General features: G+C 43.4%; 1 protein-coding gene across 1 annotated transcript; it reads left to right on the plus strand.

The window, feature by feature from the left end:
- The first annotated feature begins 5,285 nt into the window (after nucleotides 1–5,285).
- Nucleotides 5,286–23,233, plus strand: LOC126199599 (uncharacterized). Its single transcript, XM_049936526.1, has 2 exons — nucleotides 5,286–5,303; nucleotides 21,818–23,233. The coding sequence occupies exons 1-2, from the start codon at nucleotides 5,286–5,288 to the stop codon at nucleotides 23,231–23,233; spliced, it is 1,434 nt and encodes a 477-aa protein (XP_049792483.1).
- The last annotated feature ends 48,856 nt before the right edge of the window (nucleotides 23,234–72,089 follow it).

Consider the following 72,089-nt stretch of genomic DNA (forward strand, 5'->3'; position numbering starts at 1 on the left):
GCATATAAGCAGAGGCACGCTAGAGTTACCTATCTGAGGACCATTTGCGTACCGTGTAAATCGGAAACTATCTTTTCAAGTTATATGTCGATCATGCGCAAGGTCGACATTCTTCACTTATGACCGTAATGACACGCTTAATAAAGGTTGCATCAACTAATAACGTAGATACTAATCTGTCATAAGGCGTACCTTGGTGGTCTACTGTACATCTGCCACTGCATCAGCCGGACAGACAGCTACACATGTTTTGAATAATACGGGTACTATATGTAGATAAATTTGTATAGCTACAGTACGTGAGTCGTTAATATGAAAATACCACCAGTTCCAGAAGATTAATTTCGATAATATTCAATAAACTGCGACATTAATGTTTGATATTTTAATTCTTCCTGTAAGCCGAGTGAGCAATAAAAAAACTAAACGGAAGCGGTGTGACGTATCACATGAAAAGCACCAGTAACTCGTCTGCATAGTTCCTTGGTTTCATGTGCTTACGCAGAATTCTGGCAGGTGAATCGATCAGGCTAAGTACACTAGGTACGCTGTTCCACCACCAACGCCTCACATTTTTACTAATATGGGGCTTGAAATACAAAATTTACACCTATCTGTCCTGCTTCCCAGGCACACTTTGGGAAAGCAGAATTTTGTTAAGGGAAAGGCCCTTTTTTCCTTTTATTGCAGGAAAGTATTTACGAGTTTTATCCTAATCCAGAAGTCACCTGTATTGCGATTAGAGTGAGGTCACAGTTCTGTATAACCAGCTTACTCCATCGCAATTTTTCACAATTGCGAACTAAACCAATCTTCGAAATGACAGAAGAATTATGCAGAGGTTCACAGTGAAGAAAATTCCAAATATTACAAGTTTTTATTTCATTCTGAATTTTTAAGTGAACACTTTACATTTTATCTTTGCAGAAGCATAAAGACAAAAATTCTGCTTATTTGCAATAGATCTTACGAAATAAAGTAACATGGTATTTTAAATTTTTATTCTTGCCGTCTGAATGACATGTATCTGTCATGTAAAATGTGCAGATCCTCAAATATGTAAAATGAAGTATTTGTATTATTTGACAATTTTCTCTTCCCAGGAATACAAACCTGCAATTTACATAGTAATATTAGAAGTACAGATTTAAATGCAATGCGTCAAACCATTTTTGTGTTTCCTTTAGACGGCAAGCCTTTAGTTGTGCACTTCATACAGTGAGCAGGTTCAGCTATTATTTTCATTTGCTCTTCGCTCTCAGTCAAAGTATACATTAAAACACCTTTAAGGAGAAGCAATGACACGGTGTCATGTAGCAATAGTGACATAGCACTGGATGCTGTAACTTATCCCATCCTTTAGTAGCAGTACATCTGATGCCACACTTCCCACTTCAGTATTTTCGGTAGTTAAGGATACATAAATACAATTTATTTGCAGAAACTGTAAGCAAACTTTGTAAATTAAGTTTTATGCAGGAAGTTTATTCACACAAGCACAGCGAACACTGTTGAATCGTTTATAGTTGACATCAAATTTCAGTTTCATTTGACCATTTTAAAAAACTTCGTTCAGGAGCTACGTACTTAATCTGGCCTGTATGTAGAAGCTTGTTAAACTTTCACTGCATTGCAGTTCTCTTATTTCACCATCTTTGAAAGTAAGAATTTATCTAAACCTACCGTCTCACCATATGTAAATGGTGATTGCTATAATCCATTTCATTATTGGATCTTATTACTCATTAGAGTAGGTGTATAATCTGACCTCTGCTTTCAGTCTTCCTGCAACTATAAATTCACAGCATTATTTCACCCCATCTATTGCTGTTCAGAAATTTCCTCCTCAGATACATCAGTGACTGAATATAGAGTTAGGAAACTACTTCACAACTGAAACTGTTCAACGAAAGAGTAAAGCTGAAATAGGCTTTTCGGTCAGCATTTTACCAGCGTTATGCCTGTATTCCCTTCTGACTAGCACGTCGGCTGATCGAAAGAGTTACAGTTTCATTATTTTATCAGTGACAATTTAACCAGGGCATGCACTCACGTATGAAATCAAGTTTGCTTTTTTAGAACATTCCCAATCACAAAATTGCTGTATTCAAGTTTTCTCTTCATAATAAAGATTTCACGAACTACATTACAAGGTAAACTGTACAAATTCGTGTTCTTGACAATTCAGGCCAGGACAATATTAATTATCAACAGACTGAAATTGCAGTACAGCAGAGTTTTATTAAACAGGATGCTTTATATAAATTTGAGCATCCACAGTATTTTTAGATCACATTTTTCTCGCTGCTAATTTGGTGCTCTAACATTTCGGGCTATAAAGGGATTGTAACGGTACGTACGTTAATGGCTTACATTCAACAACCTAACAAAATTAACAGCAGCGTATTGTCGAAAACACGAAAACTGGACAACCTCTATGAATGTCTCACCATTATAAGCAACTTTGGTTAGTGACCTTGCTTCTGGATTTTTAATTTTGGAAGAGACTAGGTTCGGTGAAGTTCGGACGTCAGATTTTCGTAGGAACTGCATTGGAGTATAGGAGTCTTCTTCCATCAACTCTCTCCAACTCAGGTGTGAATCCGCCGAGTGAAGCTTAAAGAAAACAAACATGTATTTTGTAGAAAAGACGATATTTCAGCCTTTATTACTTTACTGTATAATTTACGCATCTCACGAAATGTGTGATTTGTAGTTTCCATTTGTCTTTCCTACAATTCTATAAACATTTCTCTCTCCTATCTTTGTCTGTAGGAAATCCGGATAGCCTGATGCCTTTAGACAAACTGCTGCTACAATCTGGGGCAGGACAACACCTCACTTCGAAATTTTCGATCCACAAACATACTTTCTGACGACGAATATTATAACACAGTTTGCTACATTCGCGTTAGAGCCAAAATGGCCGAAACCATGAACGTCATGGTAACGTGACGACCTGTCCTAAACAGACCCTGCATTTTTGTATGGTCATTTTGTCGGTAGTGCCTAGTCTCTACTATCTTCGTTCTCATGTCGAATTGTCTGGTGTCCCTTAACGTTTATTTGAGAAGTTACACACCTCGTCTCAAGTGCTTCAATCCTTTGTTCCTGTTTCTTTGAATACTGTTTTCAGTACCATACATAAGAGCAGGCTTAGCCACCACATCATGCACTCAGTGTTATCTTTTTCCATAGTTCTGCCAAAAATGTGAATGTTAATGAATTTTTTTCATTTCTAGGTCCACACACTTCATATTTTTACAATTTCTTTCTTTTAGAACTGTTGATGTGATGTTTTCAGTCTGAAGAGTCGTTTGATGCAATTCAACATGCTACTCTATCCTGAGCAAGCGTCTATCTACGAGTAACTACAGGAACCTACATCCTTCCGATTCTTCTTACTGTATTCATCTCTTGGTCTTGCTGCCATTTTTACCCTCCATGCTTCCCTCCAGTAGTAAACCGGTGATCCCTTGATGCTTCAATGTATCCTACCAAACGATCCTTCTTTTAGTCAAGTTGTGCCACAAGTTCTCCCCAGTTCTGTACAGTACCTCATCGTCAGTTACACGATCTATCCGTCTAATCTTCAGCATTCTTCTGTAACACCACATTTCAAAAGCTTCTGCTCTTGTCTAAACTATCATCCATGTTTCACTTGCATACATGGCTTCAAGCCACACAAACAAAAAAAAAAATTCCTGACAAAGCTAAATTCTATGTTAAATTTCTTCAGAAACTTTTCTTGGCATCGCCGTCTGCATTTTATATTCTCCACTTCGACCATCAGTTATTTTGCTGCCTAAATACCGAAACTGATTTTAAGTGTTTTGTTTCCCAGTTTAATTCTCTCAGCATTGCCTGATTTAATTAGACTGCATCCTATTATCCTCGTTTTGCTTTTGTTGATGTTCACCTTGTATCCTCCTTTCAAGATACTGTCCGTTCGTTCAACTGTTCTTCGAAGTCCTTTGCTGTCTCTGAACGTAATTACAATGTCATTTGTTGACCATTTTTTTTAACTTTGTGGCACCACGTCTGTTTTCATCTCTGGTTAACAGTCAACTCTTCGTTTACACTAATGTTAGTGTTACTGTACAATAATTTAGTAGCATTCGACGAGTTGAGAGGTAGGGGCCTACATCGTCAATATTTCTCAATTACATCCTAATTGTTAAGTAAGAGCAGTAATGGTGATGTGCTGAACTCTTGTATTGGAAGTTTTAGAACAAGACGTGCTATTACCGAAGTCTCACTGGTCCTCTAGTAAAACAAGAGAAATGTATAGAGCGCTGTAATACTAGCATCCCAATATCTCATTTGTCTTATGTAATTTTAATTCTTGGTACCAGATTTTCCTCTGGGATTTCCCCAAGCACCAATTATTCACTGACTGCAGAAATTGTTTCTATTTAATACTAATATCAGTTCAGGTTTATTATATCCATAGCCTACCCACTCGTGGCCTCCTTGAAAATACTTTCCCAATTGTTCTGATTGCACTGTATTCTCTAACTTCCCCACTGATATAGGAGGATATTAATTTTGTTACGTAATTTTGCGAATACTTTGGCTCTAAACTTCTGTATCCCATTTGAAACAATCATGTTTTAACAACACTTTCCCATGTATCTATTTGCTTGTCTAACAAGTTTTCAAACGAACATTCTTTTCTTTTTATACTGTATCATGTCTTCCTGTTTCTAGCCTTTATACCTCTCGCCTAAAATTTCCAGAAGCAATCAAATGTCATGTACCTATTTCTAAAAATGCATAATTTGAAAGTCATGGTCTACATGATGTCAAACTAAAAATAACTAAGCTGGCGAGATATCGCCGCGAGTCGGTGATCAAAAAGGCCGGCAGCAGATGGGGTCCCTCAGGCACGCATCCACAGCGACTGAATCACTGTTGCGACAGCGATGACGGCCAAGGCTAAGAGCACCAGGCAGCCGGCGATGAACAGCCCAAAACTGCAGAGGAACGCCGACGGCGGCAGGACGTCCTCGTGGAGGAAGTAGCGCTCCATGCCCAGCCACCCCCACACGACGGACAGCACCCCCACCACCGCCGCGCACGCGCGCCCCAGCGCCGGGTTGAAGATGGTGTCGCGCCACGCAGCTGCGAACACACAAGCGGTATAGCCTTACAACCGAACACAAATATATTAAGTAGGTTTTTACATGTTATTTTTGCATATAAGTTGTTCTTGTCGTGTGTTAAGGCTGTTAGTGGCACCAAAGTGTCCATGCATTGGGGATGTGATGTGGATCAAATTTAGGATGGAAAATGGAAAAGAAGTCCCATGCTTCTTGATAGAGCATAGGGGAACGATACAGGAAACTGCACTGCTGTGCCAGGCAAAGTCCTAATGGAGGTGGTTTGCTGTTGCCTTCCACCAACTAATGGGGATGAGGAAACCACCACTCAGTCATCTCAAGGCAGGTGAAAATCCCTGACCAGACCAGGAATCGAACCCAGGACCCCATACTCGGGAACCGAGATTGCTATCGCGAGACCACGAGCGGCGAACAAATTGAGGGTAGTGAAACAAAACAGAAGTACTTATCTCAGTTTTCAACTAATCTTTTACAAAAGAAAACCCAAGATAATTGCCCCATTTTAACCCTCACTCCACAGAAAAGTGGACTGGAATATGTATCAGTGGTGTTGAGACACAGGTGATACCATTAAAGTCTAACAATGCTTGAGGGTCCGATGGAATCCTTACTAGAATCTACACTGCGGTGATTGAAGTCATGAGATACCTCCTAACACCACGTCAGTCCACTCTGTACCCAGTATAGTGCGCACCAACTTGACATGGCATCGGCTGAAGTCACTTGAAGTCACTTGAAGTCCACTGCAGAAATATTTATCTGTGCTGCCTTTATAGCCATCCATTATTGCAAAACTGTTGCTGGTGCAGGATTTTGTGTATAAACCTACCTCTCTATTATGTCCCATAAATGTTTCATGGGATTTAAGTCAGCGATTTAGGTGCCCACACTTGCTCAAATTGTCAATGTTCTTCATACTGATCACAATTATAGCCCAGTGACAGTGCACTGCCATCTATAAAAAAGGAGACTTGTTTGAGAATATTAAGTCCATAAACAACCATTTCAAATCAATGATCCGTTCAGTTGAACCAGAGGACCCAGTCCATTCCATACAAACAATTATGGAACCATCACCAGATTGCACAGTGCCTTGACTATTTTGGTCCATGGCCTCTTGGGATCTGCCTCACATGAACCCTAACTACAAGCTCTTCCCAACTGAAATCTGGACTTCTGACGATTTCACGATTTCACGATTTCAGTTTGGGGTCTAAGTGCTATGGTCTTGAGCCCAGGAGGGGCACTGCAGGTTATGTGCTGTCAGCGAAGGCTCATCGGCCATTTGCTGCCAAAGTCCATTAACTCCAAATTTCGCTGCACAGTCATAATGAATATGTGGACCATGTGTCACATTTATTCCTGTGGTTATTTCACACAGCGTTGCTAGTATGTTATCATTGGCATCTATGTGAACACAACTCCGTCATGAAATAAAAGCCGTTGGCCACTGTTGTTCATGGTGAGAGGCAATACCTGAAATTTGGTATTCTCAGTATGCTCTTGACACTGTGGATCTCTGAGTACTAAATTGCCAAACTGTTTCTGAAATGTAATGTCTCATGCATCTTGTTCCCACTTCCATTACACGTAGAAAGTATGAACTCCCACTGCATGGCACAATCACAATGGAAATCTTTTCACGTGAAGCATCTAACAAGGGGAGGCCGCCAATTGTGAAATTCAGATTCAATTCATACTGCGCATAATAAAAGCTCATGGCCAGAGGTATAATGTGGCAAAGCACCAAGATGCACTTCTCAGCCGTTGTCGAGAAAATAGACAGTTCAAATAAACCGTTACGGTGAAATACTCTCTACGATTAATAATTTTCTACAGCGTCGTGGCGCAGCGGTAAGAGCTCAGGTTCGTAATCCGAAGGTCGCCGGATCGAATCTCGCGCCATGCAACTTTTTTTAGTATTTGTTTTTGTAATTCAAATGTATGTACACTATATATATATATATATATATATATATATATATATATATATATATATATATATATATATATATATATAATTCCCGGTAATCAGTTGCAACAATTATGCATATAATAAGTTGTTGAAAGTCGTTTGTCGTGGAAAAACTGGCGACTTCGAACATCATTATGTTTTCCGCAAACAAAGTTGTATTTCACAAATGTTATTAATTGTCTTCATAATGTTAACCACGTATAGTTAATGGAAGACGTAGAAACGATATTCCGAAACGAATACGTATAGCGTAAGTCAAACGTTCGAATTAGAATAGAAATCCCACGAACACAAATTTGCTGTGGCAGGTATGAAATATAAACTCTGTTACTCGCTCGTTACACTTTGACAGATGTTGAATGGGCCGAAACGAGCCGCCGCATAACAGCGTAGTTGCCTGCTAACTTCGAAAGAAGGTAGATGCGGTCCCTAGCGCAACTTATAACATCGTCTAAAATCAGTGCGGACGTGAGAGCTTTGGTACACCCTGTTTTACAAAAAACTAATAAAATGTTGCGTGGCGCGAGATTCAATCCGGCGACCTTCGGATTACGAACCCGAGCGCTTACCGCTGCGCCACGACGCTGTAGAAAACTATTAACCGTAGAGTATTTCACGGCAACGGTTTCTTTTAACTGTCGATTTTCTCGACAACGGCTGAGAAGTGCATCTTGGTGCTTTGCCACATTACACCTCTGGCCATGAGCTTTTATTATGCGCAGTATGAATCGAATCTGAATTTCACAATTGGCGGCCTCCCCTTGTAAGCACAAATGATGCCTCCATCAATACATTGTTCTTTTATACCTTGTGTACTCGATACTGCTGCCGTCTGTATGTGTAAACATCGCTATTCCATTATTTGTCATCTCAGTGTTCACTGAACTTTCAGTTGAATTAGCCCACCCAGAAACTACAGTGTAATGCAGATCCTCCGATAAACTGTGCCCAAAGGATAGTGGAGGCGAACGACAAAATTACCATCCAATATCAATGACATCTGTTTGCTATCTCTTATTTTGAGCGGAAACAATGTGGTGTTTAATAGAATGACCCGCATGCCGCTCAGCATGAATTCCAAAATCAATAATATGAAACCCAACTCCCAGTTTTCTCACATGACATATTGACAGCTTTGAATCAAAGCATACAGTAGATGCAGTATTTTATTTCCAACAAAACATTTTACAATACCGTATCTACACTTGGGAGATACACTCATAAGGAGCTATGAAGCTACAGTTGTGACTGGATTGAGATCTCTTTGTTGGGAAGACACTCAAGTTACCTTCTATGGACAGTCAATCACAGATGTAGAATTAAGTGCGAGATCTTGTTCATGCTTTATGTTACTGATCTTGGGGACAATATTAATCAGTGTTAATATTAACTGTAACCTCAGACTTTTTGCAGATGATTCAGTTATCCATAATTTAGTACTTTGTATGATGAGCTGCATAAACCTTGTCACATCTCGGTGTGATTTCAAAGTTGTGCAAAGATGGGCAACTTGCTTTAAATGTTTGGTAAAGTAATATTCTGCCCTTCACAAACCGAAAAAACTTAGTATCCTGTGACTAGCACCTATTGGTCACAGTTGTAATCAGCCAACTCAAAGACGTTGGTATAACTTTGTAGGGCTATGAAATGTAATAAGCACTTAGGCCCAGTGGAGGAGAAAGCAGGTGGTGGACCTCAGCTTCTCGGTAGAATACAGGGAAACGCAATCCTTTTACGAAGGTGATTGCTTACAGATCATTCGTGCGACCCATCCTATACTTTTCCACTGTGTGGCACACTCCACAAATAGGACTGAGTGGGTATACTGAATGTAGACAGAAGAGCAGCACAAATGGTCACCGGCTCGATCAATGGGAAAGTCAGAGATGCTGAAGAAACTGAACTGACACGAAGACAAACTATGTCTAGAAAGCCTTCTTATATAGTTTCAAGAACTGGCTTTAAATGACTAATCTAGTATCACTGCAACCTCCTGCATGTAGATCTTTTAGGGATCTTCTGGTTTCGGCTTTGTTTTGCTTTAGGGCGCAAGAAAGAACTGTGGTCATAGGCGCCCAAGACCAACTATAGAACAGAAGACAGCTGAAAACAGGTACGTGAAGAAACTTAAAAAGACACCATACTGAAACGGAGGTCAAAAACTGAAATGGCCGTCGCCATACTGCTTCGGCGGATAAAAAGTAAAACGCGGTCGACAAACGTGCGTCATTTGCTATAACGGCCGAGAACTCAGACGGCAACCCAAGTGGGAACGTAAATGGTTAAAAATTGGGCATTCCATCAGGAAGTGGCTGACAGTTAAAACTTAGGCGCAATGCGTAAAAATTGGTGGGGTGGAGCCACTCAGCAAATGACGATGGCTAAAAAGTCAGTGCCCAATACGCAGCCGAGTTAAAATGACCTCCTCCTAGCGGGAGGGTCCGAGAGATGGTCGTCCAAGCCACAGGGAGAGGCTTAATAATCCTGAGCTTATTCCCGTGAAGGAAGGACTATTTGCGATGCCAAAGGGACACCACCACCTGACACACAACAACACAGATGAGAAGGAATATAGGAACGAGAGGGCTGAGATTGGTTGGTTTAAAAGAGGGAGTGGGACCAGACTGCTAGGCCATCGGTCCCTCGTTCTAATTACAATACCACAAGGGTGGGAGTAAAATAATTGTGACATACAAAACACGGATTCAAGAAGAAAACCACAAGAATGACAGAAGGGCAACAAACACTAAAATGGACAAAATCGGACAAGAAAACCAGAGACGCAAGAAACATATCACAACAAGAGAGCAGATTACCATGGCTGGCTGAGCATGAGAATAAAAAGGAGAAGCCAGCCAGCCACTCCTAAAAGCACTAGGGTGGAGGACAGAGGGACAAAGGATGTGTGCTGAAACTTTGATCAAATGAAAACCCACCCTTACTAATAAAACAAACTAAAGCTGCTGTTGAGGCATTGTCACCCGACATCGAGGGTCTGCCACAGAGCTGTTGAAAGAGGGGAATCCAGCAAGAGGTGGACAACCGTCATTTGTCAGCGACACCGAGGTGGGTCCTCACGACTGAGGAGGTAACCATGCGTTAGTCACGCATGGCCAACGCAGAGCTGGCAGAGAACAACTGATTCCATGCGAAAGGACCACGCGGAAGACTTCCACACATTTGTAGTCTCGTTAATGACATGCAGTATGTTGTGCTATTCAGTCTCACAAAGCCGAAAAACCCTGCAATGTAAAACAACGCAGGTCATTTTCAGAGATGCTCATTTCCAGAAGCTGTTTCCGTGTAGCCCATTTGGCCAGCCTGTTGGCAAGTTCATTCCCTGGGATTCCAAAGTGTCCTGGGGTCATTGCAGGCGTAAAATTTTAGCCCACTTTAATAGCGTGTGACAAATTTTATTTGTAATATCACGTAGGAATTTTTATTGTTAGTATTGTGTGCTGGAACTATAAGACAAGCACTATTCACTGTACAATGCATAATTTCCCAGCATAGCTTATTTACTATGCAGTTTTACGTTTATTTTTGGTTACAGTTGTACAGTTTCAGTTGGATTCGGCGACTATCAGCGTCTACATAAGCACACCAAATGCCGTGTTCGGGTTCAAGTTGCAAAAAGAGAAAATTTAATACGAAACCATTTCACACACATAACGCACTAAAACAGTTACAACTCCTTGGTTACTAGCCGAAGGTTGGACCACTTATTTGTTCTTCACTTACAGCCCCTTAAAATTCTGTCTTATAAAACTAAGTTTCCTAGCATGACATACTTTAAACACAGCGTTGGATTGGGGACGTAAGGTCGCACACTTAGGCGAAGAACACCTGCCTTGACCTGCTCTGAAGTTTCATGCTGTTAAAAGTATAAACAAATTTAACTTGACTCATTTTCCACGTCAACAATGTCTTCTTGGTCCCACACCGTTTCCAGCTCCTCTTCTGGAAATCTACCAGATCAAGGAAAAACCTAAATTAGTTACCAACTACGTCCTGTACACATTTTATTCAACACAAACGTCGCTAAAGAGATTCACATTTATTTTGTGACATGCTCGATACGCCTGCCATCATTGACGATGTGTTGCAGACGAATAACACAATTCTGCACGACTCGCTGAAGTGCTGGCACATCGATTCTGTCGGTGACCTCCTGAATGGATATTTTCAGCTCGGGAAAGATTTTGGAGTTATTGCTGTACTCCTTGTCTGTAACATAGCGCCACAAAAAGGAGTCACGTGCTCAGATACTGAGAATACTGCGGTCAATCTATGCCCATGCCAGTGGCTTCTGGGTATCCCAGAGCCAGCATGCAGTGTCCAAAGTGCTCCATGACATCGAACACACTTGCATCGATGGGGTCTAGCTTCGTGGGATTAAAGGGACCAGACTGCCAAGGTCATCAGTCCCTTTTCCAAAAAACTACAACCACCCAAAGAGAATAAAAAACGAACAACAGGAAAGGCGGCAGACGACACAGGACAAGAAAGACTCCGACAGAGAACCGACAAAAATTAAAATCACACAGTGTAACGGTGGTTGGCCGACCATAGAGAAAGAAAAAGCAAACCACCGAGAACACGTTAAAAACGCAGTTTAAAATCGGAGACTAAAAGCCAGAATCAACATTAAAAACGATAAAAAACCCCTGCCCGAATAAAACGCAAAACTACGTCCACCATGGCAGAGTCATCTATTAAAAGGGCAGAAAGCGTGTCAGGCAGCGCAAACGTCTGCCTGAGCACAGATAAAAGTGGACAGTCCAACAAAATGTGGACCACCGTCAATGCCGAGCCGCAGCGACACAGAGTGGGTTCCTAACGGCGCAATAAGTGGCCGTGGGTCATCCGTGTGTGCCCAATACGCAGTCGGCAGAGGACGACAGACACTCTGCGAGAGACTCGCAAGGAAGAGTGCCACACAGTCGTCGTCTCCTTGACGGCACGGAGTTTGTTAGGGGTGGCCTGCCCGCGCCATTCAACGTACCAAAACGAGATAACTTTGCGGCGTAAGACTGCCCTCAAATCAGTCTCCGGAAGGCCAGTGTCTAGAGTGGGTTCACTGGTGGCCTGTTTGGCCAGGCGGTCAACATGTTCATTGCCCGGGATACCGACATGACCGGGGGTCCACACAAAGACCACAGAGCGGCCGCAACGGGCAAGAGTATGCAGGGACTCATGGATAGCCATCACCAGACGAGAACGAGGGAAACACTGGTCGAGAGCTCGTAAACCGCTCAGGGAATCGTTACAGGTAACTAAGGACTCACCTGAGCAGGAGCGGATATACTCTAGGGCACGAAAGATGGCGACCAGCTCAGCAGTGTAAACGATGCAGCCATCTGGCAAGGAACGTTGTTCGGAATGGTCCCCTAGAGTTAACGCATAACCGACACGACCAGCAACCATCGAACCGTCAGTGTACACAATCCCAGAGCCCTGATACGTGGCCAGGATGGAATAAAAGCGGCGGCGGAAGGCTTCTGGAGGGACTGAGTCCTTCGGGCCCTGCGCCAAGTCGAGCCGAAGGCAAGGGCGAGGAACACACCATGGGGGTGTACGCAAAGTGGCCCGGAAAGGAGGTGGAACATTGAAAACCCTAAGCCCGGAGAGAAGCTCTTAGACGCGGACCGCGATCGTACAACCTGACCGGGGCCGACGCTCTGGCAGATGGACGACCGATTGCAGGAACAGGAGACGATAGTTTGGATGCCCGGGCAAGCTAAAAACATGGGCAGCATAAGCGGCCAGCAAACGTTGGCGCCGTAACCGCAGGGGAGGGAGACCTGCCTCCACTAGGATGCTGTCCACAGGGCTCGTCCGGAAGGCACCAGTGGCAAGTCTTATTCCGCTGTGTAAGATTGGGTCCAGCATCCGCAACGCAGATGGGGATGCTGAGCCATAAGCCAGGCTCCCATAATCGAGACGGGACTGGATTAATGCCTGGTAGAGCCGTAACAGGGTAGATCGGTCAGCGCCCCAGCTGGTGTGGCTCAAGTATCGCAGAGAATTTAGATGCCGCCAACATGCCTGTTTAAGCTGCCGAATATCAGGCAGCCAAGTCAACCGTGCATCAAAAACTACACCCAAAAACCTGTGGGTCTCCACCACGGCAAGAAGTTCGCCGTCAAGAGAAAGCCGCGGCTCAGGATGGACCGTTCGGCGCCGGCAGAAATGCATAACGCAGGTCTTGGCTGCCGAAAACTGAAAACCACACGCTACAGCCGAAGACTGCACCTTGCGGATTGCGCCCTGTAGCTGACGTTCAGCAGTTGCAATGCCAATAGAGCTGTAGTAAAGGCAGAAGTCGCCAGCATACAGGGAAGCGGTGACAATTTCCCATCGCTGCAGCGAGACCGTTTATTGCAATTAAAAACAGGCAGACACTGAGAACAGATCCCTGTGGTACCCCGTTCTCCTGTACTCGGGAGGAACTATGGGAGGCTGCAACTTGAACGCGGAAGGTACGACACGACAGAAAATTGCGGATAAAGATCGGCAGAGGGCCCCGAAGCCCCCATCCATGAAGCGTAGAAAGGATGTGATGACGCCATGTCGTATCGTACGCCTTCCGCAAGTCGAAAAAGACAGCGACCAGGTGCTGACGGCGGGCAAAGGCAGTACGGATGGCCGACTCCAGACTCACCAGATTGTCGGCGGCGGAGCGGCCTTTACGGAACCCACCCTGAGACGGAGCCAGAAGGCCCCGTGACTCCAGTACCCAGTTCAACCGTCGGCTCACCATCCGTTCAAGCAACTTGCAAAGAACGTTGGTGAGGCTAATGGGACGGTAGCTGTCCACCGCCAAAGGGTTCTTCCCAGGTTTCAGAATGGGGATAACAATACTTTCCCGCCATTGCGACGGAAACTCACCCTCGACCCAAATGCGGTTGTAAAGGTCGAAGGTCGAGGAGCCGTCGCTGGCAGTCCACTGAAAGGTGTTTCAGCATCTGACAGTGGATGCTATCTGGCCCAGGAGCGGTATCAGGACAAGCGGCGAGGGCACTGCGAAATTCCCACTCACTGAATGGAACATTGTAAGATTCAGGATGGTGGGTGCAAAAAGAAAGGCTCCGACGTTCCATCCGCTCTTTAATGGAGCGGAAGGCCAGTGGGTAATTTGAAGAAGCGGAACTCATAGCAAAATGCTCTGCCAAGCTGTTGGCAATTTCGTCGAAGTCTGTACAAACTGCTCCATTCAGTGATAGCACAGGGACGCTGACAGGGGTCCGATAGCCATAGAGGCGTCTGATCTTGGCCCACACCTGCGATGGACAGACATGGAGGCCAATGGTGGACACATACCGCTCCCAACACTCCTGCTTGCTTTGGCGGATAAGGTGGCGGGCCCGCGCACGCAGCCGTTTGAAGGTGATGAGGTTCAATGCAGGGATGTCGCTTGTGACGCTGTAGCGCCCGCCGGCGATCTTTGATCGCCTCAGCGATCTCAGGCGACCACCAAGGCACAGTCCTCCTCCGAGGGGACCCAGAAGAATGGGGAATGGAAGATTCTGCGGCAGTAACGATGACGGTGGTGACGGAGTGAACCACCACATCAATGCCGGCATTAGAGAGGCTCAATAGCGACAGTGGAGGAAAACAAGTCCCAGTCAGCCTTATTCATAGCCCATCTGCTGGGGCGCCCAGGAGAGTGACGCCGTGGCAGTGACAGAAAGATCAGGAAGTGGTCACTACCACACAGGTCGTCATGCACTCCCCATTGGACAGACGTTAAGAGGCTAGGGCTGCAGATCGGAAGGTCGATGGCGGAGTACGTGCCATGCGCCATGCTGAAGTGTGTGAAGGAACCATCATTTAAAAGCGAAAGATTGAGCTGCGCCAATAAATGCTCAATGGTGGTGCCTCGACCTGTCGCCACCGACCCACCCCACAGAGGGTTATGGGCGTTGAAATCGCCCAGCAACAAGAAAGGTGGCGGCAATTGGGCTATCAGCGCAGCCGGGACATGCTGTGTGACATCAGCATCCAGTGGAAGGTAAAGACTGCAGACCTTAAAAGCCTGTGGCGTCCACACCCAAACAGCGACAGCCTCCAAAGCTGTAGAGGGACAGACTCGCTGTGAAGAGAGTTAAGGGCATAGGTGCAGACGCCACCAGACACCCTTTCGTAAGCTGCCCGGTTCTTATAATAACCCCGATAGCCACGGAGGGCGGGGGTTAGCATTGCTGGAAACCAAGTTTCCTGGAGATCAATGCAGAAGAAAGGGTGAAGGCTGATAAGTTGGCGGAGCTCAGCTAGATGGTGGAAGAAACCGCTGCAGTTCCACTGGAGGATGGTATTGTCCATGGCTGAGAATGGCGTGACGGGACTGGGAAGGCAGATTACGCCGCTGGGTCACCTGCTGCCTCCGATTGAGCACCTGTGCTAGTGCTATCCATGGTGTCTGAGGGACCAGCGAGATCGAGGTCCTCAGCGGACGCCAGAATCTCCACCTCGTCCTCACACAGAGCTGGAAGGTTGCGGTGGGGTGGCTGCCACGGCGAGTTCCTTGGGCTTAGAGCTCTTCTTGGATTTCTCACGCTGCTCCTTGGGTTTCACTGGCTGGGAGGGCTTCACCGATTCAGTCTCCGGGACTGAGGAGGATCGTGAAGCCCTTCGACCAGCTGATGGTGCGCACTTACGCCACTGTCAGTCGTCAGCCTTCCCACTGGTGGAAACCTGCGATGGGAGGGACCCAAGGGACCCCTTGCGAGCGTGAGAAGCCGAAGAAGTTGGACACTTCGCCGGCTTAGAAGCGGGGACGGACGTCCCCGATGGGTGGGATGGTGTTGCTCCTGAGGTAGGTGGCGCAGGAGCAACCCGGTGGGTAGAGCCCCCACTGGCAAGGGGGCAGGAGGAGTTTTACCACTCGTCGATCCGGCCGGAAGTCGCGAAACTGATGGGACGCGCACAGGTGTTGTAGCAGCGGCGTAGGAAGATGTCATTCTCACAGGATGTAATCGGTCGTATTTCCTTTTGGCCTCAGTATAGGTCAGTCGGTCCAGGGTCTTATATTCCATGATTTTGCGCTCTTTCTGGAAGATTCTGCAGTCTGGCGAGCTAGGTGAATGGTGCTCCCCGCAGTTGACACAGATGGGAGGCGGGGCACATGGAGTATCGGGACGAGACGGGCGTCCGCAATCTCGACATTTTTTTTTTGTGGTTTTAGGGCGCACAACGTCAACGGTCATTAGCACCCAGACTACTTTAGGAATGCACCGCGAGTCACAAGTTTAAAACAGCAACAAAACGGAAAACACGATGAAAGACATACTGACAGGCATAGGATTAAAAAAGAAAACAGCATAATCAAATGTCCTTTGAGAGGGTTGTCAAATTGATAAAATGAAGAACGCGAGCAGCTGCTCGTGGGTCATCCGCTAAAATGGCTTCTACAGTACATGGCAGGCCAATATCGAGACGTAGGGTGTTAAAATTCGGACACGACGTTAAAATGTGGCGGACCGTCAGCAATTGCCCACATGGGCAGAACGGCGCCGGCGCAGCCGTCAGCAGATGGCGATGGCTGAACCGGCAGTGGCCAATTCGCAACCGGGCCAAAACTACCTCCTCCCGCCGAGAAGGGCGTGAGGAGGACGTCCAAGCCACGGGTAGAGCTTTCAAGGCCCGAAGCTTGTTGTCTTAAAGTGCAGCCCAAGCGGCATTCCACAGCGAGACAATGCGCCGACAAATTACCCTGCTACAATCTGACGAAGGGACACCACAAGAAGCTGTCCGAGGCTGGAGGACCGCAGCCTTAGCCGCGGCATCTGCAGCTTCGTTCCCAGGGATACCGACATGGCCAGGAATCCACATAAAGCTAACCGGAGAACCGACGTCCACCAGCTGCTGAAGAGAGCGTTGGATCCGGTGCACGAAAGGGTGAACCGGGTACGGATCACCGAGGCTCTGGATAGCGCTCAGGGAATCGGAGCAGATGACATATGCAGAATTTCGGTGGCGGCAGATGTAAAGGACAGCCTGGTAGAGGGCAAAGAGCTCAGCTGTGAAGACCGAACAATGGCCATGGAGCCGATATTGGAAACTTTGTGCCCCAACAATAAAAGAACACCCGACCCCGTCATTGGTCTTAGAGCCATCTGTATAAATGAAGGTCATATTAATGAACTCCGAACGAAGTTCGACAAAACGGGAGTGGTAGACTGAATCGGGGGTAACCTCCTTCGGGAGCGAGCAGAGGTCAAGGTGGACGCGAACCTGAGCCTGGAGCCAAGGTGGCGTGTGGCTCTCGCCCACTCGAAAGGTGGCAGGGAGTGAAAAATGAAGGTGTTGAACGAGGCGACGAAAGCGAACTCCAGGGGGTAGCAGGGCGGAGACATACAACCCGTATTGACTGTCGAGAGAGTCATCAAAAAAGGAACGATAAGATGGGTGGTCAGGCATTGCCAGTAGCCGACATGCATACCGACAAAGCAGTATATCGCGCCGGTAGGTGAGTGGCAACTCACCAGCGTCAGCATGAAGACTCTCGACGGGACTAGTATAAAACGCTCCGATCGCAAGTCGTAAACCCCGATGTTGTATGGAGTTGAGGCGGCGTAAGATGGATGGCCGTGCAGAGGAGTATACGAAGCTCCCATAATCCAGCTTGGAGCGGACGATCGACCGATATAGGCGAAGGAGGACGGTTCGATCCGCTCCCCACGACGTACCACTGAGAACACGGAGGACATTGAGAGAACGGGTACAACGGGCAGCCAAATAAGTTTCCTGTCAAATGTAAGACCTAAAAATTTTGTTGTCTCCACGAATGGGAGAGCAACGGGACCAAGTCGTAAAAACGGTGGGAGGAATTCTTTGTAGCGCCAGAAGTTAATACATACCGTCTTCTCGGCAGAAAAACGGAAGCCATTGGCGACACTCCACGAGTAAAGACGGTCAAGAGAACGCTGAAGACAGCGCTCCAGGAAACACGTACGCTGCGCGCTGCAATAGATGGTAAAATCGTCCACGAAAAGGGAGCCTGATACATCAGCTGGGAGGCAATCCATTATTGGATTGATCGCTATGGCGAAGAGAGCGACGCTCAAAACTGAGCCCTGTGGTACCCCATTCTCCTGGCGAAAGGTGTCTGACAGGACAGAACCCACACGTACCCTGAACTGTCGATCCATTAAAAAGGAACGAATAAAAAGAGGGAGGCGACCGCGAAGACCCCATGTATGCATGGTGCGGAGAATGCCCGCCCTCCAACAGGTGTCGTAAGCCTTCTCCAAATCAAAGAACACAGCCGCGGTCGGGCGCTTCCGCAAGAAGTTATTCATAATGAAGGTCGACAAGGTAACCAGATGGTCAACAGCAGACCGGCGCCTACGAAATCCACATTGTACATTGGTAAGTAGGCGTCGAGACTCGAGCAGCCAAACCAATCGAGAGTTAACCATTCGCTCCATCACTTTACAGACACAGCTGGTAAGCGAGATGGGTCGATAACTGGAGGGCAAGTGCTTGTCCTTCCCCGGCTTAGGAATCGGGACAATAGACTCGCGCCGGCATGCGGGAACATGTCCCTCAATCCAGATGTGATTGTAAGTACGAAGAAGAAAACCTTTACCCGCAGGAGAAAGGTTCTTCAGCATCTGAATATGAATAGAATCAGGCCCTGGAGCGGAGGACCGTGATCGGCCAAGTGCGTTGTCGAGTTCCCGCATGGTGAATGGGGCATTATAACTTTCACGATTCGAGGAGCGGAAGTTAGGTGGCCTAGCCTCCTCTGCCTGTTTGCGGGGGAGGAAGGCAGGGTGGTAATGAGCGGAGCTCGAAACCTCTGCGAAAAAGCGGCCGAAGGCATTGGAGACAGCCTCAGGGGCCACAAGGACGTCATTCGCGACCGTCAAGCCAGAAACTGGTGAGTGGACCTTAGTGCCAGATAGCCGGCGCAGGCTACCCCAGATAACAGAAGAAGGAGTAAAACTGTTGAAGGTGCTTGTGAAAGCAGCCCAACTGGCTTTCTTGCTTTCTTTAATAATACGACGACACTGTGCACGTAATCGTTTATAATTGACACAATTCGCCACTGTAGGGTGGCGTTTAAAGGCGCGTAAAGCACGTCGACGAGCACGTAGAGCGTCTCTACATGCTGCGGTCCACCAGGGGACCGGTACGCGACGTGGAGAAGAAGTAGGGTGAGGGATGGAATATTCAGCAGCAGAGAGAATGACTTCCGTGAGGTGTGCGTCCTGACTATCGCAGCTTGGGAATGTTTGATCCTGAAAGGTCGCCCTTGAAGAGAAGAGCCCCCAGTCTGCTTTGGAGATGTTCCAACTAGATGAGCACGGAGAGGGGGTATGCTGCAGGAGATGGATAACACACGGGAAGTGGTCGCTCGAATATGTATCAGAAAGAGCATACCACTCGAACCGGCGTGCAAGTTGGGGAGTACATATAGAGAGATCTAAATGGGAATAGGTGTGAGATGTATCCGAAAGAAAAGTAGGGGCGCCAGTATTGAGGCAGACGAGATTGAGCTGGTTGAAAAGGTCTGCTAACAGGGAGCCCCTCGGGCAGGATGCTGGAGAGCCCCAAAGGGGACGGTGGGCATTGAAGTCTCCAGTTAACAAAAATGGTGCAGGTAGCTGAGCAATAAGTTGCATCATGTCTGCCCTGGTAACGGCAGACGACGATGGAGTGTAAACGGTACAAATGGAAAATGTAAAAGTGGGGAGAGTAATGCGGATGGCAACTGCCTGCAGGCCGGTGTGCAACGTGATGGGATCGTAGTAAATATCATCCAGGACCAGCAACATAACCCCTCCATGAGCTGGGATACCTACCACAGGGGGTAGGTCAAAACGCACAGAGGTGTAGTGTGCCAAGGCAATTTGATCGCATGGGCGTAGCTTCGTTTCCTGGAGGGCTACGACGAGCGGACGGTGCAAGCGAAGCAGCAACTTCAAGTCCTCTCGGTTGGAGCGAATGCTGCGAATATTCCAGTGAATAAGTGCCATCGTAAGAAAAAAGGAAGATGAAAGAAGGGGTCACCTCGAAGGCCGCTGAGGGCCTGGCTTCGAGCGAGCACTGCCGCCGCTATCAGTAGGCGGACAGTCATCGTCCATTGGGTCTATAGGTTCATCGGCCATCTTGGGAAGATGGCCGGGAGTGGGAGCTTCCTCCGCCGGTGAACGGCCAGATGTTCGGCTACCAGCGGTGCGGCCAGGCGAAAGGGATGACGGCCTGGGGCGGCAACCGCTGGGTGGCGCAGGAGAAGAAATGCGCCGTGGCGGAGAAGGAGAACTGTGCTTCCTATTAGCCTTCTTAGATGGTCGTTTGGTGGAAGTACCGGACGAAGGCTGGGAGGTCGAGGTACGTAGGAAGTCTGCACGGGACGGTTCCTTCTTGAAGGCCCGTGCATCTGACTTCGGGGTCTTCGTCTTAGCAGAAGCTGATGAAGGGGCTGGTGTGTAGGGTGATGGGACGAAGAGGAGACGTCGACCGCGCGATCTTAGCACTGGCCGAACGGACGACCGTGGTGCTGAAGGTCAGATCGCAGGTCTGGGTTGCCACCTCCCTGGTAGTCCGAGGAGAGGCGAGGACAGTACTGTATTTCCCCGCTGGGAGCAGCGTGGGCTTCTTACTAGCCAATAGCTTGCGAGCAGCCGAGGTGGACACTTTCTCTTTGACCCGAATTTCTTGGATACAGCGTTCTTCCTTATAGACAGGACAGTCGCGGGAGGATGCAGCATGGTCACCCTGACAGTTCACACAACGAGGAGACGGAGGTGGACAGTCACCCTCATGGGCATCCCTGCCACAAGTGGCACATTTAGCCGCATTGGAACAAGATTGGCGAGTATGATTGAAACGCTGACACTGGTAGCAGCGCGTAGGTGTCGGGACATAGGGGCGAACAGAAATAACCTCGTAGCCCGCTTTGACGCGCGATGGCAGCTGAACACTATCTAAGGTCAAAAAAAGTGTCCGGGTCGGTACAAGGTCATTGTTGACCTTTTTCATGACCCTATGGACAGCCGTCACGCCCTGCTCAGCGAGGAAAGATTGAATCTCCTCGTCAGTCAAACCGTCGAGGGATCTAGTGTAGACCACACCACGAGACGAATTCAAAGTTCGGTGAGCCTCCACCCGGACAGGGAATGTGTACGGGAGTGTGGCCCGAAGCAGTTTTTGTGCCTCAAAGGCGCTCTCAGTTTCGAGTAATAAGGTACCGTTACGCAACCTGGTACAGGATTTGACAGATCCGGCTATGGCATCGACGCCCTTCTGGATAACGAAAGGGTTGACAGAGGAAAAATCCTTTCCGTCCTCAGATCGAGAAACGACGAGGAACTGTGGGGCAGGCGATAGTACTTTTGTCACTGGTAGCTGGTCACGTTTCCGTTTCTGGGCAGAAGTCGAGAGAGATGGAGTGAAATCCATTGCGGAGGAATCCCCCATGATTGCCAGCGTCTCCGATGGCGCGCTCCTTCCTTGTGGGGACCCTCTCAGAGGGCACTCCCGCCTTAGGTGAATGTTTACACCTCAGGTCACACCTCCCGAGAAACAGACGGAGGGACCAATCGGCATGGTCAGAAGGTATCAGCTCAGGCAATCACCCCTCCCCGGGCCTGGCCTTTACCAGGGGGTACGCGCGTGCCTTACATGTCTACCCAGGGCGGGGAATTACGCGTTACCCCGTCACCGGCTACGCGTGCGAACGCGTGGGTCGGCCTTCAGGCGCGCACAGGGAGGAAGGAAGAGAGAGAGAGAGGACAGTGTCTCAAACGCCGAGGAGGAGGCAAGGAGAAGGAGGCAAGGAGAAGGAGGCAAGGAGAAGGAGGCAAGGAGAAGGAGGCAAGGAGAAGGAGGCAAGGAGAAGGAGGCAAGGAGAAGGAGGCAAGGAGAAGGAGGCAAGGAGAAGGAGGCAAGGAGAAGGAGGCAAGGAGAAGGAGGCAAGGAGAAGGAGGCAAGGAGAAGGAGGCAAGGAGAAGGAGGCAAGGAGAAGGAGGCAAGGAGAAGGAGGCAAGGAGAAGGAGGCAAGGAGAAGGAGGCAAGGAGAAGGAGGCAAGGAGAAGGAGGCAAGGAGAAGGAGGCAAGGAGAAGGAGGCAAGGAGAAGGAGGCAAGGAGAAGGAGGCAAGGAGAAGGAGGCAAGGAGAAGAAGGCAAGGAGAAGAAGGCAAGGAGAAGAAGGCAAGGAGAAGAAGGCAAGGAGAAGAAGGCAAGGAGAAGAAGGCAAGGAGAAGAAGGCAAGGAGAAGAAGGCAAGGAGAAGAAGGCAAGGAGAAGAAGGCAAGGAGAAGAAGGCAAGGAGAAGAAGGCAAGGAGAAGAAGGCAAGGAGAAGAAGGCAAGGAGAAGAAGGCAAGGAGAAGAAGGCAAGGAGAAGAAGGCAAGGAGAAGAAGGCAAGGAGAAGAAGGCAAGGAGAAGAAGGCAAGGAGAAGAAGGCAAGGAGAAGAAGGCAAGGAGAAGAAGGCAAGGAGAAGAAGGCAAGGAGAAGAAGGCAAGGAGAAGAAGGCAAGGAGAAGAAGGCAAGGAGAAGAAGGCAAGGAGAAGAAGGCAAGGAGAAGAAGGCAAGGAGAAGAAGGCAAGGAGAAGAAGGCAAGGAGAAGAAGGCAAGGAGAAGAAGGCAAGGAGAAGAAGGCAAGGAGAAGAAGGCAAGGAGAAGAAGGCAAGGAGAAGAAGGCAAGGAGAAGAAGGCAAGGAGAAGAAGGCAAGGAGAAGAAGGCAAGGAGAAGAAGGCAAGGAGAAGAAGGCAAGGAGAAGAAGGCAAGGAGAAGAAGGCAAGGAGAAGAAGGCAAGGAGAAGAAGGCAAGGAGAAGAAGGCAAGGAGAAGAAGGCAAGGAGAAGAAGGCAAGGAGAAGAAGGCAAGGAGAAGAAGGCAAGGAGAAGAAGGCAAGGAGAAGAAGGCAAGGAGAAGAAGGCAAGGAGAAGAAGGCAAGGAGAAGAAGGCAAGGAGAAGAAGGCAAGGAGAAGAAGGCAAGGAGAAGAAGGCAAGGAGAAGAAGGCAAGGAGAAGAAGGCAAGGAGAAGAAGGCAAGGAGAAGAAGGCAAGGAGAAGAAGGCAAGGAGAAGAAGGCAAGGAGAAGAAGGCAAGGAGAAGAAGGCAAGGAGAAGAAGGCAAGGAGAAGAAGGCAAGGAGAAGAAGGCAAGGAGAAGAAGGCAATGAGAAGGCAAGGAGATTATGCAGGGGAAAGAGTAAGGAAGACAGTGACGTGGAGAAGAGCAAAGAAAGGAACCAACCAAAGAAAGGAAGAAACGAGAAGTGAAAAAGCAAAATGACCGCAAATAGAGGTCGTGGAACCGTCCGTCTCCGGACGCAGGCGCTAACTACCCCCTTGAGGGGGAGGGACTCCTTTTAGTCGCCTCTTACGACAGGCAGGAATACCTCGGGCCTATTCTTACCCCGGACCCACAGGGGGGAATCTCGACATGTGAGGCTGGAAGTGCTGCAGGAAGACGTATGGCCAAACTTCCAGCACTTTAAGCACCGCATCAGGGAAGGGATATAGGGCTTGACGTCACATCGTTAGACCATCACCTTGACCTTTTCCGGTAACTTATCACCCTCGAAGGCCAAGATGAAGGCACCGGTAGCAATCTTATTTTCCTTCAGACCCCGATGAACGCGCCGGACGAAATTTACACCTCTGCGCTCTAAGCTGGCGCGCAGCTCGTCATCAGACGGCAAAAGAAGGTCCTTATGGTAAATAACTCCCTGGACCATATTTAAACTCTTATGGGGTGTGATCGTAACAGCAACATCCCCAACTTGTCACAAGCAAGTAACCGTCGTGACTGGGCAGAGGATGCCGTTCGTATCAGGACCGATCCAGAGCGCATTTTGGACAAGTCCTCCACCTCCCCAAACTTGTCCTCCAAATGCTCGACGAAGAACTGAGGCTTTGTGGAGAGAAAAGACTCCCCATCAGCTCTCGTACAAACTAAGAATCGGGGCGAATAACTGCCACTGCCATCCTGAGACTTACGTTCCTCCCACGGTGTGGCCAGGGAGGGGAACATTTTCGGATCTTACTTCTGAGCGTTAAATTGAGCCCGAGAATGCTTAGAGACTGCTGGCGGCTGGCCACCAGCGAGAGACGATGTAGCATGCTTCATTGCAGGTCATCCGCCCTCATGCCACCTACTCCGACCAAGGGCCCTCCCCACGGGCGCCACCCAGTCACAGCAAAGGCCCCCTGGCAGGATGGCCATTGCCGGGAGTCCCCATGCCCCAGGGAGATGGGCATCTACTCCTTGGCATACGTGGGGAATTAACGGCGCAGGCATCAGTAGAGCGATCCCTGTGTTGTCAGGGGGCTACAACCAACAGGGTACATGGCGGCCCCACCACAACGGACTTGCTACCGTGCTGGATCCTAGGTGCAAAAATTTCAAAGGTCGTTGTCGCAGCTAAAAGCAACACTGCACAGTGCAGCGTGGTAATCGCACCTAAGGACGTATTCACGCCCAAGAGATGGAAAACGAGCAGGGCATCATTGCAACGACGAGAAAGCCGGCTAAAGGTCTCAATGCACGACGGATACAGTGCACCATGTAAGGCGCCCTTCCCCAATTGGCTCGCTCTTCGGAATAATTTAGAAACATGGAGGTCAAACCCGAGAGGGGATCATCACATAAGGTCGAAACGGTTGAGACTCCTTTTAGTCGCCTCTTACTACAGGCAGGAATACCACGGGCCTATTCTTACCCCCGAACCCACAGGGGGAGGCCGTCTTGCATGAACCCCTTCTTGTGAAACCAGGGTCACTTTGGATAATGGGGATTAAAATATCTTCCAAAATCTTCACATACCGTTCGGTATCTACCGCGCCATCAAGGAATATCGCACCGATTATTCCGTGAATGGACACCACACAGTCACCCATTGAGGGTGAAGAGACTTCTCGATCGCAAAACTTACCGATTTCGCTTATTGGCGAACCTGTGCAAATGGAAGAGCTTCGTCGCTAAACCGAGTGCGCATGTACATACTAATTCCCATCATACCCTGCGGCCAATAGTGCAGTTTGAATGTCCTGTTCCAAACCGTTCAGGCGTTATGGTCATTTTATTTAATATAGTTTAATAATTAGCACCGTGTATATTCCCAACGCATTTAGCTTTCTGAAGGCTCTATTTGCTGGAACTAGGAGTTTCTACTAACTGCCACAATGTGTAATGGTTTGACAGATTTTTGAAGTGCCAGCAATGCCCTCCAAACCCTTTTGAATGTAGACGGAGGAGAGGCTGCACTCAAATATTAAAAGCACATTCTGGCGAGCAGCATGCTTTGTTACTGTTAACATAAGAACTCAAAAATCAGTCTCTGAAGACTGGCTACACATGCCCTCTTGTTGGACTAGGCGTTGATACCCACCACCAGTACACCCATCCCACTTGATGTGGAAAAATTCCAGTGTTGTATCTCGGTCGCATAAGCAGCTAGGGAAATGAGGGTACACCTAGAGAGCTCTGTGTGCCTAGGTAACCCTTATACAACTGAGGTGCGACATCTTGTCAGATTGCCCGCTAACGACTGTTCTACAATAACGATGCGTCTCATCAGCGCACAGCACACCTTGATTTTGGGGGTTTCCGCAAGCTTTTTACCATGCTAGCTGTCAGGCCAAGATCTTCGTTCTTCTGACAGAAGGTTCTACTGCCGGGCTGTACAGTCTTACATGCAAATATCTTACTGTGGCAGGACAGGAGGCACCAGTCCTCCTACCCAGAAAACGAATGCTGGATCCCTGAGGTCTCTAAAACCTGAAGTTGTACAGTAATTACAACAGTAAGTTTGATGTTCCATGTATCATTTGCATGATAAAATATATATGGTGAAAGAGGGCGATGGTGGTTTGCTTTTATCAGCACACCCAAGTACCCACGACATCGACGGATGTGCAGTTCATCAAAACATTTAGCCAAGAAGCACCAACATCGGCAAATGTTAGGAAAAGCTTCAAGAAGGATCTAGGGGGAAGACGCAAGCGCCCACTACAACTCCCTGTAGTGGCGGCTGCTAGTAGCTCCGAGCGTTATCAGACCGATGGCAGCACTTGTCACATCTGAAGGTAATCGGCTTGCCCCACATACTGTTTTACCTTCCTCTCCCCTACTTCGAAAACCCATGTCAAATCCGCTTCCAGAACTGCAAACAGTACAAGAAACTTCGCATGACATCACTTTAAACAGCAAAGTGCCATATGAAGACAGTGTTACAGGTTAGATGTGTAAGTTACGAAATGAATTTACAGAGAACGAGGAGCAGGAAATTTGCAGCACACTTCAACCGAGGCCAAGAAGCCTAGGAATGTACAATGTCTTAGGAAGAAGTGCTGCTGCTAGGTAGTAGCCATGGGCGAGGTGTAGGTCCTCGGTTACAGGAAAGTTTAGGGGCAGCGTACCAGACCACCAGTATCTTCAAGCCAAATGCAGGGCTAAGTCATGTGATAGAGGATCTAGGGTCTTTATGTAAGGACTTTACAAAAGAGGATCATGTAGTGATAGTGGGTGGGGCGGGAAACAGTTTCGACAGGGATGGGGGCATGTAACATAGGTGGTGACCTGGGCAAGATAGCTTCCCTGACTCATGGCACCAACGTACACTTCATTGAGCTGTTCTGGTGTCATAATCGACCACACCTTGGAGCTGTGAGTCGAATCAATGTGGAGTTAGGGATGGTTCTGAGGACAGCCAACTTTGCTCATGTTTCTCTGGTGCCTGTAAGGACTGTCAACAGATGGGGTTTCACTAGGCATGGCCTACACCTAAACAGGACTGGGGAGGGAAGATTGGTACAGCTGATTCATGAAAGTATAGGAGGTAGACCTCAGGCCACACATGGTCAAATACCTGTTGTCATAGGTAAGAAAAGTATGTTTTTAGGATAGATCCAAACAGGTGCCCTGCCTAAAGAGTATCTCCAGCGATTTAAAAAATACGGGAAGAATCGCTCACAAACATATTTTAACACTTCAAATATCACAGATACCCAATGTCACAAAGAAAAACCATTGGAAAGAGTAACATGGGGAATTTCACAGACTTAATCCATCAAAACATGCAATCAATAAAAAATAAAATACAACTATTAGAAGTTCAGCTCCAATCTTTGAACTGCACAGTAGTTTATATTACTGAGCACCTGGTGTAGGAACACAGAGATTCAACATTTATTATTGTATGAAAAGGAACAGCTCAAATCAAGACAAGACAGTATAGTAAGTAAAGACAAACAAACATCAGCCATTAAACAGGGCTTGATATCACCAAGAAATTAATCATTGTGTGTGTATAGATCTCCCAGTGGTAGTGTGGACCCTTTTTCAACAAATTAACAGTATCCAGAATGAGATTTTCACTCTGCAGTGGAGTGTGCGCTGATATGAAACTTCCTGGCAGATTAAAACTGTGTGCCGGACTGAGACTAACTCAGTACCGGAGTTAGAGTCTCGGACCGGCACACAGTTATCTGCCAGGAAGTTTCAAATTAACTGTAGTTCTAGATAAAGTCAAGTACAACAGTCAACATTATTCTGTATGGGGACATAAACAACACTAATATCAAATGAATCCAGTAGCACCTTCATAAACGTTGTTCAAAGTTTTGGCATGTCCCTATTGGTCAATAGTGCAGCAAGGGTTACTGCAATGGCTGCATCAGTAATTTACCATGTGGCCACAAATATGGACAGGGAAAAATGTGATGTAGCTGTGAAAGATCTGATCAGATCATCCGTCTCAAATAACAGTAAAATCAGACATTCCCTGAACTACACACCTACAAACGACATCTATCACAAATGATTTAAGGTGTCAGGCAAATGCAACAGCTTCCATGAAAACCCTGAAATGATAAGCAAATCCAGTATGTCACATAGCTACGAATGAAACGTGACGTTAAATTAACCAAAGTAATACGAGTAACGAGTGAGCAAATGGAATACCACAGACTAACACAAGAATGCCTAAATGCATGTCATACCTTCCCACCGTGCGACAGACGCAGTTCGAGGGGAGAAACGAGAACAGAAGCTGAGAGCAGAACCGTGTTAAGCTAGAAGGCCCTACGATAAGGGACGGACATCCACGTCGCCAGCTAACCGACAGGACCACCCCCCAGCCCATGTTAAAAGCTAGAGCCCTCCAGAAAAACACTATAGATCTTACGATAACACTAAAAGGGCCACACCAGCTGCAAGTTTTAGCGTGAGCCTTTTTCGCGTCTCTTTTACGTTGCCAACTTTAAAAACATTGCCCCACCACGAAAAGTATAACGTTTCTCATTGTATAGACAGAATTTTTGTAGGCGGAGCTTAAGGTTAACATCGAGACCCTGATTGGTCAGATGAAAACAGTTTTTTTTTTAAACCAACTTCCGTAAATTGTAGTAAGGGGAAGTTAGAGAGGGGCTTCCGAGACGGCGAGATGTGAGGAGCTGCGCCGCCCTGACGCTGCCTAAACACCGACAAGGTAATGAACGCACGCGATGCCGCGTAACAGCGCATAAAGCTTCACTCAGAACTGCAGAAGTCTCATCTGTTACATCCCCATTTTACGTAATACTAGTGTCAATCGTCAAAGCTCATGGTATTCACATTTGCTACGTAAGTTAAAATCTCAAACGCGATGATTTTTCTGTTATATAATTATTGAGAAGCCACATCAGCCACTAATTTACGACAAGTTAGATAAGTAATTAAAGATAATTGAGGGTCACTGTAGACCATTTTGATAGTTATCTCTTTTGTGAAACTTAATTAAAACCTGGATTATAGATGTGATATGGCATAGGTCATCCTTCGATCCATTGTAGAACTTGGAAACCCATTCAGGGAATATTCGTTCACATTTTTGTTGAACGCAGTTGGTTTTTATCATCCTGTATTAAAACGTTTCCTTTTATCAATAGTGCTATTTATAAACAATGTTTTGTGAGTAGAATAAAATTTCCAATGGTAAACTTAACTGCTTTTTCGACGTTATTTTACCAGCTAACTAAAACTAGGAAAGCCTTGAACCCCTTCCACTAAATTTAGTTAGTATTAAAGGGTATGCATTGGAGCTGACGCTGAAATCATTAAGTATTTCGTTATATCATCGCTAGTGTCACTGAACTCTTCTGAACTCTACATGTCGTGTGGTCTGGCGTGTCCTTACCAGCAACAGGTCCCAGGTTCAAACTAGATAATTCCCTAAAAAAAACACGCTCAGAGCGTCGTTGCGCGAAAGTGGTAGGGAGGCACGACTTAGAACAAGCAGACACCACGCAGAATGTTAGAATGAAAATAAAAGATTTTAAAGGAACTAGAAAAACAAAGGTGGGATGAAGTGCATAAGGAAACCAATGTGAATACGAAATTTTCTAAATTCTCCACATTGTTTAAACCAGGGCTTAACAACTGGCCGGTTTTGAGCGCGAGTACTCGCGTCTACTCAGGCGCGTGCTCGCGAGCAGGTGCAAGGTCGCGGAGTAGGGAGGGTGGGAGGGGAGGGAAGGGAAATGCGCGCGCACGTTTGAATAGGGCCGCAGCGTCCCTATTGAATTCGCGCCGACTGTGTAACGTTTAAAGTACTATGATCAGCTCTAACAGTCGCTTCGCTGGTTAAGAATCATGTCCAATCGCCGTTGTGTAACCCCAACCATGCTTTCTCAGTTCAACCCCCATTGGGAGGAATTTTATCTGTTTACAGAAAAGGATGGTGTTGCAAAAAGTTTAGTATGTCAGAAAACACTGAATTCTTTTAGGAAATTTAATTTGCAGCGACATTATACGTCGTACCACGAGAAAGACTACCGAAGTGGAAAATCTGATGGACCAGATCGTGCACAGGAAGTTATTTAACTTAATAGGAAGCTATCCAAAGAAGATCTGGACGACGAAGAAAAATCAACTGAGGCAGCTCTCAGAGTTAAAAAATTGCTTTGCTTTTAGCAAAATCCCTGCGCCCCTTCACTGATGGCGATTTAATGAAAGAATGTTTGGTAGTTGCAGCGGAACATTTGTCTCCATCTCAAGTTGAACAGTTTCGGATTGTGCCATTCTCTAACATGACCATTATGCGTCGCATACAGGACATGGCAGACGACGTCCAGAGCCAGCTTGCAAATATCTGTAAAGATTGTGTTGCTATCACTGAAACAGCGCAGCTTGCCGTATTTATCAGAGGTGTTAATAGAGATCTTCAGGTGAGGGAGGAGCTCCTCGATGTAGTAGCCATGAAGAACACTACAACCGGAGGTGATATTTAAGTATTGTTGAAGAAAGTGTTGAAAATATAGGATTGTCGTGGAATTCTTTAGTTTCAGTGTCTACGGTGCACCAGCGATGACATGGAAAAAAATCAGGTTTCGTTGCGCTGTTTAAGGAGAAAATGCAAAAACTGACCGTGCCAAATGAAGTAAGGGGCGTTCACTGTGTAATCCACCAGGAAAACTTATGTGCAAAGAGTATCACTCTAAAAAATGTGATGAGTGTTGTTCGTACAGCCAATTATATAAGGAAGCATGGGCTGCAACACAGGCAATTTGAAAGCTTTCTTGAGGATGTAGAAAGCCAGTATGGTAGCCTGACTTATGACAGCGATGTCCGCTGGCTTAGACGTGGCGAATTATTAAATCGATTTTTTGCCTATTAGATGAGAAATATGTTCATGGAAATAAATAACATGTGTGTTCCTGAATTGAAACAGGCTTCATGGAAATGTGATCTCGGGTTCTTAGCAGATTTAACTAGCCATTTGAATGCTTTGAACATTTCACTACAAGGTAAAGATGTGCTAATTACTCATTTCATAGATGGAATAAGAGCTTTTAAAATGAAATTGACACTGGGTGAGTCAGCTGGAAATAGGAAATCGAGCTCACTTTCCGAAATTATCATCCATGCAAGATGTTCACAAAGACTGAACGTTACTCACATAGTTTAGTTGTCCTTAAGGAAGAATTTGATCAACGCTTTCAAGATATGACAGCACTAGACAGTGATTTTGATCTGTTCTCTCCACATTCAGCGAACATTGAAGAGATTCGTACTGAGCTGCAACTTGAAATTATTGACCTGCAGTGTGACAGAATACAGAGACAAATTTCAGAACAAGAAAAACATTTTGGAATTCTACAGACACTTCCCTCAGGATAGATTTCCTCATTTGCACAACCTGGCGGCTACAATAATATCAATGTTCGGTTCCACGTTTATTTGTGAACAACTGTTCTCTGCAATGAAATTTAACAAGACGCGCCTGAGAAACGCATTGTCTGATCGAAATTTAAACTGCACGCTGCGCCTACAATGCACAAGAACAATTACTCCGAACATAGACGCAATTGTAAAGGGCAAAAAGTGCAAGATAACCGAGAATCCCACACTTCAATGACCCTTTTATTGTGTAACAGATCACAAATTAATACGAATGTAGAGGCATACACTAAGCTAATAAAATTATCTGGCACATGTACATTCTCCTTCATTTGTTTCATTTGTCGCAGTATAATTCGTGAGTGATATCCCTGCAGGTGGCCGCGGATTTACATTGACTGGCGGCAGCTGTTGTGTGCCCCAAGTGACTCTCCCCACTCTCCGCTCTGGTCCGGTAGTGGGGGTAGCGTGCTCGCGCTGCCCCGTGCTCGCGCCTTGCTGCTCACAGCTTGCTCCGTGAGCACGTGTGTTGTGAAGCCCTGGTTTAAACGGAACTTTGAAAAGGCATTTCCAAACTTATGCATTCTGTATCAAGATCTCACAAAAACAGATGGATAACAGCAGGTATTAAGAAGCCCTCCCAAAAACAAAACCCTTAGTTCCATGAAAGATTCGCAATGATCCAGAATTCTTAAACTTCTATCACACATACAAAAAGGTGCTGATTGCTGCAAAAAAGTCATTTAATGGCAAAATAATATTTAATGCAGAGAATAAAAGCAAAGCAGTCTCTGATGTTATAGAAAAGGAAAGTAGGACAGGCAAACAAACACAGAATAACATACTGCTGAGGGAGGGGGTATGGAAATAAATGATCCACAAACTTAGCAAACTATGTAAACTAGCATTTTTCAAGTATTGCAGAGAAGGTACAGCAAAAATTCCCCAAACAAATATAAAACCTGTAAATAATGTTGCACTAAATACAATGATATTACTTCAAACCATGGAGAATGAGTCAATAAAACTGTTCAGAAACTAAAAATAAAAGTCCATACATCGATGAAGTACCAATGTGTACTGAACAATGCATAGGGATTATACAAGGCCTCTTAAAAGAAATGAATCGTTCACATCAGGGACATTTCCAGAGCAGTTAAAACAGCAAGAGTTATCTTTACTTAAGAAAGATGACATAGAAAATTACCAGGTCATTTCCCTGCTATTACCATTCTCAAAAATAATAAAAGCAGTTATGAAAGATTCATGAATTACCTGAACAAATACAATCTTAAGCGAAACGCAGTTTGGCTTCCAAAGTGCCAAAAATATGGAGTCAGCCACAGTAGAGTTTACAGAAGTTTTACTTTATGCTCTTGATAAAAATGAATGTGTCAGAGGATCTTTCTAAGGCGTTTGATACAGTCTACCACAAGATTCTATTAAATTAGAAGCATTAGGAATAAGAGGGGTAGCTAATGAATGGTTTCAATCATACCTAACAGATATGGTACAAAGAGTAGAGAACACATACTTCAAATAGATCTAAACATTTAGTAAAACACTTATCAGAACCAAAATATATTAATATAGGGGTTCCACAAGGTAGCATATTAGGACCAATAAAGTTCCTGATATACATCAATGACTTACCCAGTAGTTATTCATAGTGCAAAAATTCTCACTGATGACAGCAATATTATAGTCACTGAGAAAACAAGAGAGCTCCTTGTCCAGAAAGCAAATGAAACTCTCAATGAAGTTTATGATTGGTCGACAAGCAATAAAGTGACATTGAACATAAAACTAATGCCATGAATTTCGGTTTGAAGAGGAAAATTGAATTAAATGTATATGGCATCTATCGAGTGTGTAACTAATGCAATATTTCTAGGAACGAATATTGATTCTCAGTTGAAGTGGTGTGAACACACAAAGGTACTTGCAAACAATGTCATCAGCATGTTATGCCATTAGAATCCTGTCATCACTATGTAACATGCAGTGTCTTCGTTGCATTTTATTCATATGTACACTCAGTTCTTAGCTGTGGCATTCTTTTTTGGGGAACAAACGCACAAAATATGAAAATTTTCAAATTCCAGGAATGAGCTATAAGAATAATAGCCAAAAATACTAATCCAACTCGTAAAGGTCTGTTCGAAACACTGGCGATTTAAGTGCTCCATGTGAATACATTTACCAGTCAGTTGTACACATCAAAAATAACATTGCTAATTACTGCACAAACAGCTCTGTCCATGGCCATGCAATAAGAGTGACTCAACTTACATTTACCAAGAAAAAAACAACAGTTTCTAACAAGGAATAAAACAGTAGAATAAATTATCTAATGAGATTAAAGAAATTGCAGAAATACACTTATTTAAAAAGACAGCTAGAAAGTACTTGTTATGCAATACATTTTATACACTGAAGGATTACTTAGATAAAACAGAATAGGGGTTTGATAAAAATATGTTGTACAAATAATTATGTAACACCCTACATGCCACATAACACTTCACTTTGTTTTTTACCTTTCTTCCTTTCTAGAAATACTTACCCCACACTATGCATAGCACTATATTAACACTTCCTCTTTCTGAGCTCAACATGTCACTCATTATGGAGGGAAGATGACTCAGTTTTCCGGGATAGCAAATGGGTATGAAACTGCATGTATGGTGTGTGCAGTGACATGAGTGAACAGTGTGGCATTACATTATTTAACAAGTTATTTGTTAAGCAAGTATTTTATACCAGAAGTAAATCTAATGGTTGTCTAACTATCAGTCTGTAAATTTATGTGTATACAAATTAGATTTTAAAGTGTTCAAATTTTGTAAATACTTTGACATGTCCTATATCCTTGTAAAAAGATATCTACAGATGAATAAAGCTACTATCACCACCACTACAATAAATAAGTACAAGTTTAACAGATATGAGGAAACAACGATTCGAGATTTAAATAGCTTTTGCTACATCTAGAACAGAGGTGCGGTGGACCTGAACAAATCAAGATTTGTCTTTTGGCTGTCACATGCAAGATTATGGAATCTTCTGAACCGCTTAGAACACAATGACCATCTAATTTATGACCACATGTGATTCATGAAATGTCGATAGTTTACACAACATATGAAACCAGGGCGCCATAGCTGATTTATCAGCACAATTATCTTTGTGGGCTTTAAGAAGGCTTCCATCTAATGAGAAGTTCACTCTGTAGAAGAGCTTAACGCAAACAGGGATATCAGGGAACTCTTCCACCAGACTGACGATTAAAATTCGTCAGTCATGTCTGAGTCTTTGTATACGTTTATATTTACGAGGACACTATATCTGCCTTTTAACTTAGTTCTCGACAGATTCATGAGATAAAGGAAAATGTCATGAAACCCAATAAATTATGAATTTTAAGTCAATATTAAATGACTAGCATTGAACAGTTATCAATATGTCTACAGAAACTTTGGGTAGATGGTGTAGTATAAAAGAGGGACATTCCAGACGAGAAAATTTCTGGAATATCTTAAACTTAAAAATGGGAAAAGGTCAAGTAGTTCTCCGAATATATACAGTTAGCTTATTTTTAAATTTTCTTGTGCTTTACGTATAAATCCGTGGCCGCCAAACCGCGGCCCACAGTTCCTAGCCGTATTTTATACACTGAGGAGCCGAAGAAATTGCTACACCTGCCTAATAACGTGTGGAGCCCCCACTGAGCACGTAGAAGTGCCGCAACACGACGTGGCATGGACTCCTGTGATGTCTGAAGTAGTGCTGGAGGTAACTGGCGACATGAATCCTGCAGGGCTCTCCATAAATCCCCAAGGGTACAATGATGTTTGGTTTGTGGGTTGCTTAACTGCACGGTTGTCAGCGCCTGTACAAATTTTCAACCTTTGCTCGGTCCAGACTCGCCACTTTCATGAATGATGAAATGAGGACAACACAAACACCCATTCATCTCGAGGCAGGTGATAATCTGATCCCACCAGGAATCGAACCTGGGACCCCATGCTCGGGACGCCAGAACTTGACCGCGAGAACACACGCTGCGGGCGCAAGAGTACGAGGGGGGAGGGGGGATGGAGACCCCTTCTGAACAGCACGTTGCAAGGCATCCCAGATAAGCTCAATAACGTTAAGGTCTGGGGTGTGTGGTTGCCAGTGGAAGTGTTTAAAAGTGTGTTCCTGGAGCAACTCTAACAATCTTGGATGTGTGGGGTGTCCTGCTGGAATTGCCCAAGTTCGTCAGAATGCACGATGATCGTGAATGGATGCAGGTGATCAGACAGGATGTTTACGTACGTGTCACCTGTCAGCCATATCTAAACGTATCAGGGATCCTGTATGACGCCAACTGCACGCACCCCACACCATTACTGAGCCTCCACCAGCTTTATCAGTCCCCCACTGGCATGCAAGGTCCATGGATTCATGAGGTGGTTTCCATACCCGTACACGTCCATCCGCTAGATACAATTTGAAACGAGACTTTCCCAACCAGGCAACATGTTTCCACTTAACAGTCCAATGTCTGTGTTTAACGACCCTGCCGAAGCATAACGCTTTGTGTCGTGTAATCAAGGTTACACCATTGAGCCGACGCTGACTATGGCCCAGCAGTCATCATTGGTACCTTGATGTTATACCGGATTCCTGATATCCACGGTACACTTGTGAAATGGTCGCACAGGAAAATCCCCAATTCAGCGCTACCTCGGAAATTCTGTGCCACCGCTCGTACGCTGATTACAACACCACGTTCAAACTTTCTTAAAGCTTGATAACCTTCCATTGTAGCAGCAGTAACCGATCTAAGAACTGCGCCAGAAACTCGCCTCATAGGCGTTGCCGACCGCAGCACAGTACTCTGCCTATTTACGTACGTATCTATTTGAATACACATGCCTATACCAGTTTCTTTGGCGCTTCAGTGGGATGTGTATCTAGCGACTAACAGCAGAAATCCAACGACGTCAGCTAACGTTAAGACTAAGTGTATTTTCCTTTCTCAGCAACAAAAATACAATACAGAAAGTAATCACATTTTAAAATAATTTTAACTCAGTCATATCTACCATGAGCTGGGTAAAGTTTTCTGTTTACATCAGGGGCAGAGTGGTATGTAGCGCAGTCATTGTAGGGTTCATAGGAGTGGAGAGATGTTTCGTTGTTTGTTTTCCGATGCTGACAACTCACGAGCGTGCACGAGCAACACCGATCTGCTGCTATGGTAAAAATGCTAAACAGTATGTAAAGGATTCGTGAATGTGCTTTACAGAGACTCATCTTCAAACGTGGTACATGTCTGTAGGAAGTGGTGCGAGATCAAATTAGTAATGCTGTTTTAATACATTGCACTGAGTGAAAAATACATAAAAATATAGTAAACATTTGTGATACATCTCGTATTTCAGTTACCGTTAGTAAAACAATTTATGAAGGTTATCGTAAAGAGGAGTACAAAACATTTTAAATCCATTTTTGTGAATTAAACGGAAACTTCTGAAGATAGACATGAAACTTTTTGGGAAGTTGCAAGAGGTGTTGAATATGATAAAGCAGATTATACATGTTTATCCCCACGCCTAGTTTTTTTTTAATTTTTCACTGTTCAATTTCACCCAATTTGTCGGGGTCACTTTGAACGTGGAAACATTTTCCTATTCTATGGAAGTCATGTCAATTACTGTTAAATGACACCCCTATCATATGAAACCGCATGATTATTTTTTATGGGTTTCATCAGCTGAAGCTGTTTATGATTACGGCTTAATTTTGCTAATAATGGAAATTGGTGCTGAGCTAGTTACGAAATAAAATTTAAAAACAGATCTTTTCAAAATAGTCTGTATGACTAATAAAAGAAATGAAAAAGTTATCACATTTTAAAGAATTACATCTGTAAACAATCACAGGAGAAGTTGCCACGAAAGTGTCCACTCTAGCAGTTGTCAGACCTCTAATTTAAACTCAAAATGAGGCCATCCCCTTATATCTACCGTAGAATCAGGTAGAATCCTACTAATGTCATTTCTCAAAAACTGAGAAATGTGGAACATTAGGCCACACAAAAAATCATCTGATTCCATCTGGAATGCCATTTCCTCAGAAGTGTAATTTCATCATCAGTGATGACATGTCCAATACTATTTTACACTTTTCTTTGAAGGAAACTGAACTAAAACATGTTTTCCATGGAGCTGATGTGTCAAAGAATAGGGAATGCGCTGTTCAAAGTCACCCCTTGAAGGACATGCCTTCATATTTTTTACGTCACGAAAGAATAAATTTGACATTTTATGCTTTCTGTAAATGTTCATTCAGGTGTTAACCTTGCCCATAAAAACTAGTTTCAAGTTCTAGACTCAAAAATGCTAATAGTCAAATGTTTTTACGGTTGTGAAGGAACTTACATTTCCAGAAAATTATTTTCTGGCGTTGTTATACAATGTAATTTCATATCGACTGTCATATGTGAAAGTTTCTATTATTGGCAATATGTAATGACTCTGGCCTTAGTTCCATATTTACACATTAGAGTGCAGCATTTATTTCAAAAAGACGCTAAATTGCTGTTCAAAGTCGCCTCGCCGTTCAAAGTCACCCTGCTTTACGGTACCAGTTTATACGAAGATCGGTGAGGGAAGGTATGGCAAAGTGGCCAGAACGGTAGTAGTGGCCATAACCTATGTTTCTCACAACGGCGCTGCTACCTGGCGAGTGGTCGCACTAGTTCTAATCACATTTTTGTGACAGTCCTTCAGTTATTCTTCAGTAACAAAGTATGTCATCTCATTTAAGTCAATCTTGTTAGCTCACTTGTCTGAAGAGTAATACTTCTTTAACATATCTATGTTTAAACAACGTCTTTTGGTCTACACATTCAGTTCCTTTTTCTTTACATCATTTTGATAGTTTCTTCTGTGGATCTAATTCCGACGTGACGACCAATTCGGTCACACTACACGTCTGGAGAAGTAGCCAAGCTGTTCGCCCAACAGGAATTAGTTACTTCCAAAGAAAACGTATAATGCTAGTGATTGAACTCTTCTAAACCCTTTTATATACAAAGATATCATCCGCCATTCTATCATTTTGTGATAGTTTTGAGTTAATTAAGCCATTTAAAACAGTCATATTTGGTGTAATGACAAAGTCCGACTGCAAACGGTCTGCTGTAGCCGCTTGGCCTCCTTTCAGATAATACGGTGCGAAGACGGCTTTCAGACGTGCGAAGAAGTCAGGAAAACTAATATGGGATCATGTTGCGATGGCATCAGCAACAGTACAGGCTTAGGTATGGAAGATTGTCACTACGCAAGTCTTCAGAAAATGCATGTAGTTCCAATACATTTTTTCAGTCCACTTAAAAATCTGACGCGATGCCTTGTAGATTCTAAATGCTTTGTCAGGTTCTATCAGTAACCAAGGTTTAGTTACTGGCCACCGCAACTGCGCACCCAACACGTCGCCTCACAGGGTCAATATTGGTTCTTAAGCAAAACCTTTGACAACCATTGATAAAGGCTATAGCAACTGATTTCCTGTAAGCGTATTTGCTTAGATTAGCCTCAATTTCTACACACTCAAATGTGGGAAATAGACCATACATTCTTTCCTTTGCTCCCTCCACGAGTGATTCCACGCAACCCAAAGAACAGCAACTGCTTAAAATGCAGTAAACTTTAAGAACATGTTTTCGCAATGTTGAGGTGACATTCACTATCACACGCTTGGTAGTCTACACAGTGGGCAGTTTGAACCATGTTGCTGAAACATCTGTAATCTGCATGGGAAGTAGGATGTGGCGTAGTTTCTATTTCTCAATTTGTACGCAGATATGCGCACTAACAGAACTTCACCGAGCAACCATGCAGTAAGTGGCAACGCTAAGAAAACAAAAACTACGTACCACCGTATGGTGAGGACTAGAGAAATTTTTAGCCGGAAGAAGAAACTTGTTAGTTACCATTTTATAACCAACTTCCGAATTACTTCACCGTGAAGGAACCGTAACTCTCCTTCAGTTATCTGCAGATTTGACTGACCGATTTCCATTCTTCACGAGGTCCAAGCAAGTACCGAAACTGAACATTAAAGCCTTCCAACCGACGAAGCCCAAAGTGAAGGATTCGATTTGATAAACGTCAGCATTCGCCATAGTTATCCACTTTCTCAGCTGTAGGATATTGTATTGAAGATTACGTTATGAACAAATGTTTACGACTCGGTCTTAAGGAAAGGTCATTGAAGTATTTAATGTTGATCTGCAAAATAAAAGTAATACGACGGAATTTTAATTACTGCGAGAATGAATAACATTCTTGTTTTACTCTGAAAAATCCGCTGTCAGTATTGCAGGATGAACAAAGGACTGCTGATCTAGGCATTGACTAGTAGAATAACTCGTCACAACACTTCCTGCAAACGTGACATTTTGATGTCACGCGAAATATCGACCACATGGTCGGCTATTTACTGTGACAAGAAAGAATATGAATTATTACTTCTCGAGTCACTCGCAGCAATTTAAGCTGTCCTATTAGATTTCTGTCTAATCACACATTAATTTAATATTAATTTCAGCAATCATTCTCAAATCAGAAGGAATGTAAGTAACATCGACTATTGCAGAACATACATTACATTCATGAGAATATTCCAGAACAAGCTAATAACGCTATTATGAAAATATTTTCATGTGGCGAAATGCGAAACCACACCTTACGACTACAGAAACCACGAAGTTAGCACGATGGATAACACATTCTTGTGATATTTATATCCTCTCTGTTATACTCTTCAAGGCTTACATCGTTTGTGTATTATTAAATGAATGATAATGGTGACATGTTTGTGACCAATTTTAATGCTTCGTTTCCTTTAAACGGCATGCCGCAAATTTTAGTACAAGCGTGTTTCATGCTTAATTTGTAAATTGACGATAATTCACTCCTGAGACAGCACACCTATGATGGCTTTAACAGTCGATAAATCATTGCGACAATCCTTATAAATCATTCCAAGATACGTTTTTTATATATCTCAGGCGCACGTGCATCAAGTCTTAGAGGTCCATATCAAATGCTTACTAAAGTAGATAGCCGATCATGCGATCGTCGATATCGCATATGACAACATGAAGTCACGTTTGCAATGAGTTTTGTGAAACTACTGTTACCCCTGATTAGTATTTACGTTTTAGGATTTTGAGGAGAGTCGTTGCCCGCCATCAATGCCAGTATTTCGTTTAGAGCATCTTAATAAATATATACTGTATCGGAAAAGTCAGGAAACAGCTGTTTGGTTTGCTTTATATATTTCAAGTGATTTAAAGGTACAAATGTATTTCCTTTTCCATATATTAGCTGATGTGGATGTAAGAGCGTCGGAAACTTATTTTGTCGCTGAAGTGACTTGCACGAAGCCTGCTTACGAGGGTACATCAAATGCTTAGTTTCATCGATTTGCATTGCACCTACGTAGACAGCTAAGCCATTTTGGCAGTATTCTACAGACGTGTCACAGCACTGCCAACAGGATCCGCTGTTTCTCTCCGGCGGGATAAATTCTTACAGGCGTACGTGAACTCACAACTGCTACGGCGGCGGACAGAGCCACGAGATCAAGGGAAACTGCCGTCCCATCCACAACCACTCGTTTTTGTGAGCTTAAAGCAGAACTATCAAAGACGTGGTTCTATAAAAATTCTGAATAATTGAAGTCAGATGTTCAGTCAGTTGGATTTTGAAGTAATCTTACCAACCATAACGATGCCAGCTAACTTTCTTTCCTAGGGAGGACAGTTATCGTAACTATTTTAATTAGCTGCGATGTTTTCCTGTCATGGATAGTAAGTAAATAAAAATAATGATCATGCGCTGCATGACTTGCTGGCTCTTTAAACGAGTTTACAAAAATTTACACATTAAACTGATAATTCCTGCCTCCTTGCGATACTTCTCTTACTATTTCTTAACACAAAAAACAGTCTACATTGCACATTGACAGCATTTGACGCTGAACCGACACTGAAGGAGGGAAGTTCTCTAATCAACCGCATTACTTCCCCACCCCACGCTATTTTTACATCTATATCCAGTAAGCCACAGAGCGGCACGTGGCGGAGAATTGTTTACCTGTGTTTTTGCCCAACGCATGCGTTCGATATCGCTTCGCAAAACCAAACGCGCCCTCCGTTATAGCCTGCACCTTAGGGTACGCCACAGATCAGTGTCAAAATATACACTACCAACATCTAGACCCAAAAGAAATTCAGAATTTTTCTGTCTGCGCACATTGACGTAAAATGTCATTTCCGTAATTTAGAGAACGAAGTTGACATCCACTCTGGTTACGTTTGTAACACTCCGGTCACTCATTCAGGTACGGTTACATTGGATTATATTATTTTTCTTTTAATGCTCTTTCAAAATATATTCTTTGACATGCCCTTGAGAGGTAGTAGGCACTCTCCTTTACAGCAGACGGACCCTTCTGATCCGCTAGCCCCGTATCATTTCAGCAGGAAAAAATAGGCCTACGGATATAAATAATTCAATATACAACCGACAATGTAATCGTACCAAAAGTTACCGACATATTTTAAACACGCAACGGATAACACAAAAGGATAGTTGATTCCTCACAAAGGGACGTGACAATTTGATACTTGACAACTGGCCTTTGTCAGTACTCTGTGCACATTGTCGTGCCTGTTCAGCCTACTGATCTTTATTCTATGACTTCTCTTAATCATTATTCAAGGATTTTGATTTGAAATGAAAATTTATTTAACTTGGAAATAGACAAGTGACATGAACAAGCAAATGTTTCTGGCAGCTTACAGTATGACCGCTTATTTTACGCCCTTACAATTCACAGTACGCACGAAACAGCGGAGAAAGGGGCAGAAAACTGGAGAGAGTGGTTTATCTGCTCAGACCCACTAACGTGCATTACAGTGCACTACCAAAGTCGAACAGGTCGAGCACTTTAATTGAAACCGACTAGATTGAACACATGGATAATTCAGGTAATGAACAAGACAATAGCTGTATGCATGAAGAGCAAATAGATCGCGGACTTGACAATGTTCCGTTTTCGTGTTTCATCACATGCAAGGGATGTAACCAATGCAGACTTAACAGTTCAAAAGGCTGAGATACGATATGTACTGGTGAAGCTCAAATTGTACACACAAGTCGACCGAAACGAAGTTCATGAAATGTTCAGTAAGCATTTCATGCCCATTAAATTGAGCAGACACAGCAAGAACTTAATTACTGTTGGTGGTAACCCTAAATTGAACCCAAGTGTGGATGCATTGCCCGTTACGTATCCGACTCCCGCCATGTGAACCGGATACAGAACAAAGACGTGCACAGTGAAATGCACCATGGTTTCTGACAGATCTACTGTGAGGCGGCTTAAACCACGCGACCGTATTTATTAATCATCTACTGACTAGTGAAGTTAGGTGTAGGTGTGAAGCCCAAGCATCCTCACTAACACAGAAACCAAGTCATGTACATAAAAGAGTTCAAATCTACAAAGTTCAGTTTCGAAATTCAGCATACGATAATTGAAGAAATTCCGCCCAAGATAATTAAAGAAAGGCACAAGAAGAAATTACAGAGGAAAAATACCCCAACTGAACTCCACATGGTCTCATAATTGAAGCCGTATTACTTCAGTTGTAAAGTCCCTAATTCGAAAACCTGATAAAATTACGACCCTTGTCCTATATTAGCGATAATAAACCCGTAGAGGGAGGAAAAATTAAACCATTGTAATACCTTTTCCCAAAGCCAGCCACTATGCCTGAGCGGTTCTAGGCGCTTCAGTCCAGAACCGCACTGCTGCTACAGCCGCAGCTTCGAATCCTGCTTCAGGCATGAATGGGTCTCCTGTTCTTAGGTTAGTTAGGTTTAAGTAATTCTATGTCTAGTGGACTGGTGACCTCAGATGTTAAGTCCCATAGTGCTTAGAGCCATTTGAACCATTTTTCCCCAATCATTCGAAAAGTGAGTTCTGAGGGAACATCCAGTTGCTTATGTGTCTTCTGGAACAGTAGATGCCAGCCCCAGAGGACCTCTCCCTGTAAGAGTGGAGGGGGGAAAGAACCATCGTCCATGAGCAACTTCTACACACCAAACCGTTAGAGCTCTTAGCTCATCTGTGACCTTACCACCCTGTTCCTCACCTTTGCCAGATTGAAGAGAAGTTTGGTTTGTCTGCTATGACATTCAAAATCATTCATGCTTGATAAAACTCTACATGAAAGCTAGAGATGTAGGACAAGACACGCAGAATATGAAAAACATGTCTAATCATATTTCAGTCTTTAAGAGGGAATAAGTCACTAGTTTGGCTAATTCGCATTTTATAGTTACATATTACGAAGACATATTATCGTTTGTTTGAAAGGTCCTGTTTGGAGTGAAAGGGACTAAACTGCAAGGTCATCCATCAGTCCCTTCATCCATTAAGTGGCAAACCAAGAGTAGTCAAAGGATGGAGGTGAAAGAAATTCTGGAAAGCCTGAGTAACAAAAAACAGACGAAAGTCCAGAAACAGCACAGACAAGTCTTTAAAATATCAGTCAAGACAAGGCATTAAAACGAATAAAAAGAAAGAAAATGGTGGAAAGGGTAGAGGCAAGGACACAGGTGGGTTGGGGGGGGGGGGGGGGGAGAGAGGAGGCGGCCAGAGGGGTGCCCCACCAATCCCTCAGGCAGCTGAAATGCCCTACTTTACAAGAATGAGTAGAAACCACCTTTGTCAATAAAACTTACCACCAGGTTAGCCTCTTTGGCGCCATCTGCAAGCACCAGAAGGAGCATGTCAGGAGGATTAAGATTACACCTAAAAGCTAAATCAACACAGTATGATTAAGTGGACCATCAGGAGAGCTCCACAGCAGTGAGAGGGATCCTCACATTGATAATGTGGCCATGGGTCAGCCAAGTGTCACCAATGTGGAGTAATGAGGACAGTAGGGTTCCCTGCAAGTAGCCTGCAGTGAAGACTGCCACATGGTTGTGATCTTGATTGTCCTCTGAGGAGATCATGGCACACCAACAGTTCCAGACTTCCAGCGAACAGTGGCATATAAACGACCAAAGGTTCGGTTCTGGGACCCCTTTTCCAGGATAGGCACCCTGGTGGCCATCTTTGCCAACCAGTCAGCTCATTCATTTCCCGAAATCCGAACATAACCACAGGTCCAGACAAACGACTGGCCACACAGGTTGATGGAGGTCAAAGCCAAGATCCTGAATAGCCAAACCAGTGGGTCAGGTGAGTAGAACTGGTCTATAGCTTGGACATTGCTAAGGGAGTCACTGTAGATTAGGATACTACCAGCACAAGAACATGGATAACAGCTAATTTGATGGCCATCAATTCAGCAGTAAAGACACTGCAGTCGTTTGGCAGAGGAGTTCACCACACTGTGCATGTCTGTGTGCAAAGCCTGTTCGACTATTCAGCCATGGGTGAATGCTGTTTTTCAGGCCCAAATACAAGGACAGCCAGGGACAGGTGGTGAAAAATTGTAGGTCAACAATCTTTTGGACCAAAGGAGACTTCGAGCAAGTCTGAGGTCGGGGCCCAAGCCATGGCAGCAGATGCAATGTGTGACAAGAGGCGACAATTGCGCAGACATTGTTACAACGTTTAATACTTCAATTAAGGATGAGCAAGGCCTGTTGCTTCAAGGGCTAACATTGTACATCATTCCAGCAGAGGCGTCCAAGTAAAAATGAACAAACTGTTTTATTAACTTGTTCTAGCTTCACTTACGTTTTGGTAGGCACATCTCGAGCGGAGGTATGCATGGAAGATTTCCTCGCAGTGTTTGGCGTCAGTGAAAAGAGTTCGAAGAGAGGCCACTGAAGCTTGCTAGCAAAACCCCAGAAGAGAAAAGGTGGAGCTAGTCTGTCTGTCATCTCTTCACAATCAAGTAAGGGGCCATATTCAGTCCTTCCAATTGCAGGAATCACACCACTGTTCCACAGAGGTGTTTAACCTTAGTGCAAATTTAGATGTCAAAACCACGTGGAAGTTTCTAGTAAAGACGCATCCTGATACCAAAATAACTACTGGAATTTCAAGAATTTCAGCTATCTATCTATATGCGCAGCCTCAGGCAGACATTTTCTGTCTATGTGAAGAGATGTTTTGGTCACCACACCTCAATGATACAGTAAAAAGTCACTGTCTCAGAACTTAATACACCAGCGCCGAAGTAGAAAATTTTAGTCTGCTCTCACCGACGAAAAATCAGATGAAGGCAAGGGAGAGCGCATGTTAATCCCCGTATTTAATTATATGCGAAATATTAGCCCGCCAAAAGTACCAGTACAGGATCTATTGTCTCCAAGAGCTCATTCTGCGTTTTCTACATTCATCACAAAAGAGGGGTCAAGCTATATTCATCACGAAGGAAGTGATGGAAAGGGTGCCAATGAAGTCTTAGTTGATTATCCCAAAAAAAACATCACAACGATTCGATTGTTCCGTGTCAGAAAAATCAAACTACCTCTAGATTCCTACTTTCATTTACAAATTCTGGACGTTTCAATCTTATTCAACAGTATTTCCTAGGGAAACTTTTTTACCGTGCGATAGAGACTCACTTCAAAGAAGCTTCGGCAGCATGACAGGACATTCGCTGTTCAAGTACCTCATTCTACAAGGTAGTACAAAGCATGGAAAATTTATAATTACAGAAGATGACATTCTGGACTTAATGCTTGTGAACAAAACACTAACAGGTAGACATTTTCTGAACGAACAAGCAACAAGCCGAGCTGCGATAATTTTTCAACCAGCTGTTTGGTTCACTTTGTGTATGCGAGTGCCAGACTTGGGCATCAACGGGCTACTGAGAAATTCTTCATGGTACATCAGCAAGAATCTGTCCCTCCTGCAACAAGCCCCGCCTGCCCCGCGGGACGAGTTCCAATTAAAATGCAAAAATTTTAGACAGAAAAGATGCAGTAGTACATTCCAAGTGAGCATATACAATCCTGTGGCTTAGAGCCATTTTTGTACCAATTCACTAATGTGGCCAAATATTAACGTTTTGTTTTGTCTTCTTACGAAACCAATTTATTTTTAAAGGGCAGATATTTTCACGTCTTAGATGTGCATAACATCGTATTTGTATTCATGTAAGATGTTTACATGAATCAGTGGCACCTATACTAGTTCACACGACCAGGCCTATTTTTCTTCTGAAACAGTTTAATTTCCCAGTAAGTTGGTTACCTTGACTTACATCCTTTTAAAAAAGTTATTTCGCAGGCATGTTGGTATACATCCCATAGTGATCTGAAGCGGCTGAAATGCCAGAGCACAAGTATGGCACCCACAAAATTTGCAGCCTCAGCAACAAGCAGGTCTCTACACAGCACGAACAGGCACTAAAATGCCGCTCTCAGCTGTAGAATGGATGTATCGTTCTATGTTCAGTTACCCATAATTTTTCTTCTTACGCCATTCGCAAATGGCACAGGTGTAATGACTGTACTTATAATTTTTGCGTTTTTGTCACTACCCGAACTGCGCAGGTAGGTGCAATCCTTTGAATCTTCTGCCCCATTAATTTATCGACCGACAGACCGACCAATTTCACAGCACTACACGCGTTCCAACCGGCTGCACTCAGCCATTACAGCGCCGCCATGTAACTATCTTAAGTTCACTGAGTGTCTTAGGAGATTCCTTTCGTTTTACCCAAAAACTTGTTTACCTTTACTGCTTCAGAGATAAGGCCAAGAAGAGACGAGTGATAGCTGTTGAAAGAAGTGGCTAATACAAGGAAAAAATTCACCTACGTTCTGTTAAACTTGATCTGATGGTTTTTGTAATTATCTAAGAATGGATGGATCATGCATTTCGGAGCTGCTGAATAATCTTAACGATAAAGAATAGTAGTGAGTTCGTTAGCTACTAAGACATGATTGCTAGCCACTGGCAGAAGTAAGAGGACATCAAATTCAGTGCCTTTTTATCCCACAATATTAACTAATATGATTCCTGCAATCTGCATCGTGATGTATAGTTATCTGAGGATATACGTCATAGTTAAACGAAAGTTTATGTAAACGGTAATTTACATATGTAGCATAAAAGATACGATGAGCTGTAGGTTTAAGAAACTTAAAATTCGAGGAAGACCACGTGGTGTTCATGCTGTCATAAGAACAGATGCATAATAAATGAAGCATTTAGCAACTGTTACATCTGTAAAGTATCCCACATATTGCTCTTCATAGCAGAGGGCTTGGATAGATGCTGGAGTTTAAAACTTATTCCAATGAAGGACGTCTACTCTTTGCCCACTGCATGGCGATATTTCGTTTATTTTGTTTCCGGCAGATATCTGAAATAAAACCTGAAAGCAAACAGGTCAATGGACTTATTCCTTCTGTCACTAAACCACTGTATCGATAATGCTACACATTGCACGTCGTCTGGCACAAACATCTGCAGTCTAAATTTCTCCAGAAACTAGGTTTCATCTGCCTCGCACACTCATGTATATTAGAACAGCATTTAGGTTGGCACAATAGCGCGACACGCGAAAATTTATTTGGCGGAGTGGTAGTTGTGTGTGTGTGTGTGTGGGGGGGGGGGGGGGGGGGGACGCCTGTCGGGTGGCCCTACCCGATCGATATCCGGACAAGGAATGTTCGATGGTCGGTCGGTATGTGTGTAGGGTCCTTTACCCCAAACCACAAAGCGTCAGAGATTGAGGAAAACTCAAATTTATCCAAAGAGAGCTTTTTAACAGCCTCCAATTATACGCTCTTTGGATTATACCAATAAATGTGACTTCAGAAGCTTACCATTTCCGCAGCTAAATTTATGTAACCTTTCAAACTCTCTCTAGACATAAACCTTCAGATATTTCAAAGTTTTAACTGATCCGCGTTACAAATCGCCGACAGTGCAGTCAAACGTATCTGATATTTTCGTTTACTTACGCGAAAGACACTTATAGATGTCTGCAATTGTCAATCTTTGCAGCAGGCACTGGAGACCCAAAAGTCGGCACCTAGCAATAGCGATGTCACCTCGCTGTATACAATTACATCGTATGCGAACAGCCTCAGGCCGTTTCTACTGGACGTATTTGAAGACGAAGGGCAGTACCTTTACACAAATGTTTACAGCTCAAAGCAAATTTACACAAATGCAGTGCCATCTATTGTTTACGGACCCACAGAATTCGTTTTCCTTTACTAGTGCACTGAATTTGGGTGAGCGTATCAAATGACTCCGAAAAGCGTTGCTCCTGCGTGCACTAATTCAAATTTTTGCACAAAAGGATTTAAATCCATTCAGATATCAGATGTTCCTAATTAATGGTATTACAATAATTAAGAGGTTAATGTACGGGCTTTAAAAATTGACATTTTTATATGCAGTGCACGATTAAAAAGATGCGCGCGCAGTATCCAGATTGCCGAATCAGGTCCCATGCTTGAGATATAATCAACGATTGCTACTCATGAATTTTTTTCTTTCTGGACATATCGCCATTTACACAAACGTCACCGAAAAATTCTGATTTCACAAAACCAAAAAAGAAAGCGCTTTGGATCGGAATCAAGGTTCTCAAACGTCGTTACAGATGAGCTATTACTTTATACTAATCCAGAATCAAAATAGCCAATTCTGCGGCGTCATTCAACTTCGCCAAATCCTAAAATAATTCAATCCCCTTAAAAGAGACAAATAGGCTCCTGTTATTCTGGGTCAACAACTACGGTTGGTGGGGTTTGAGAAAACTATATCGGGGCGCGCGATTCAAAATCTGCGCGGGAAACTCGCGCAATATAGTCCATACGAAGCATGTCCACACACCACCTCCCGTACCAGGCATAAGATTCAACGTTTCCTTTCGGAACCTTTCAGCCACCGACGTAACAAGGATCGGTTACTTTTTATTGTGCTTTGAACAACAGCTGAACTCTAGCGTTGGCAGCAGCCCTGTCTTATTACTAAAACTGGCTGAACTTAATGATTACACCTCCGCAGTGCAAAGAAACCTTTGTACGATGGATATCTGCTCCACCTAAATTCTATCACTCCCTCCGAATCCCCGATCGTGAGGCAATTCTCCCTTCCCGCATCCTTTTACCTTCCCCACATGGATCCATCTCAAATTCCAACCTCTTCTCCACACATCACCTTGAATAACCTACTACATACGCCAACGCCAATCATTTTTCTCCAGTTTCCATTCCCTGTACGCTGCTGCAGCTGGGATGTACCGACACATTACACCAACCTTACAACCCCACACCGTCTTCCAAAGACATTTCCAGCCTCCATTTTGCAGACGAAATCCGTCCCGATATTTACTCGTCGTACATACTACAACTCCACCCCACTCATTCCTCCTCCATGGAGTCACGCTTTCCCATTCAAACACCATCTTTCGCTACCCCTTTTGATATTGCGGCCTACCCTCAACCCCAACGACTACTCATTTCCTGACGTTCGAACACACACCCCTACAAACTTCCGTCAATGATACCTACTGAACCCCTGTATTTCAATCCACAACTTCCTACCCTAAAAAAAAAATAAATAAAAAAATAAAAAAGCCTGATTTTCCATCTCTCAGCCGCCAAAAAGTATCTTCGCAGCTAGCCGTTCAACTTAACGTTTACACACTTTTAAACGTACGATTTTATTTTGTCAGTTCTGTTTTCAACAACGAAGAATAAGTTTTTTATACAAAACAGTTTGATCCACCCTTTCACAAATTTTAAAATATGTAGATATTTCATCTTTCAAGTTTTTTTTATAGTATTTGTTTTACACTCAGTTGCAATCAGACAGTTCATAACTAGTTGATATTACATTTAATGATTTTCAAAGCCTATTCCTTATGGGTCGTGGAACGTGAATATTTTTTGAAGACGTTTCGCATTTCGTGATTAATCGGATCTAAAGATTAAATGCGATCAGAATTGATTACCAAGTGACTATTTGCAACTCAGACTATCGTAATAAATATTAAAATAGCTGTCGCATCTCTCTTGATACTATGTCATTGTGTCGTTTGGGTGAACAGCGGTAGCTCCTACTGCTGACAGCACACTCCCTGTCCATATGAAACGATGGGGATAGGTGGCAGAATATTCTCTGCCTTTAATTACTGCCGACGTTAACATCACTTCCAACGATGCCTCTCCCCAACACATTAGGAACGATACATAGTGTTCCAAGACAAGCTCACAGTTTGTAGTTAAACGAAATGCAATATCTGAAGCATTTAGCTAACACTTTTTGTCTGAAATCTTCAAGCTGAAAAGTCTGCAATGATGTGCAACCCGCTAGTTCTCACTTTAAAAAAAAAAGCCTACCCACCTCCCATTTCCTCAAGTGCGTACTCCATGTCTTCTGCCGCTGGAGGGACGGGTCGCTGTCTACCAGACCTGCTTCGTCTGCCTGCCTGCTGTTTACTCCACGGTGGTGGTCAACGCCGACCGCCGTAGGGGCACGTCACCAGCAGAAATCAAAGATCATTACACGAGCGGGGCAAACATTGCAGCTGAGCAAAGACACTCGCTGATGTCTTCTCGAAGTGTCTACACAAGCAACTGCAGCCTGAGTATGATCAAGCACTTTGAGCAAACTTACTTGACTATCTATCGGGTATTAGCGCGCAAGTATTCGGACTGTTCTATCTGTTTTTGGCTTGAACAATTTTCACTCATGCAGGCTCTTGCAAGTATATCAACGTGCACATTCGTGACCGTCTGAACCCTCAATGAGTAGGGCTTGAACAAGCAAACATCAATTGTGGGGCGAATTCCTCAGCAGCACTATGTTGAGCGATATGAAACCAACCAGTCGTAAATTACAGGAAAACTTGATTTGAGTATATGAGAACAATCCCAGTTTCAGAAGAATTATTGGAATATGTAAAGGCCGCCTCAATTTGAGGAGTATTAGACTGAAAACCTATCACAGTAGGTCAAATGTTAAGTTGCGTACGTGAAACATTTAACAAAATACAAAACAACTAACCAAATTTAAGATAAACATGTCTTCACTAAATAGATAAATACTCGGCGAACCAACTCTATGAACGGAAAAAAAAACTGATGGCGAAACGGCAACTTCAAACTGGGTTGCTCGCAATTCTAACATGGTAATTCATCTTTCACGCCCAATGCTCTTGTACTTTGTATTTATTTAATTTTTTATCGGTCCTCTCATTTCCCTTATATTCCACTCATTCGCTCTCCTTTTCCTTCTACTGTTCGCTTCATTGTTTTAAGTTTTTTTTCTTCTTTTTAAAGTGCAAACCTTGAAGGTAAATTTCTTCTTATGTGAAACTAATAAAACTTCTTTCTTTCTTAAAACAAATATATAATTTCCGCTCCGTAAAAAAGGTACTGATCTTGAAAATATTTATCCTCTGCCATTATGGATCTGTCTCCAGCAGCGAAACCAGAAGGGTGGAATTCTTCTTTCTCGATAAAACCATAAACTTGCAAAAAAATTCTGTCTAAAAGTCGAGATTTTTGCCCCCTCTTGGAATCTGAAGGTACAGCTCTAGCACTGATTCCCTTCGATTCTAGTAAATTGGATATTTAGCATTGCCGATCGTGATGAGAATTTCCGTGATTTTTAAAAGATTACTCGTGTTTCTACCCTTTGGGTAATAATAATTTTTCATTTTCGTCTGATATTTTTTGTTGCTGTACAACAGCATTTTCTCGATGGTTATGAATTTTTTTTATGTTCGACATCTTTACTTTTTCCTCAACATCTAACCTTATTGGTATATGACAATTTTTTTTTTTTTTTTTGCTAATTCGCTGAATTCTATGGATTTAGTCATAGGAAATTAGTATTTTTTTTATCGTTGAATCAAAATAGCGGAATTCATATTCATATTAATAGTACGAAAATACATACTTAGCTTATACTAATGAAATATGCTGCTCAATTCCTTATCAAATTAATGTACTTCTTCTTCGTTTTAGACACAATACGTTTTCTATAATTCTCATCAAATCCAGCTTTTGGTTTTTGGGTACTATTCGTTCCCCAACTTAAGGAATCAGTTGTATCAGAAATCACGATTATAGAATTTTGCTCACTATTGGATAAATTTCTCGCTGACTTCCATGTCGGAACCATGAATATTCACTTTGGTTACCCTTGACAAATCACTGTTACACAATTTTCCATCTCTCCTATCGAAATAAGACCTCAATTATATGCCTATTATATTAATAAAATTCTCTCACTGATATTAGGCGGTATTTAGTACTTGTTACTGTTAATTAAACAGAACTGGCAAGTGAACTGTGACAGAAGTATTTGCGTGTTTGCCGTCAGTAGGCAGTGTGTGGCAAAGAGCTGATATGATGTGTAACATAATTAGTAACTAAAAGTGACACAGGTGAAAGTACCCGATAACAGGAGCAAAAACTTACGAGTAGACATTGATCTGAAAACGAAACGTTTGCAGGATAACTGTGAAAGTTTTACAAGAAAGCTACAAGAATTCAAATTTCTTTGTTTTACATTGATCTAAAATGAAATTTTATTTAACATGTTACCAAATATCTCCAAGAACTTACTGGAAACTTTGTGGATCTGGGATGCAAGTACTGGCAGGTTTTTAAAAAAGATGAGATCAGAAGAAGGTATTAAGGGTATGACAATGGATGCAAAAACGCTTGCTGACAAATTTAGATCTCATTTAGATTTCGAAAAAGAAAAGAAAATTAGGCTCACGAGAGTGAAGACGAAATTTACTTGCTAGTTTAACAATGAATCTGTTGTTTTAGGTGAAGTAGGAGGCGCCTGTAAGAAAAATGTTTTCTGCGTTGCCGTTGACACATCTGGCTGCTCACTGAGATATAGATTGACAGTCATAGAAGAGCTTCAGAATTCTAAACGATAATCCATCTGGAGATGTGGGATGGTGCAATACAAAACAGCATAGATGATCTTGAAACTGTTCAATGACGATAATTAATGTGATTTCAATGAGAAAGAACGAAAGAATGAAATTTTTATCTAGATTTCATACTTCCTGATGGAAGATCTCCACCAAGGTAGTTGTCTTAAATTAGAAAAAGAAGTTTTACTGGCATTATTCCTAATACTTTTGCAAACTTCTGAATCGTTCTGATTTTACCTGTACGAGCTAGTAGCTAGGAGTGAAAGGAGGTCTTCGAAACTCAAGTTCATAAAGATATAGGAGATTAGGTCAATTCTTTCTCAAGAACAAATGTGTGGACAGTGAGCTGTAACCATTGTTAGCGAAACATGCAAGTCTTTAGATGCAGATTCTATTTTGAAAAAATTTGTTTAGCTTAAGGCTAGAAAATTTTCAATATAATATTTTTTTATAAGAGAAAAAATCTCACTACATATTCCGTACTGAGCCACTGAAGGAGTTATTAATTACTTCATTAATAGAATATTTCTCTTTCGTATCAAACACAAATTTGTGTTCTCCTGTTCAATTGAATACATTAGAAGTTTGGCCATGTTAACAATTTTCTACTCTTTCGTGGCAAATTCTCTTATATGTAGCTACTTGCCAGTAAATTGTCTATACGTGTAACATCCACCTTAGGTAGTTAAACTTGTCTTATGTTTAACACGTCAATAAGAAATGAGATGATATTTTTTTGTATTTCTAATTCACTTTTTTCCCATGTAAAGTGAAAAATTTAAAAATTGTAGAATTAAGAAGTTCCATTATTAAACTAAAAAGAAAACTGCAATAATACAAGTGCAACAGCTTCAGTTCTTTCTCCTTCGCTAAATGTTTCAAAGATCTCAGGAGTTACCTCAGATGGAAATTAATTGTTTCCTCTTTTATCGTTTTGCACTGAAATAAGATTCAGAAATTTATTACTGCTACAGAGGAATGTCTATGTGATACTCATTTAAAAAAAGAAAACCATTTATACGATCACTATATTTAGACTTATTTTTTAAGGTCTTACGAAGAGGTGTAGCGTCAGCGGCAGACGTAAATGTGTCTCATCAAGCTTAGCATCCAAGTCTCTACTCTCAGGTCTAGCAGTCGAGTGTCACACTAGGAGATTATCTCTCCTAGCCTTCTGTAAAGATTTCTATGGACGTTTTAGTGACAGCCCAAGTCCTTCTTCCCCCATTCGAATTATTTTACAACAACGATCACAATTGTTGCGGACAGCCCTCATCTCCCACAGTAAAAAGGCCCCATATGCTCACGAAGAAAGGTTTTCTCGGAAGATTTTTTTTTTTTTTTGTTAATGCAAGCCGAGTTTTTTCCAATTCCTGTAAATCGCTAAGTCCTGTGGGCATGTCCTTCAGTCATCTTGTCACATAGCCTTCGGGTTTTGCTGTGTAAATACATTTATACTTGAGAGATGTTGAGCATAGACTGGTCGGACACCGAAAAGTCGTGTTAAAACAATTTTGAAACACAAGTAGTTCGAGTACTGCATTTTTATGTGTCTGCTTCGGAAATGAAATAATTCAATGAAATAATACAATGTGACGAAGGTATGATCAACGATTTAGTACAAGAACTACCTGCACTGCGTGTATGGTATAAACAAAATAACGAAAGAGCTTTCCTACACACACTCATGCACACTACATTTTTATAAGGATGCACAAAAAATTCACAGGTAAATATTTTGTGAAACTTCCTAACTGTGTTGCCGGTGCGGATCTCGAACCCGGGAATCCCCCCAGGGCTGTGATTAAGCCATGCCTCCGCATTATCCTTTCTTCAGGGGAGTGATAGTCTTGTAAGTTTCGCAGATCTTCTGTGAAGTTTGGAATGTAGGAGATAAGCAACTGGCGGAAGTAAAGTTCAAATGGTTCAAATGGCTCTAAGCACTATGGGACTTAACATCTGAGGTCATCGGTCACCTAGACTTAGAACTACTTAAACCTAACTAACCTAAGGAATTCAAACACATCCATGCCCGAGGCAGGATTCGAACCTGCGATCGTAGTAGTAGCGCCTTGAACCGCTCGGCCACAGTGGCCGGCAGCGGAAGTAAAGCTATGGGTATGTATCGTGAATCGTGCTCGGGTAGCTCAGTTGGAGCCAGCATGACAGCTCAGTGTTTTCGCTCACGGGACTCGGCAGCACCTGTAAAAAAATAAAAAATACAAATAAAATAAGAAAAAGTGAAGTTCTCGTGGATAGGATGGAATATGAAAGATGTCACGCGACATCCGCATAGAATAGCTAACGAAAAACAACAAAGGAACACATCGAAAGAAAGAGGGCTTAAAAAAGGGATTAAGTTGGTCTAGCACTTGCCCGCGTAAGACAACGGTCCTCGGTCCTGGGTTCAAGTACCGCTCTGCCATTCAGTTTCAGTCTGACAGTATATGAAGGTAGTATCTGTTCCCAAAAGAACAGATACCACTGATGACTGTGCAGCTTCTCTAGAATGAAATGATAATTAAATCGACAACCTAGCTGCAAACAGGCACTCGAACCCAGGATCTCCTGCTTACATGGCAGACACTCTATCCATCTGAGCCACCGAGGGCACAGAGGATAGTGCGCCTGCAGGGATTTATCCCTTGCATGCTCCCCGTGAGACCCACATTCCCAACATGTCCACACCACTACATTCGAAGTGCACCTAATAGATGTTTGCCTATCACACTCATTACTCGTGGTAGGTTAATCTACCAAGTCCCGTACGAGTTGGGGCATAGCGTGTGCGTTCGTACAAGAAGGCCAATGGCCGGGGCACACATTTTCAACATGTCCTCAACGATGTATATCAACGCCTGTTTGCAGCTAGGTTGTCGATTTAATTATCATTTCATTCTAGAGAAGCTGCACGGTCATCAATGGTATTTGATCTTTCGGGAACAGATGCTACCTTCATATATATTTAAAATATGGCTACCCTGCCATTGACCTTCTTCTGCGAAAGTACACGCTGTGCCCCAACTCGTACGAGACTTGGTAGATTAATCTACCACGAGTAATGAGTGTGATGGGCAAACATCTATTAGGTGCACTACGAATGTAGTGGTGTGGACATGTTGGGAATGTGGGTCTCACGGGGAGCGTGCAAGGGATAAGTCCCTGCAGGCGCACTATCCTCTGTGCCCTCGGTGGCTCAGATGGATAGAGTATCTGCCATGTAAGCAGGAGATCCCGCGTTCGAGTTCCGGACGAGGCACACTTTTTCAACATGTCCTCAACGATGAAAATCAACGCCTGTTTTCAGCTAGGTTGTCGATTTAATTATCATTTCAATCTGACAGGAAGTTTTGTATCAGCGCACACTCCACTGCAAAGTGAAAAGTTCATTGTGGGAGATATTTTGTAGTTTATGTGGTGCTTAGAGTCGATTGTGATGGCCTTCAGGTCCATCCATTACTTGAAATGAAAATAGTGATTACTTGACATGAATTTTAGTATCAATAATTGTAATTTAATAACGAACACAATATTCTGTACTCGCATTTCATATTCAGTCTTCATATGAAAAATTTTTCAGGGCCTTCAACAATTAACTTCGCACAGATTGAGTACTGACGTGTTAATTATTTCCATTTGAACTGGCTTCACTCAAAATGTCGATCACTTTTAGCCGTCTTTGGTGTAAGCGCATTCTTTTAATAAAATAATCTTGCAACGTGTTGGTAGTTCATTGCAATCCCGCAACAATATATTGTTTCATTTCCGTATACATTGCAAACACTCTTCCTCTATAAAATTGTAGATGGGAATAGGTGGATTCAGCTACTTACAATAACATTCTCAAATACTAGTAAATTTTAGTAGTTTATTTGCTTGTATGCAAACCAAAATTGAAGATACAGGCGCAAGAAGTGGATAACTCAAAATTTACAAATTTCTCAGGAAGAAAAACTAATTTAAAGGGTCCAGAATAGTATTTCGCATTACCATTTACGCAGGTTGATTGAGCGCCTGAAGTTTGATTTGCAGGGATAAAAGCAACAAAATGTATGTAATTGTTTTAAGTAATCAAAGAAATAAAAAAATTAACTTATCGCTTTTTGGCTCCGAAGTGTGAAAAAATAACTAATTGCTCATTTCAGTCTACTTTAATGGAACTGTCAGTTGTTAAGTGTCGCATACACACGCTGTAAGGCATTTTTATTATAAATACACAGACATATTATTATAAATGAAAATTATTATAGAAAATCTTTTGAAAATTGTATTAACTTAGTTTTGAGTCTGAAATATTGCTTTTCACATTTAAATATAAGAAGCAACATTCTAACTATTCTCCATCACTTTCAAAATAAATGAGTCATCCTCTAAGTAAAAGAAGAATCATCAATTTTGAAACACAAACCCGATCCCGCAGTCAGAGATTCATAGTACCACATGTCACTCTTACAAACACACTGTGATGCAAGTTTCATTGTACCCTTGAGTTTGGCACCCCTTATGGGACAGTTACTGTTATATGCAGGCTTAGCAGTTTGTGTTAGTTGCTGTTCAGGCTTCATCGAATAAAATTCTTCATAGAATATTGACTCTGCAGATCAAAACACAGCAAGGCTTCTGATGTGCTTCAGTAGCGGAAAACACGATATCTACAGGGTGTTACAAAAAGGTACGGCCCAACTTTCAGGAAACATTCTTCACACACAAAGAAAGAAAATATGTTATGTGGACATGTGTCCGGAAACGCTTACTTTCCATGTTAGAGCTCATTTTATTACTTCTCTTCAAATCACACTAATCATGGAATGGAACACACAGCAACAGAACGTACCAGCGTGACTTCAAACACTTTATTACAGAAAATGTTCAAAAGGTCCTCCGTTAGCGAGGATACATGCATCCACCCTCCGTCGCATGGAATCCCTGATGCGCTGATACAGTCCTGGAGAATGGCGTATTGTATCACAGCCGTCCACAATACGAGCACGAAGAATCTCTACATTTGGTACCGGGGTTGCGTAGACAAGAGCTTTCAAATGCCCCCATAAATGAAAGTCAAGAGGGTTGAGGTCAGGAGAGTGTGGAGGCCATGGAATTGGTCCGCCTCTACCAATCCATCGGTCACCGAATCTGTTGTTGAGAAGCGTACGAACACTTCGACTGAAATGTGCAGGAGCTCCATCGTGCATGAATCACATGTTGTGACGTACTTGTAAAGGCACATGTTCTAGCAGCACAGGTAGAGTATCCCGTATGAAATCATGATAACGTGCTCCATTGAGCGTAGGTGGAAGAACATGGGGCCCAATCAAGACATCACCAACAATGCCTGCCCAAACGTTCACAGAAAATCTGTGTTGATGACGTGATTGCACAATTGCGTGCGGATTCTCGTCAGCCCACACATGTTGATTGTGAAAATTTACAATCTGATCACGTTGGAATGAAGCGTCATCCGTAAAGAGAACATTTGCACTGAAATGAGGATTGACTCATTGTTGGATGAACCATTCACAGAAGTGTACCCGTGGAGGCCAATCAGCTACTGATACTGCCTGCACACGCTGTATATGGTACGGAAATAACTGGTCGTCCCGTAGCACTCTCCATACAATGACGTGGTCAACGTTACCTTGTACAACAGCAACTTCTCTGACGCTTACTTTAGGGTTATCGTAAACTGCACGAAGAATTGCCTCGTCCATTGCAGGTGTCCTCGTCGTTCTAGGTCTTTCCCAGTCGCGAGTCATAGGCTGGAATGTTCCGTGCTCCCTAAGACTCCGATCAATTGCTTCGAACGTCTTCCTGTTGGGACACTTTCGTTCTGGAAATCTGTCTCGATACAAACGTACCGCGCCACGGCTATTGCCCCGTGCTAATCCATACATCAAATGGGCATCTGCCAACTCCGCATTTGTAAACATTGCACTGACTGCAAAACCACGTTCGTGATGAACACTAACCTGTTGATGCTACGTACTGATGTGCTAGATGCTAGTACTGTAGAGCAATGAGTCGCATGCCAACACAAGCATCGAAGTCAACATTACCCTCCTTCAATTGGGCCAACTGGCGGTGAATCGAGGAAGTACAGTACATACTGACGAAACTAAAATGAGCTCTAACATGGAAATTAAGCGTTTCCGGACACATGTCCATATAACATCTTTTCTTTATTTGTGTGTGAGGAATGTTTCCTGAAAGTTTGGCCGTACCTTTTTGAAACACCCTGTATATACACTAAATTTTGCACTCGTCTTACTCTTAACATTGTTAAGAAACATTGGCTTTAGATGACTGCTATAGTTTCGAGCACGATCCTGTTCAACATCAGTGACCCTGATCTTCATTGAAGATGTTCTGTTAACAAGTTTTTTATATTCCACAGGTTAATAAATTCATAATGTTCTTCTCAGTGCGACCAAAATATCAGTCGCAAGGCAGGGAGCTATGGCCCGGTTCTAAAAATCAGTATACAATATTTTCAAATCTCCCCTACCTTATGCAAGAAAAAACAAACTGTTCCAAAGCATAGTTTTTATTATGTACACAGCAGTCATCGGAAAAAGTATGAGACTTTATAGATGGCGCAAGCACATTATCAAAATAACGCTTTAAGAAAGTAATGACTTCATTTGATCCTTTCTTTGCTTTGCAACTATAGATATAAAAAGGAGCAGTTTTATTTTTTGCTGAATAAGTACAATAATTACACATCGAGATCTGACGAGAAAAAAAGGCGTCAGTGGATGACATTTTTTGCCGATAGTAAAAGAAAGTGTAACGTCAGGAAGTGAAAAATGCAATGAATCTTGTGGCATTGATGACCGGGAGACCCTTTCGAGGAATTGTTATTTCAGATGTCACCGAATTGGGCAACTTGCGCGTCGGTGATGAGGAAATAATGATGATGAGGACAACGCGACACCCACTCCACGAGCGGATAAAATCTCCAAACCGGCCGGGAATCGAACCTTGGCCCACTGCATGGTAGGTAAACACCTTACCAGCTTAAGCACGAGGACACAGCTGGTGAAATTGTTGGTTATTAAAGCACAATCGGTTTCGCGACCGAAAGCCGCGTCATCAGATGCAACCTAAATAAAAAGGCTCTGAGCACTATGGGACTCAACTGCTGAGGTCATTAGTCCCCTAGAACTTAGAACTAGTTAAACCTAACTAACCTAAGGACATCACACACATCCATGCCTGAGGCAGGATTCGAACCTGCGACCGTAGCGGTCTCGCGGTTCCAGACTGCAGCGCCAGAACCGCGCGGCCACTTCGGCCGGCTGATGCAACCTACACGGTAAAAGCAAAGCACTGTGTCACCACATTTGGTGAATATTAAAATTGATAACCGGATGTCTAAAATATACTCACAACGTTAAAAGATCATAGGCACACCCATCACTCCTAGTAAAAATTTATTATTCAGAGAATATCGTCAATACTGTGGCGAGCGAAAGGTAACGATGATATTCTGCATTCTTTAAAGTTTTCTTGCATCTAAAAAGAAACAGAAAATATTTTATAGTGAGCGGACGCTAAATTTTTTAAAAAAGGGGCGGTTTGACGATAAAAAATTGTCATTGCTAACCTGATTATCACGGCACCAGGCATATTAGCGTATATAATGTCTGCCTCGGTAGCTGAGTGGTCAGCGCTTCAGAAAGCTGTGCAAAGGGGTTCGGGTTCGATTCCCAGCTGGGTCTGAGATTTTCTCCGCTCAGGGACTGGGTGTTGTGTTGTCTTCTTCATCATCATATCGTCCCCATCCACATGCAAGTCGCTGAAGTGGCGTTATTTAAAAAGACTTGCACCAGGCGGCCGCAGGCTGATGTGGCCGGGCGGTTCTAGGCGCTTCAGTCTGGAACCGCGCGACCGCTACGGTCGCAGGTTCGAATCCTGCCTTGGGCGTGGATGTTTGTGATGTCCTTAAGTTAGTTAGGTTTAAATAGTTTTAAGTTCTAGGGGACTGATGACCTCAGATGTTAAGTCCCATAGTGCTCAGAGCCATTCGAACCATTTTGAACCAGGCGTCCGGTCTACCCGACGGGAAGCCCTAGCCACACGATATTTCAAAATGGTTCAAATGGCTCTGAGCACTATGGGACTTAACTTCTAAGGTCATCAGTCCCCTAGAACTTAGAACTACACTCCTGGAAATTGAAATAAGAACACCGTGAATTCATTGTCCCAGGAAGGGGAAACTTTATTGACACATTCCTGGGGTCAGATACATCACATGATCACACTGACAGAACCACAGGCACATAGACACAGGCAACAGAGCATGCACAATGTCGGCACTAGTACTGTGTATATCCACCTTTCGCAGCAATGCAGGCTGCTATTCTCCCATGGAGACGATCGTAGAGATGCTGGATGTAGTCCTGTGGAACGGCTTGCCATGCCATTTCCACCTGGCGCCTCAGTTGGACCAGCGTTCGTGCTGGACGTGCAGACCGCGTGAGACGACGCTTCATCCAGTCCCAAACATGCTCAATGGGGGACAGATCCGGAGATCTTGCTGGCCAGGGTAGTTGACTTACACCTTCTAGAGCACGTTGGGTGGCACGGGATACATGCGGACGTGCATTGTCCTGTTGGAACAGCAAGTTCCCTTGCCGGTCTAGGAATGGTAGAACGATGGGTTCGATGACGGTTTGGATGTACCGTGCACTATTCAGTGTCCCCTCGACGATCACCAGTGGTGTACGGCCAGTGTAGGAGATCGCTCCCCACACCATGATGCCGGGTGTTGGCCCTGTGTGCCTCGGTCGTATGCAGTCCTGATTGTGGCGCTCACCTGCACGGCGCCAAACACGCATACGACCATCATTGGCACCAAGGCAGAAGCGACTCTCATCGCTGAAGACGACACGTCTCCATTCGTCCCTCCATTCACGCCTGTCGCGACACCACTGGAGGCGGGCTGCACGATGTTGGGGCGTGAGCGGAAGACGGCCTAACGGTGTGCGGGACCGTAGCCCAGCTTCATGGAGACGGTTGCGAATGGTCCTCGCCGATACCCCAGGAGCAACAGTGTCCCTAATTTGCTGGGAAGTGGCGGTGCGGTCCCCTACGGCACTGCGTAGGATCCTACGGTCTTGGCGTGCACCCGTGCGTCGCTGCGGTCCGGTCCCAGGTCGACGGGCACGTGCACCTTCCGCCGACCACTGGCGACAACATCGATGTACTGTGGAGACCTCACGCCCCACGTGTTGAGCAATTCGGCGGTACGTCCACCCGGCCTCCCGCATGCTCACTATACGCCCTCGCTCAAAGTCCGTCAACTGCACATACGGTTCACGTCCACGCTGTCGCGGCATGCTACCAGTGTTAAAGACTGCGATGGAGCTCCGTATGCCACGGCAAACTGGCTGACACTGACGGCGGCGGTGCACAAATGCTGCGCAGCTAGCGCCATTCGACGGCCAACACCGCGGTTCCTGGTGTGTCCGCTGTGCCGTGCGTGTGATCATTGCTTGTACAGCCCTCTCGCAGTGTCCGGAGCAAGTATGGTGGGTCTGACACACCGGTGTCAATGTGTTCTTTTTTCCATTTCCAGGAGTGTACTTAAATCTAACTAACCTAAGACATCACACAGATCCATGCCCGATGCAGGATTCGAACCCTGCGACCGTAGCGGTCGCGCGGTTCCAGACTGTAGCGCCTAGAACCGCTCGGCCACTCCGGCCGGCTCACGATATTTCACTTCACCGTGTGTAATGTATCAGGTGGCAGTGTCTTACCGGTGTGACGGCAGGGCAGAAGGCAAAAGAGGCCCTCACGAACGACAAAGAGAGACTAGCTGGCTGGTAGAAAGGAAGCTATCCATGTGGACACTGTGGCGTCATATACTCATGACTAGGAGCGCTGGGTCGCCACCTTCGCAACCAAGAATAATACAGAATTTTATTAAGTATCAACACCTGGTCATAGAAACAAAATTAGCCAGAATGCTGTGGTGCTTTAATTTCAGTTTGTTATTCCCCGTGAGCTGAGTGTTTTCGTTTTTATACATAAAAGTTTCTACTTCCTCTAATATATTCAAAATACGGCTTTTTTCTTTTGTATGAAGTATTTTTAAATTTTCCGAAGGGCTGGTGATGGTTTGCCCCTCTTCTTATTGCAGATCGTGGGTTATTTATGTTAAGTGTTCCTTATATCTCATTCGAAAAGACCTATCAGTTTGCCCTGTTTATTTCTTAGGACAATCATTGCATGCAATGCAATGTACACCCACGTCATTATATTTGTTTACAACAGCTTTTTCCATATGCCTGAGTTTTCTGCCTAGATCCGAAAATGTAAAATACGCTGGAACAATGTTTTTAGGTCACAAATGTCTCGAAGTTTTCTCAGGTACGGCACGCAGATATGGTATTCTACAGAAAATAAAGCGTTCCACTGTCTGCTCGGCCGCTCTAGCCTTATAAAATCTAACTCTGATCCGGAATAGGTCGGACGAATTTTCTTTTTCAATATTGCGTTGACAAATTCAGGATCGGAAGCGTTTTGATACGCTATGTACTGTATGACGCCATAGTCAGCAACTTGAGCTTCACTAGTAAAGGGCACTTCATACAGACAGTTTAACACTGCACGGGATTTACATTTCATTGGCTAACACGACTGCCTCTATATAGCAAGATCTGTCGTGTTGTGTATTCATTGGCTTTCGGTAAATATCGAATATGGAGAACATCTTCGTCACGTTTAGCTCGCCATAGTCCTAACGCTAGGAGCTATGGGTATGCCTATCATCGTTTAACGTTCTGAGTATATTTTAGGCATTCTTTTACTAATTTTAATATCCACAAAATGTGGTGACACTGTATTTTCCTTTTACCACGTAGGTTGCCCCTGATGATGCGGCTTTAGGCCGCGAAATCGGCTGCGTCTTAATCGACAACAATTTTACCAGCTGTTAGCGGTATTCTCCCTAACATCACGCCTTTTAACAGCTGCGGTTGCCCGGAGTATAAAGTAGTTTGTCAAAAACAGTCTGTCTATTTTTATTTTTTTCGGCGTCATTTTTTAAATGTCTGTATAAAACATATCTGCTTTACTTATATGTACCATTTTTCCTACTTTTAATTTCACCATTTCGTCTTCCAGTCCTGGCCTGGCAACCTGATTTCCCAATGTATCACGTCTTGCGCCTGTCTTTTCGGGGACTACGAAATGAATAGTTAAAGATTTGGAAATATCTGTGATAAAACTCGTAACTCACGATACGCTTAGTTTCGTGTCCCTTTTCCTGCAGTTGATGCGCTTCAGGTTCATACATTTTAAGGTACATCTTGAACGTCTGTGATATATTTAATAATGGAAAGAGATAATATTTGATGCTCTCGTTCGTGCTGTAATGTGAAGACACCTTAGAAAATTGCTGATGTGACTGTCGATCTGCTGTTTTATATTCCCTGGAATAGCGTTGGCTCTGTTGGTATGTTTTCCCCTTCCATCACTTTAGGGAGTTAAGTCAGTAGCAACATGACATGCAATTCCTGGACTCTCTTCTTGCCGACACCAAACAGCAAACAAAGCGCCATCTTGCTGTTGCGCACCGACCATATTAGGTTACAAATGCAGAGCCAGCCACAGACGAGCACGGATGTTATGCCGTAAAAGCATAAAATAGGCAAGCCGGCCAAGTGAGGTGTGGAAATAGTTGAGACAGCATCTAAGTGGAAGAAGATGGAAGCCTTTCGACAATAGCAACCGTGGAAGTGTTACTTTTGTACTGAAATCGTGTTATATTAGTATAGCTGCACTGCCAGTACACGGCTGTAACACTTGCGACACTAGCCGGAATGCTATACGGGGTCCGCAGTTCGACCCCGCATCAGGGCAGCCTGCCGCGGCTCCAGCTGTGCTGACCACAGCGCTTCTGCCCAATGGCTCACGGTCATTGGGTCACCCATCGCCTCCAGCTGGGCAGAGCTGGAGAAATCAGCCGCGACTCGGCCACCGCTGTCGTAGCTGCCTTGTCGGGAACGTCGCTGACAGAAACAGTGGCGTTACGCCACCACTCGGCCATGCTGCACGCTGTCAGCACTGTTAAACGTCATGCACACACATGCAGGAGGCAACTGGATGCCTCTGCCACATTGCTGCTGGTTGTAACGACTCATGGTGGAGAGGCGCAATAAAGGAATTTCAAAAGCCCAAAACAATCTCTCTGACTACGGTCTTCTTCATTGCAAAGCTCTGTTACACTTGAGCTATCTCTAATCTAAAAAAGAAAATATGTACACCATTTGTGTATTAAACGCGTGAGTAAAAAGAACATTTGTTACGAAATATTATTGAATTGAACGAAAAACATTGTGAAGTCTTATCGCCGCGTTTCGCTCTGTCTTGCTAAGGGCAGCAATCTTAGCAGTCAACTAAAAAGAATCATGCAAATTCTGATCTAACAATTTGTTGAAAGATCTTAGAAACGAAACTTTCTGTTTATCACCAAGACTATATAGATAGTTCTTACATTTACAGTTGTTAGCTGGTTTTCTTCCTAGAATTTTCTTTTCTATGTATCCAACACCATGAGGATGTTTAAATTTAACAATATTTTTCTTTCAAGCACTAGGATTCTTTTCCTTTTCTTACACTTCTGCTCCGTGCATTTTTCTGAATCACTGAACACTTTTGATGGAATACATTCACTTCCAGAAAACTCGAAATAAATAAATTCGTCAGTACTTTGCACCATCACATCAAACGATAAGTGCTGCCTTCTTGCAGAAGTTCATAAAACTATGTTCGGAGAAAAATAGGGATACCTCCAGGATTTACCCCTTTCTTTCACTAAAATAATATAAGAGATAATATTATAAGAGTTATAGAGGGTGGAATATGCGTATGAGATATCTCCTTCTACCGAAAGAAGAGCAATTTCTTCCCATTTCACAGCATTAAAAAAGTGGTTAAAGCCAGAAAAGTGGATGTATTCCCTTCTTACACTAAGGTCTTCAATCCAGAGATCAAACTGACTACAAAATGGTATTTAGCTGTAGACTAGTTCACTGCATTGCCGATGTCCACGAGGAACTGTGTGTTGCTGGCATATTGTTAGATAATGCTCTCACAGCATTACGTCAATGACTTCATATGTATTGGCAATCCATGTAAAGAACTGGCTTCGTTATATGAAATCAATATGATGGCGATCCAAGCCTCCATGCTATTTTCAGCGCCAGAATTCAGTGTTCCATCTTGCCATCTGCCACCGTCGTTCGTAACATAGACATCAAAATATAAGTAATGCAAGGCCCCTCATGTTACGGTACAGAAGTCGAGAACAATAGTAGCGCTCCTTGTGACCTGGCAGTGAACTTTGAATACGTGAAAATTGTGTGCGCAAATACGTATTTTTAATTCGAAAAATGCGATTTAGATAACTATATTTCTCATTTATACTTGATGAGCGGGCCTTACAGTCTAATAGTGAAGTACCTGCCTGGAAACTGAAAGAATTTTGTGATCTGTAAAAATTATATATTCGAGCAATCGCATTTCAATACTAACATTTTGTAAGTGTTGTCATGATCGCCTCTTGAATAAATTTATTTACTTGTAAAACCCAACTTGCAATTGATACTACGTGGCCATTATCAAATGGAAATAATTGAGCCTTAGTAACCATCAAAACCAAAAAATAATCTGACATGACATTAAGCATAAGCTGGTTTCATCGTATTATGTTACTGATTACGACTTCTTGCATGTATTGATCTCTTTGAATTACATTGTGAATATGTTGCTCATATTCTATTTCACTTTTGCTTGCATCCATAATATTGTATGGTTTAAATGATTCCGCATTTGTTTTTGTCTCATATAAAACAGAAGCTGCTTTCGACGCTTAGTGTGCTGTAAACTCATATACATTTTTTCCTGCTTACGAATCTATGTATGAATTGCTCTATTTAAATGCACTGTAAGTATACAGGGAGTTACAAAAAGGTACGGCCAAACTTTCAGGAAACATTCTTCACACACAAAGAAAGAAAATATGTTATGTGGACATGTGTCCGGAAACGCTTACTTTCCATGTTAGAGCTCATTTCATTACTTCCCTTCAAATCACACTAATCATGGAATGGAAACACACAGCAACAGAACGTACCAGCGTGACTTCAAACACTTTGTTACAGGAAATGTTCAAAATGTCCTCCGTTAGCGAGGATACATGCATCCACCCTCCATCGCATGGAATCCCTGATGCGCTGACACAGTCCTGGAGAATGGCGTATTGTATCACAGCCGTCCGCAATACGAGCATGAATAATCTCTACATTTGGTACCGGGGTTGCGTAGACAAGAGCTTTCAAATGCCCCCATAAATGAAAGTCAAGAGGGTTGAGGTCGGGAGAGCGTGGAGGCCATGGAATTGGTCCGCCTCTACCAATCCATCGGTCACCGAATCTGTTGTTGAGAAGCGTACGAACACTTTGATTAAAATGTGAAGGAGCTCCATCGTGCATGAACCACGTGTTGTGTCGTACTTGTAAAGGCACATGTTCTAGCAGCACAGGTAGAGTATCCCGTATGAAATCATGATAACGTGCTCCATTGAGCGTAGGTGGAAGAACATGGGGCCCAATCAAGATATCACCAACAATGCCTGCCCAAACGTTCACAGAAAATCTGTGTTGATGACGTGATTGCACAATTGCGTGCGGATTCTCGTCAGCCCACACATGTTGATTGTGAAAATTTACAATTTGATCACGTTGGAATGAAGCGTCATCCGTAAAGAGAACATTTGCGCTGAAATGAGGGTTGACACATTGTAGGATGAACCATTCGCAGAAGTGTAACCGTGGAGGCCAATCAGTTGCTGATAGTGCCTGCACACGCTGTACATGGTACGGAAACAACTGGTTCTCCCGTAGCACTCTCCATACAGTGACCTGGTCAACGTTACCTTGTACAGCAGCAACTTATCTGACGCTGGCTTTAGGGTTATCGTAAACTGCACGAAGAATTGCCTCGTCCATTGCAGGTGTCCTCGTCGTTCTAGGTCTTCCCCAGTCGCGAGTCATAGGCTGGAATGATCCGTGCTCCCTAAAACTCCGATCAATTGCTTCGAACGTCTTCCTGTCGGGACACCTTCGTTCTGGAAATCTGTCTCGATACAAACGTACCGCGCAACGGCTATTTCCCCGTGCTAATCCATACATCAAAAGGGCATCTGCCAACTCCGCATTTGTGAACATTGCACTGACTGCAAAACCACGTTCGCGATGAACACTAACCTGTTGATGCTACGTACTGATGTGCTTGATGCTAGTACTGTAGAGCAATGAGTCGCATGTCAACACAAGCACTGAAGTCAACATTACCTTCCTTCAATTGGGCCAACTGGCGGTGAATCGAGGAAGTACAGTACATACTGACGAAACTAAAATGAGCTCTAACATGGAAATTAAGCGTTTCCGGACACATGTCCACATAACATCTTTCTTTATTTGTGTGTGAGGAATGTTTCCTGAAAGTTTGGCCGTACCTTTTTGTAACACCCTGTATTGCAGGTATTCTACTTCATTTTAGTTTGCACCCGTGTTTCGTATTTTCTTTCATTCAATGGATAATGCATGTTAGCAGCTTTTGAGAAAATTAGTACTCTATTTTATTACTTCTTGACACGAAATGAATATTTATTTTTTGCTTTCGTTGGTGTTGCTTCTCGTCACAGAATATGCTTTGTATCCTTAATCACTAACGCATTCTTTCTCGCAAATGCTAAAAATACAACAGTAATTACGTAAATGTGTTAACACATTTTTGACAAGTGCTATAAACAATACATTCCGGCAGAAATCAATGTACTACGATTATCCTCCCATTCCAATGAAAATTAAAAAGCAAATAATACACATGTTCCTGCTTTCATCATTGGATTTAGTAGTGTAGTCTGTATAAATAGAGTTAACTAAATACAATATTATTCAGTACATTCACACTACATTACACATTCCCATTTACATATATGCACTTCGATGCAGAATATTTTTGCTGCTTAATAGTACCCAGCACAGTAACTAGGTACTCGGCCACTAATATTACAACACCATTCAAACGAAAATACGTAGTCATTCCACGACAGGATGTAATGAAGTTGAATACCAATTCTGTCAAAAGCTGCTAACATGGAGTTTTTCATTAAATGCGAGAAAATACGAAAAACGGCGAATTCGTACGCAATAACAAACGTACATGAGTTCACAGCACACTAAGTTTCTTTTTTCATCAAACAAAAACAAACATAGAGTAATTTACCCTCCCCCCTATAATATTATGGATGCGAGCAAACATGAAGTATAATGTGACTAACATATTCACGATGCAATTCAAAGAGTGTAGTACACAGAAGAAGTCGTAATCAAGAATATACTACGATGAAATCAGTTATTGTTTTCTACGAAAAGAAAACAAATTTGAACAACTTTAAATCACCTAATAAGGAAACGAGATGATGAATTGATAAAACTGCAGCGGTCTAAGTGGCCTGGTAGCGAACCAAGGTTGTGTTACTGGAAGTCCCTATATGAGTTTCACCCGCCCGTTTCACAAATTGTGACTGCTCACGCACGCTGCCAACCACTGACTTCTTGCTCAACAATAAATAATGTTTTTGCTCTACATAGCATAGCTCTCTTTCAAATTGTTTGTAAATGAACATTGTCCTTCATACTATTTTCACTTCACGTAAATCTTTGTTAAAACAACTGAGAATGTATTGCTGAAAAAGTACAAAACATGAAATAGTTAAACTAACATGTGGCACTCGTTGTTACTTTCGTCACTTATTAGAGTGTATATACTTAGATGCTTCAAAGTAAAATACGTAATAAATTGAGAATGAAGTGAAACAAAAATTAATTGTGCGTCAAGTTCTTGAATATACTGCGTCATTACAATCTCTGTTCCTGAAATACCGCTATAAACATCCGAATGTTTGCTATCATTGCAACGCAACAATAACTGATGGGTCTGCGGAATGCCGGAGAAATGCGGACATGGAGATATGTAGACAGCTGTGATCGCCCAAGATTTGCGGACACCACCTGTGCCAGGTAGTTTGGGCTCCGATCTCTCGTGACGGGGGAAGGCCTTTTTCGAGGGGGTGGTGTCCACAGATTTCCTCTTTCCAACCGTCGTGTCCACATCTTTCCCGATACCGCAGGTACATCAGAAGCCTCCACGTTTGGCTATTTATTATCAGTACTATATAGTCAGTCCTTGAACATATTGAAGTATACTATCGATAATTATGTCAGCGTTTTCATTTAGAGCTGCGATTTCAAGAAACCAAGTGTCGAAGAACGATTAAAGAACGATTACGTGTTTGTTGCTATTTTATTAACTGTGACTGCCAAAGAAACAACGATAAACGAAAAAAAGAGAAAAAAAGAAAAACCTACACCATGAAATCCAGTATCTCAAGTAGGCTACAAAAAATTATAAATGATGTCACGGAACAAAATCGAGAAAGAGAACACAGTAATTGGACAGCAAATTGCAATGGAAAAACCGATTGGAGTAACTGAAGTTTCTGGCAGCAGGAAGGTCAAGTGAGTGTGAAACTGTTTCGTAATTAATAAACGAAACCTTTATTAGTACATATCTTCGTGAAACTATGCAATCCTATGTTTGGTAATTATGTTAAAAGGACGTGCGTAAATGTGTACTTGACGTTCCGTCTCTGACAATAATGGAATTCTGAATAAGAACAAAAATAAACAGAAATTAATTACTTCTCCTACGAATTACAACTAAATCAAATCTCAGTAATCTAACTGCGAGTTTTAAAATATTAACTAACGACTCTTATCTTATAACAACTGTTCTGCGTCCTTCCTGTACGCAAGAGACAACTTACCTCGTCTTGCCGCTGCAGCTGCGTAGTCTGCAACAAGCTAAAGTATTTCAAAAAGCAGTACTGCGATCAACGCAGAGTGTAATGCATGGACTAATTGCAACAACAACTGCTATAGTTTTAAACATAGAGATTGAATGATCAGGACGGGTTTGGTCAACTAACCTTAAACGGTGTAAAGAAAAATGAAAGAAACCAATTAAGTCTATAGTATATAATACTTGCAATAAGTTATTTAAACACTGACAAACTTTACACACACTTTTAATTATCCCACAATGTAGATACTGAAGAAATACTTTTCTGCCCACAACAAAGATACGAATATTACTCTCAATGTATGGAAACACAAATCTGACGAAATCCCAACAGTGCAGCAAAAAGGCCAATTACCAAAAAAGCCTCAATTAACACCAAAGTCTTCACTGACGCTACCAGCACGATCACGGCAGGCTGCGACCTCTCATGTCGCACAGCTTCTCTCCATCGTACGCTGTGTCCGACCACTTCCGACTCCTCTCAACAACTGCTCACTCTACTACTCGCGATAATAATATCTCAGACTCAGAGTTTGTGTTGGACACAGCAGAATCATAGACACCCAACTTTCAAGTGTGAAATATCAGAAAACGCCAACAGTGCAATAATCGTGAAAACCTGCAAATCAGTTATATCTATCACACAATGAAGTTTGTAGTTAATTATACAAAAGTAAAGAAACAATTTTTTTTTCTCTTTCGTGATTATTATTTTGCATTGCATGATGATCAGTGCTACTGCCGAGTAATGTGAAAATAAAAAGGTACACGAATAAAAATATTAAATATCTAAAGATTTAGTTTTTTATCAGCATATAACTAACTATTGCTACAGCCAGATGTCCATTTTCTTAAACATTTGTGATAATTTTGTGATACCAACATGCAATTTACAGATTACTAGTTATTCTACAGATGTCAAAGTGGAAACAGTTTTCCTTAACTGTAATGTGGAAAACTGCTGAGGTTT

This window comes from Schistocerca nitens, chromosome 8, assembly GCF_023898315.1.
Source record: "Schistocerca nitens isolate TAMUIC-IGC-003100 chromosome 8, iqSchNite1.1, whole genome shotgun sequence".
Classification (NCBI taxonomy): Eukaryota; Metazoa; Arthropoda; class Insecta; order Orthoptera; family Acrididae; genus Schistocerca; species Schistocerca nitens.